Source organism: Ceratotherium simum, chromosome X (assembly GCF_057802395.1).
Source record: "Ceratotherium simum simum isolate JZ-2026a chromosome X, ASM5780239v1, whole genome shotgun sequence".
In the NCBI taxonomy this organism is placed as follows: Eukaryota; Metazoa; Chordata; class Mammalia; order Perissodactyla; family Rhinocerotidae; genus Ceratotherium; species Ceratotherium simum.
The window spans coordinates 13686114-13758202 of NC_141940.1; the positions used below are offsets into that span (position 1 = coordinate 13686114).

Below are 72089 nucleotides of genomic sequence, written 5' to 3' on the forward strand. Positions count from 1 at the left end.
TATGTCTGTGAACTTGGTGCACCCTTCTCCGCTGTGGGGATACACCAGTTAAGGAGACATGATGCTCATGTTCTCTGGACTGGGCAACTTCTTCTTTAGCCCTGGACAATACTGGAGACACACTGACGAATTCTTCCTTGAAGACTCTACTAGTTCTAGATTGCAAACTGACTGTTCTCCTCTTTCTGTTAACATGATTTTAGATGGGGTACGATATACCTGGGTTGATCTCAGCTTTCTTAGTTACATGACATGCCAGTTTGCCTTCATGGACCCATCTCTAGTCAGATCTCCGTAAAAACACAATTACAAGCTCTTAGGGAACTATTGTGATGGGTCATTCCTTCCATTATGTATTTTAATAACTTTACTCTCTGTGAGGAACTTTTCCCCCAAGTTCTTCAGGGACCTTACTTCATCCCTATGCTCTGAAAAGCAAGTCTAAGACCAAATTGAAATGCTTGTGTAGGGAAAAGTGGAGAGAGGAGACAGAAAGAGAAAAACTGATTTGGAGATTAGGAGCTGGAAAAGATGCAGATGCAGGAATAAGGATACACAAAAAGTAGTGTTTCTGATGAGTTTTAACCTGTCAGCTGCTCCTGTGTTCTTCCTATCATCTGAGTGTGGTGCTGGCCTTGTGATGGACTAGACCAAATATCCTGGATACAGATCTAATAAATTTTGATGTTTTGGTGGGAGATGTAAGAAAGATCTAGAACATGGAATGCTGCTAAGGAGGGAAAATCAGGAAGTTGCCCCAGTAGAGAAACAATGCCTGATGGGCAGGAGGAAGAACTTTTAACTTCACAATTTTGTCAAGGGCTGGACCTGTAGGAATGGTCACAATTTCCTTTCACAGTATATTTCTCTAGTGATTACATTTTCTAATCTACTTATTCTAGTAAAACATGAATTCTAGATAGACTTCTCCCCGTAAAGAGAAAAAGCAATATTCATAGAATGTATATGTTCAAATCTAATGAGATGGGAAAGTGATTTGTTAGTAAAGGACCTTGTCCATTTTCAATCCCAAATATGTCAACCTTGGACATACATTTTTCTTTAAGTGAGCTTTGTTTTTTCCTTAATCCAGTTGACATATCGGGATACCTTGGTATATATTCCGTATTTTCCTTTCACTGCACACTCTTCACCCCAGCTAATAATTCCAGTTAAGAAACTGGTGCCTTCCACTTCAGTAACATGGGGTCCACCACTGTCTCCTTGGCATGAATCTTTACCTCCCTCATGGAAGCCAGCACAGAACATGTTATTATAGATGGTGAACTTTGTGGACCGAAGGCACGTGGCTCGATCAACAAGTGGAACTTTAAGGTACTGAAGAATTGAAGCTGATCTCCCTCTGTGGAAGACTCTCCCCCAGCCACTCACATAGCCAGATCCAAATTTGAGGAAGATGGTCGTGTATTCCCTGTCAGCAATGCAAATAGGTGTCACATAGCTATTTAGTGTTAAGGGTTTATCCAGTTCCAGAAGGGCAATGTCATGGTTGTATTTGTTAACAGTTGCATTGTAGCTGTGGTGAGGAATAGCACGAATCACATTTCGTGTCTGCTCTGTATGATCTGTCTCCTCAGTATTATGTTCACCTATTGAAAATAAATTTTTCAGTCACAGTCTTTTCCATAAAGAAACACGTTTTCCAAGTGTTCACCTAGCATAACTCACATAACTGGCAGCTTATGTTCACCCATTGAAAATAAATTTATCTTCAATCACAAATAGTCTTTCACATAAAGAGATTTTCCAAATGTCTACTCGGTATCACTGAATTAACTGGCATCCAAGAATCAAAGATTTCAATCTTGTCTTGTTATGAATTTGGTAAAACATAATGAGGGCAAATGCATACTTTTTAGACCAAAAATCCATTCAGGACCATTATAGAGATGGTTCCATTCACCCATGCTCTTACAAGTCTTTCATTGTTTACAGGTATGAATGAATCTACTTGTTACGAATTATCCCAGACTTTCCCAATTTCAAATATTTTGACCCCTTTTTTGAGCACAGATAAAACACTCATTTGGTCCTTCTCTCAAATGTTAGCTGAGGGCCCTCTACAGGTTGTGGCAGGAACCAGAGATACAAAGTTCAGTGATATGACACAGCTTTTGGGAAGGCTCAGTCTGGTGGAGAAATGGCCACATCAATAAATAATTGTACCCCGCTGAGATGAGTGCTAATAAAGGTACACCAAAGAACTATGGGGGGTTTGGAGGATGGAACAAGTTGGGTTTTGAAAACATGGCCCCTTTACCACTAGCCCAACTTATTTAGCAATGATCTTATTAGACCTTAGTAAAATATGATATACCAGTCATATAGAAGATCTAGTGATGCTGCAGATTACTAAGCTTTTTGGTTTCTTTACCTGCAACAACGGTAATTTTAACACCAGGTTCAATACAGTGGGCTGCAGTTACGACCCATTTTTCATTAATGATGGAACCTCCACAGAATGCATCAATTTTACCATTCAAAAGGACCTGTGGAAACAAAATTATGAATCTTATGACATAACATTTGATCCGAAACAAAATAAATACATGTGCTGCTTATACGTGTGGGCAAAAAGTTGGCTTCTAGGTGCTGGCAGAACCGGAGTGTTTCTGGAAAGTGTCGGCTTTGAAGATAAATTAGTGTTTCTGGAGCACAATCAACAAAGCCATTTCTGTAACTATCTTGAAGACATGTGCAATGAGAGCCAGAGGGAGCTCTAGGGGAGGTGACTATGAGGGAATGGCTTCTTTTGGTGATTTGGGGCCCTTGGATTCCTTTTCCAGGTGAGTCAGATTCTCTGATAGCACAAATTGCTTCATGGGGATACAGCAGGTACATTCAGAAATGCACTGACAACTCCTCGAGATCAATACTGATTGCGTCTCCTGTCTCTGCATGAGGAAACCTTGCTATAGGTCATTTGAAAAAGAAAACACTGGTTTTTCCAAGAGGCCTTTTCAAGCCTTTTCCAAACTGGAATAATATGAAATGAGACCTATGGCCTCCATAAGGGCTGTGCTTATGGCCATCCAGGCAGCGAGGAACAGCAGGACTCATGCACTCCTTCCATTCGCCCCTAACCATATTTGACTTCCCCTGGCTGGATATGTAAGCTGCCTTTATCATAAAAGGTCTACTTAGATGTGCTTGATTTTTGGGCAAAGTGGACAAAGATGTTTGGGCACTGCTTTGAGCCTGGGCATTATTACATAAGAGGCCAATCCATTCTTTCATCTGTACATACCAGAGTGGACAATGAATACTTTTACCACCTCAATGTCTAGATCAACTTGGAGAGTTTCACATCCAATGTATGCAAGGGCCTTGATCCACCTCCTCAGGAAGAAAGCTGAGAAGTATTAACACTAGAGGGCACACTCAACATTTGGTAAACCCTTTGTGGGTGCTTAATAGCTGTTGTGAGCTGATGCACTTTTACTAAAGCACACATAGCCCCAGGCATAAACCCCTTCATAACCTAGGGAAAAGGAGTAGTCAATCCCTTTAAGTGTGAATCAGAAGGTCCTTGGGGCATGTTCTAGTGAAGATTCCTTTTGTCCTGAGTTCAATTTACTGAACACCTACTAAGTCCTAGACACTGAAGCACTAGCCTCCTACCTGGAGCCTATGGGGCTGACTCATCGCAAGCCTCTGACCCCCTTTTCCATACTCTAGCTTTCCCTCTCATTCTAACTGTTGCTTTTTATTTTGAAAAGTTGTAAAAATATAGGAAAACTCACGTAATAATATAATAAACACCAGTGTACCCACCACCCAGACTTAATAATCTCATTATTTTCAACATTTATTGATCGCTTACTATGGATAATCATTGTGCTAAGTGTGTTGTGTACATTTAATACAACACTTTGTGGAGTGATGTTACTATATCCATTTATAGGTGAGCAAACTGAGGTTTATATATGCACATTAACCCCCCTAAGGAGAGTTAGTGGTGAAGGTAGGACGCAAACCCTAGTCTGCCTAGCTTCAGAATCTACGCTCCTAAGCACCCAGTATTTCTCCAAGTGTGGTGAGTGGGCCAACTATGGTAGAATCATCTGAGATGCTTGTAAAATGCAGATTGCGGGGCCCACCCAGACTTAGGATATTTTGTGGGTGAGAATGGAGAAAATGAAGATCTCCGGAATATCGTTATGCATAATTAAGTTTGAGAAATTCTGTTTCAGAATTTCCAAGGCCTGGTGACCTTTATGTTTTAAAAGTGCTCACTCCAGGCAGAGCTGGCTACATAATTTGTGGGGCTCAGTGCAAAATGAAAATGCGGGACCCCTTTTTCAAAAGCCAGGAAAAAAAATAAAAACATCGAAGATACTAAAATACAAAACTTTTTCCTTTCCTCTGTAGTCTCGCTCGCAACCTATCACGGTGTATTTAATTTACTATTTAACATTGTGCTCCCTCAGGCATGGGGGACATTTGCTGGGAGAGCACAGATACTCACAGGTGCCCAAGGGCTGCACTCTGCAATTTAACATGCAAGCACGAATGCGCCCTCCAGCTGCCAGGTCCCCTCTCCCACCAGGCACCAAACTGAAGCCCTGTGCCCCAGCAGGGGGAAGGGTAAGTCAATCTTCCCTTCCCACTGGCCTACTGCAGCAATCCACGGTGGAGGGTTGCTTCCCAAGGGATTGCAACTTTCAAGCCAGGATGTGCTCAGTGCCTGGAATGGAGGTGGGCAAGAAGCTCGCCCCCACAATTCACCCTCCAAATGTGCTGTGACACATTTCTGGTCCCGAGATGCTGTATACCCTCCCAAAATGGCACAGAGTGTGGGCACCCAACCTCAACCCTCCCTGCACCTTTGCAGGAGGAGGTTGACAACAGTAGCTGCTGGGGATGAGGAGGGAGAGTATGTCTGTGTGACATGGGTTGGGGGCTGGCAGTGGTCATCAGGCAGGTGTGGGGAGGAGGAGGCACCAGGGGACAGGGAAGTGGGAGGTCAAGAATTCACCCCTGGGAGGTGGCGAGAGATGAGGCTGCAGTGATTCAATGTTCCAAGTCCCCAGTCCGTGCATGCTCCGTTGTCTCATCAAACTTGAGTTACAAAACACAATGCAAAGCATTGAAGTCCAAATGTGGGACCCTTCTGAATGCAGGGTCCTGTGCAAGTGCACTGGTCACAAGCTCATAAAGCTGGCTCTGACTCCAAGTGATTTTCATCACCAAGCAGATTTGGGTAACACTGTTCTATACTGGTCCTAATGGTTACAACCAAATACATCTGTTCCAGTAACTGGAGTTAAGAATTCACATGCAATGATATAATAGTGCTTCTCCTTTGTATTAGAGGTGAATTGGACATCTCTCAGCTTAATGGGCTAGTTAGGCAAGACTGAATGATATCCACAGCCCTTGGGCACAGAGACTATGATGTAGCTTGTCTGACTCCTGCCAAAGACTTGCTGCCTGGAGCTTCTACTCCTTTCTGGTGGACAGCTGAGAAATACGGTTGTGTTAAGACTGAAGAGCATTTTCTGCCAATCCCTGATTGGTATTAGAAATTTTAGCAAACTTCTTTGCCAAGAAAAAGCCCTAAAATATTTTTTTTATTTAAAGATATTACAAACGACTTGGTTTTAGAATGTTTGCTAGACTACCTCAGGATCACAGCTATCTAAATATTGGCTATTTGGGGATGAGCTGTCTGCTTGGCCAAGGACAAGTTCTTATAAGACATCATTTTGGAGAATGATGGGAAAACATATGCTCTGAGCAAGGCATTCAAGTTCGGATCTGTCAAACGTTTTCATGTTTGTCATATCGTAACAGAAGCCTGTTTTCTCTCTTTCAGACATACACACAGATATACACCAAACACACCCATGTGCATCTACAAAATACACATTCACATATCTCTTCTGATGCTCTTCATTGACAATGACAATCCAGAGTAATAGCTGTTACCCTGTTCTCTTCCTAACCTTTTAACTCCAACCTGGCCTTTCCCTGTGATTTCAGTAAACCCTTATTCTCCCTACCTAGCCACCTCCAGCTTTACAATAACATTTTTTCTATGTTTGCATACTTGTTGTCTCTCATGTAAAAAGAAAAACCATGTAAAAAGCATGATGCACAGCTTGTTATGCCCACAGGTGTGATTTGCTCAGCCTTTGGCCCTTCTTCATTTTTTTGGGCACAGAAGGGATGTTCACTTTTGGTTTTTCTTTTTCTTTTGGGGGGGCGGGGATTGGCTCTGAGCAAACATCTGTATCCATCTTCCTCTATTTTATATGTGGGATGCTGCCACACATGGCTTGATGAGCGGTGCGTATGTCTGCACCGGGGACTCAAACCTGCAAACCCTGGCCGCTCAAGTGGAGCATGCAAACTTAAACACTACACCACTGAGCCAGCCCCCACTTTTGGTTTCTAATGGTTAACTAGACTAATCATTGAAGTAGATTTCATCAAACCATCCTAGAGAATAATAGTCTAAGTGTTTTTTCCAAAATAGTTTTGTGGGGCCAGGTGGGATTACATATGTCATGTTTTTATTTCTCCTAATTGGAACTTTATCATTTGAGCTAGGAAAAGTAGAGGGTTCCCTTTTGCAGGGGGAGATATTTCTATAGTCTTAGGACCTTCATATAACATCTTCCTCCCAATGCCCCCCCACCCCCCAGAAAAAGAAAGAGAAAGTTCTGGTTCATACATATGGTAACTGCATGCTGTCTGCCATGGGAGTGTGTCCTAATCGAATGGAAAGGATTGGGTGTGTGTAAGTAGCTATGTAGGTCAAGAGCTCAGGTACCTTTAAGGATAGCTTCACGCCAAAGCTGAGGAAAGCCAAGCCTGGGGAAAATGCTAAGACATTTTAAAGATCGTTTAGGCCAAGGATAGAATAAGAATAGACAGACTGCTTCTCAAGATATATTTTGCCCATTAAATGGTTAAATATTGGCAATTGAGAACTGAGGCCCATGATAAAAGGGAAAATAGAAAGACACGGTACTTCATATACAGGGCAGGACAGACGCTAACCCAAAGCAGAAGAGGTGGGAGGAGCTCTTGGGGTAAGTTTGCGCATGCTCAGCATTGTTGACTGGCAGGGTCAAGGACATGGGACAAAACCAAATTAAATAAAGCTGCAATGAACAGAGGGGTGCATGTATCTTTACGCATTGGTGTTTTCACGTTCTTTGGATAAATACCCAGCAGTGGAATAGCTGGATTGTATGGTAGTTCTGTCCTTAATTTTTTGAGGAATCTCCATACTGTTTTCCATAGTGGCTGCACCAGTTTGCACTCCCACAGTCAAGGGACGAATGGATGAAGAAGATGTGGTATGTACACAATGGAATACTATTCAGCCATAAAAAAACAATGAAATCCAGCCATTTGTGACAACATGGATGGACATTGAGGGTATTATGCTAAGTGAAATAAGTCAGAGGGAGGTCAAATACCGTATGATCTCACTCATAAGCAGAAGATAAAAACAACAACAAACAAATACATAGAGACAGAGATTGGATTGGGGGTTACCAGAGGGGAAGTGGGGAGGGAGGAGGGTGAAAGGGATAATTCAGCACATGTGTGTGGTGATGGATTGTAATTAGTATTTGGGTGGTGAACATGACGTAATCTATGCAGAAATAAAAGTATATAATGATGTACACCTGAAATTTATACAATGCTATAAACCAACGTTACTGCAATAAAATAAATGAAACAAAACAAAAAAACAAATTAAAGCCTTAGAAAGCTGAAACACGGTGTCGCTTCCTCAAATTTCTCACTTTTATGCTGTTGATGAAGGTGGTCTGGTAGCACAGGCATTGCAATTTCCCTTTTTTCTCTAATGTTCAAAGTTTTCATTTCTTCCCTATCTAGCTGTATGAAATTCGAGTCTTGTTTTAGTTTCCCACTCCGCTAAGGATATACTGACTCTAAGAAATTTCCTTTCTGGTCCTATATAGCGCACTTGACCCTCTAGTTTCCTCTCTCCCCTCCTGCAGTGTCCCTGCTTCCTTTTCCGGAGTTCTCAAGGGGCTCCGAGCGCACCGCTGGGCATCTGGAGGGAAAATAAAGGAAACCGGCGTCACGCCCCGCTCCGCTCCTCTCTCAGGCCTTCTGTCACCGTAACGCGGGCTTAGACGTCGGGCAAGCCCGCCTGCGCCTTTGGCCTTAGCGGTCGGGGCGGGGATGCGGCGGGCCGCGCTGGCCTGGTGGAAGCAGGGGCTTCTGGGAGGCGCCTGTGGCGGGCTCAGCGCGGCTCCGGCGCCCTTCCCTGCAGCCCGGAAGCTGAGGTGAAAGCCCTAGAATAGGGTAAGAAATAAACGCGGCTGTGGACGAGCTATGTGGAAGGTGAACCTCTCGCCTTAGAGTCTCAAAGCTGGACCGGCTCGCAGCGGTCCCCTAGCCTGCTCTAATCTCTCACCAGGTGAACCAGTGCCCTCGACACTCTCCCCGGATGGGGTTACCAGGCCGGTGCTGTCCTTAGTGACAGAACAGCTTCTCAAGTCAACAATTCGACAAACATTTGTTCAACCATTTCCCCCCAAGCTGCCCAGCCCACGTAACCGACCCTGTGGTTGGAAAGAGCTTTCTTAGCAGGGGCCAGAATCTGCCTGCCTGCCTGTAACTTGCACCCGTAAGTCCACAAAGACAAAGTTGTCGGCCCCTTTCCCCTGTGGCCCGTTAGCTCTTGCAAACAGCTCACCTGAACCTTTTCTTTAACAGACTATTAAACATGTCTAATTTGATCAAACTGTTCCTTACTCCAGATGAAAGTGAACTCCCTATGTTCTTCTTTGTGGGATTTCTTCACCCAACTGGTCGCTTTATCCCCCTATCCTCTTTTATGAAGCATCAGCATTTTGAATCACTCTCTTCTAGGTGGCATTGCTAAGCAGTATTTCATATTTCAGAGCCACAGATACGCTATTTTGGCCATTGAAACCCCAGCCGTTGCTTGCTTTCTCTTGATGCCTTGGCTACAGGAGGTAGCAGGCTTGTCTGCAATCAAATCAAGTATTTCCACCCTGCAGATTAACTGTGATGCGTGGAGCTGGCTCATCCACAAACGAGGAGACATTCTGGTTTGTTTCATTTCCGGTTTCATCTTTGTTTAAAAGTGACTTCTGTGCACTCAGTTTATCTCATAGTTTTGAAAACCAGTAACCTTTCGTGAGAAACTGGATGGAGGTGGGTGTGGAGAGACAGTTCTCTGGTGAGGAAAGAAACAGTGCAGAAGTATGACAGGATCTTTATCAAGTCTCCTAGAAAGTAGCTTAGCTCTTCACCTCTGCGAAAGACTAAAACCTTTGTACCTCTACAGTCAGTAATCTTACTTCATATGGGTGAAATAGGGATTGAAGGTGCGCGTGTGCATCTGTGCACATATGTGGGTGAGTGATCTTGAACATTCCAAATGATCTTAGCTAGGCTTGATAGGAAAGAGACAACATGTACACTAACTATACCTGTGCAGTGAGGAGGACATGAAAAGATTTGAAATGATGTGTGTCATTTATATCTCCTCCCTCACAGTACAACTACAACCATCATCTAATAGTTTCTTCCGCTTAAAATAAAAAATAGCTTGCTAGAGTTACTATACTAAAATTTCTATTGGGAAAAACTTGGATTGTTAAAACATTGGCAAGCATCTGGCTTAAAGGGGTGGGTCGGGAACAGAGATTATGCAACTAAATTGAGACTTTATAACCCCCCCTTTTGTTTTTGTTTTTGTTTTCTTTTTTAGCTCTCATTGAAGTCTATTTGCCATTTCATTGCTAGGATGACAAGGGGACAATGCTAAGCCCACAAGGGGACAATGCTAAGCCCATAATGGATGCATCCTGGGGTTTTGTTTTAATCCTGGGGTTTTTTTTTAAAGGGAAGTCATCTTCTTAGCTAATAAAACACCCCTAGGTTCCTGGATCCTCCACTCTAGGCACTGCTTTATCTCCCACAAGCCCAAGGAAGATAATAATTATGAAGTAGGATCTTTTGTTCTAACCACCTTATTCAAGTTGGATACATGATGAATGAAAATGCACCAAGAACACAGATAGTAAAATTAGATAGAATTATATACATGAATGTTAAATAGAATGAAAGCATAATTAGAGTGGCTGGACCCAAGAGGGATGGTTCAAGGAAAGGTCGATGGAGAAGGTCAATGTTATGAAGAGTCGTGAAGGAAAGTCAAGATGTGGATGAGTGAAGGAAGGGGTCTGGTGGGTGAGGGAAGCAGCATGGTAGGATGCTTAAGTAGGAGACAGAGGGGGTGTAAAGGAACATACAGTGTATTTTGTTGGCTATAAGATCAAGTCCAACAAATATTGTTAAAAGCAAAGGAAAATATAAAGTCTTGGTTATCATGGTCTGCCACCCTTCAGTACCATCCCTACCTCCCAGGTATATGTTCAGTATCCTACACCTACTATATTGGAAAATGGCAGGCAATCTGAAGAATTTTGAATAGATACATAGCTAGCAGCAGAAAATTCCAGTGGTGTTAAACCTGGGGACATTTACCTGATCCTAGTTTAAATTGTTACCTGTTTGATGATTAAAAAGTCTTTAAGGCTATTGATCTCTGATGGCAAAAATTTAAATCTCAGTAGAGAAAATATTTTGAAGTGAACCATCCTTGAAATTACTACGAAGTCATATGATTGTAGCCACTAGGGAGTTTTATGTTAGACTAAACTACTATAAGTGCTCACCAATAGAACTTTCTGCAGTGATGGAAATGTTCTGTATCTGCGCTGTCCAATACAGTAGCCACTAGCCATATGTGGCAGGTATGACTGAGGAAATGAATTTTTAATTTTATTTAATGGTACTTAATTTAAATTTAGTGGCTAGTAGTTACCTTATTAGACAGCCTAGCTTTATATAAGAACCAGCCTGGCTCCTTGCCTCTGGGGCCTACTCCTCCTCTCAGATGGAATAATTGAGGCTTTAGCTGTAGGCTCAGTTACAACCCAGGTTTTGCTACAAATCTAGCTCTTGGTTGTTACCTCAAAAATGTACACAGGTGATTCTCATGTGGGTTGTCTGCAGATCACACCTGGAGAAATGTGGGACTAAGTACCATGAGTCCACTCTTAGGTGTTTTTGACCCTAGCTTCTATAACAAGTTTGGTTACTTTGGAAAAAAATTGTGGGTTTCAAATTGTACTGTGCATCAGAATCACCTGAAGGGCTTGTTAGCATTCAGATTGCAGGGCCCCACCCGCAGAGATTGTGATTCAGTAGGTCTGGGGTGTAGCATGAAAATTTGCATTCTTAACAAGTTCCCAGGTGATTCTGATGCTGCCACACTTGGAGAACCACAGCCTTGGACCAAGCCCTATCTCATACCCTGGTTCCAGTAACCCAGTTCTTACCTTCATCCTTCCTATGTGAGTCCTTTTTTAAATCCCTTTGAAATAACCCAGTTTCTCTGGACCTGGAGACTCTCTCACCAGTTCTCCCAGGGGCTGAAGCTGAAGTAGTACCCTGCATCCAGTACCTGTGACCTCACTTCCAGACCTCCCTACTGCTTGTCTGGATTCCTGCTATTCTATTTCCTTGATGCCAAACTCTCCTTGACCTTGTATGGTAGCTGTCCCTGGACTTCTCTTTCCCCAGCTCCCCAGCTATGGGGGCTTCCTCATATTACTTAGTGCTGAAACTTGCCTACACACTTCCCTTACTCTGATAGGTCTGTCTGTTGTCCTAGCCTCAGCCTCCCCCCTGGCCCGTCCCTTGCCCACTGAGCTCCAGTTTTGACACACCATCAGTGGAGAGTACCTGCCAAGGGAATTGACCTGGTTTGGCGTTTTCTCCACCAACAACTCGAGTGATGTTATCCCAAATTGTTCCAACTTCAGTAGAATTTTCAGAATCCATATTGGAAAAAATAGTCTCAGCACGGGTGGGCTTCAGAGATGCATGTGAGACAGAAACTCTTCCACATGGAAATGGCACTATAAAAATGGAAAAAATATTTAGTATTCTGATATTTCTCATTGGCAAGCAGAACATGTATTACAAAAATCAAGAATGAGGCCCATCCTTGTCACTTCTGAGAAGCAGGCCTATCAATATTTTAAAACATGTAATCAATGAATATAGTCTCAAACTAAAAGGTTAATTGCGTTATTTTCATGGAACGTTTTCAAACCCTTCATGAAAAGAACATTTGGCTCAGGAATCCATCATCTTTACGGAAACAGGTATTCCAGAATCAAATTTTATAAGACTTTTATAAAGTCTAATGGCTTTCTGTTTAGGTTCTCTACTAAAAAGCCTTACTCCCAAGTACTGTCCCTGGATGGAAGGTTGATGACTGATCCATGTAAATTTAACTTTAGAATTAGGTAAATGGGACTTCTGCTGCTTACTGTGAACAGGATTTCTTTTGTAGCCTAGAATGCCTTCTAGATTCCAAGGTAGATTTTAGGTATCTGTTTGGGAGAGATCGTTGTGATTTAATTACCTGGCTGTCAGGTATTAGCCGAATAAATTACTAATATGATTATCACAGCCACATCCACCTGGGAACTAGCCACCTTTTTACCTTGGGTTGGTTTATTTCCTAAAGAAAAGAAATTATCTACTGATACACTGGGGACAACCAGAATGGAAATTTGTAGTCAAGCAAAGTCACCCCACATTTCATTTTCAGTTTTCACTTTCCTTCTAGCCACGTTCCTTATAACAGACATTTCTATAGCAACCAGCTGCGGCAAAGTGTCATGAAGACAGCATGTGGTTGGGAAAACAGGAAATTAGCTCAAAATACTTATGTATAAATATAAATCATCAACAATGGCTAGAGAAAAGGGACCATTACTATTGAAAGGCAGAAAAGCTTATTTTAGGTTTGGCCTACTTATTCTGCTAAAGCTGAGGCTATATTCAAATATAACACTTAATAGTTGGAGGTGGTTCTCAATTCTTTTTTTTTCTCCCATAACATAGAAGGACTTATAAGAGTTTAGCTACTATGCCATCTGTCTACACTGGAAGTTAGGTTTTGAAGGTTAAAACAGGGATATATTCTCCCCCCAAGGTAGGCTAGCTTTGAAGCAGTGTATATGAAGAACCAGGTAGAAGGACAGGCAGGCAGGCCCTTCAAGCATTAGAGACTCTTCATTTTAGTTGCAGCATGTATGCTCTTGGCTTCTGGTCCTTTCTTTAATTTCCTTTGCTGGGTGCATTGCTGAGATAGGTATCGAACCCAGTTACAGAGGAATAGTGCATGACTTAATGTACCAATTTAATAAGATACCAGGCTTTGGAAATACAAAAGAAATTATATCTAGTTTGCTTCCAAAAGGCCCTTCTTTATCAAATATAATTGATCCTGAGGAGCCTACTTATTTTTTTAATCAAAGTTTCTACTGCTTTCATTTTCAGAGAAGAGCAAAGTGAGTGTGGAGTTGAGATGTTCTGAATATAACAGTTAGCTGTCAACATGGTTCCCAGCCATGGTTGACATGACTGGGAAACGTTGCTTTGTCCACTGCTGTATAGATTTACTGTGCTGATCAGCCTGGCACGACTTAAAACAGATGGTTGTCGGAACTATTCTGATGCCAAGTGTGTAAAAGCCTGAGACTCAGGATAGGAAATAACTTTCTCAGAGTAAACCAGCCACACTCTGACAAAATCATGCTAAAAATTCACAGTCCTTGTACTAGAAGCCTATCAGGCAATCATTTATGTATCTTTTATGGTATAGGATTACTATGTTAATTTGACTTGATGACTTACAGATATGTATACAGAAATCATACAAATCAATTGCTTCATGCTATAAAACAGAAAAAAATCAGAGACCAAAAAGAATTCAGAATGAAGACAATTACAGAATTTCTATTTAAAATGATGATGCAATTTGGAAAATTAATTTGTCCAATTCAAGCTACTAATCCTTTCTATGATTTCAAAAGGAAGTACAAAAACGTAGGGATTAAAGTTGTGTAGACTAGTTAATATGCTGAAAGTTCAAATATAGATTTGCAGAATGTATCTACCGAGCTTTAAAAATAACTTATTTAGATTTTGACCTGCTGGTTCACAGGACTTTTGGTCTTCTGCAAGCCGGTATCCTGCAGTACAGGAACAAATCACCTTGTTATCAGCGCTGTTTTTACAAAACTGCTTGCATCTGCCATTCTTAATGCTGCATGTTGCGTCTGAAAGAAAGCAAAATCAACAGTAGTAATAGCATCATTTGGCATCCATTTCTAAAACATACATGAAGCTACTGACTCATGTCTAGGGCAGATATAAGCTGGGGGCATTCATGGAGAGAAGCTTGGGAGCCTTGAGCTAAAAGTAGAAAGAAAGATAAAATAAAATTCTTAATAAGGCATAAAAATGGTGGCAGTAATATATTTGATTTGGCATAAAACTGAAGGTTTGGATACTCTGTTTTCACTAAATCATGGACTGCAATTTAAAAAACCTGTTTATTAAAGTATAATGTATATTCAGAGAAGTACCCAAAACTTTAGTATGAATTTTCACAAAGTGAATGCGTCTGTTTAAACACTAGACAGATCAATACATAGGACATTATCAATACCCCAAAAGCTCTCCTAATGCCCCCTTGCAATCACTACACCCTTCCTCCTTTCCAAAGTTACCATTACCCCAACTTCTAATAGGGAATTAGTTTTGCCTCTTGGTGACCTTTGTATAAATAGAAGCTCACAATATCCACTCTTCTGTGTTTTGCATTTCACATTTTGTGCGGTTCATCCATGTTGTTTTGTATAGTGGTCGTTCATTTATATGCTGTGTAGTATTCCATTGTATAAATATTACTACCTTTATTCATCCATTTTACCGTTTATGAATATTTGAGTTGAGTTTCCAGTTTCTGCCTCTTGTGTAGAATGCTGTAATGAACATTCTTATACATATCTTTTGGTAACATATGCATGCATATTTACTGGATATATACTTATGAGTGCAATTATTGGATCATATGTTCAGGTATAGTAGATACTGCCAAGTTGTTTTCTACAATAATTATACAAATTTAAATTTCCACCATCAGTGTATGAGAGTTCCGGTTATTGGATATGTGTATTACAGATATCTTCTCCTGTTCTGTGATTTGCCTTTTCACCCTAAATAGTGTATTTTGCTGAATAGAAGTTCATACTTTTAATATAATCCAATTTATCAAAGCAAACTTGAAGCTGGCTGAGGTGAGTATGTATCAACACAAGAGAATGAAATAGGGTCCTTTAAGGTAGCTAAATGCCAAAGCCATTATGTGTTGACAATGATAAGCATTCTAGCAGCCCACATTTTCTTTACTCTCCTATACAATCTCCCTTATTAATATAGACTATTGTTCTTTGTCTCTTGTAATGCTTTTTGTCTTGGATTCTATTTTGTCTGATATTAAGATTGCTTTGCCAGGTTCTTTTTGTTAGCATTTACCTAACAAATCTTATTACATTCCTTTATTTTAGCCCCTCTGGTGTAATTTTATTTTACGTATCTCTTTTGTCAACAGCATACAATTAGATTTTTAACTCCAGACTGAAAATTGTCATTAACCCAATTCACATTAATTGTGATTCCTGATATATTTGGCTTATTCCTGCCATCTTATTTTGTATTTTCTAATTACTGTGATTTCCCTTTGTTTCTCCTGTGCAATCTCAATAACAAAAAGTAGCATGGTTCAGGGCTTGCTAGCTGAGACCTGCTGAGTTAAGAGAAACGGGCTTTGCTGTTGGGCCTATTTCTGTCTCGAGAGCAGCACAGGAACACAATGAATAGAAGACACCTTCCCCCTTACATACGTGCTCAACCACAGTACAACTTTCAATAGGAATGCTCACTTGTCAGTGCAGTTAGAACACGGCAAGTTTGAAAATGAGTGACTGTATTAGACACCTCCTAGGCACCACCTTAGTTCCTCTCAACCTCACTGTGTCTTTTCCCAGCACTGTGGTGATCAGCTCTGCATGAACTTCCACTGACCTCATACAGGTGCAGCCTTCAATTGCCTTGGCTCATATCTGTACTATATGCCTCTCATCTCTTACCTCATCTCATCTACTTCCCTGTTGATGCTGAGGCATGGGATGCCATATGACCTCTCTGGGTGCCCCAGCATGTACAACCTGGAGATGTGGGGGAGTAATGCCCCATAGGCTGAACTTTTGACCATAGGGAGACAGATGGTGTTGGACAAATTCTTTCACTTCTTCTCCGCTCCCAGGTGGACTATCCTGAGACCAGTTCATCTGGCTCCTTGGAAAACAGCCCCAGGAGCTCAAGCAATGAGTTGCAGATGAGGAGATATGACTCATCCTATTATTGGTTCTCCTTTCCTCATTGCCTCTCTCTGTGTCCCTTGCTCCCTAGGATTGTGCACCCTAATAAATAAGCTTGTGTCACAGACTCTTTTCTTCTGGGGGAATCCAGGCAAACAGGTGACTATATGATTTTGGAGTATATTATGGATTTTTGAAGGACAGGTCTAAATTTTCTAATTATATTTTACATAGACTAACATAAGCTAATGTAATAATTAGCTCATGTTCCTCACTGACACTTTAGGAAATAAGGGAAGGCAAATCAGCTGTTGCCAGGTAGACAAAGGAACCAGCCTGAGCTTTAACCTTTGCTACCAAATAATCCACTAAGTGCATGATCCAAAAAGATGGCACTTGGTCCTTTTTATTTATTTATTTTTTAAAGACCTTTCTCCTCACTCATGGTGATTACATCCCTGGCTCTTTTCATGTTACCAGCTATCATTTTGTTGCTACAAAGCAATACTAAAGTGTTCAGCCAAATCAAATACCACCTGTAGAAAGTGTTCAGTCAATATGAGATTGGGATAAGTTAACAGAGGTAGGCGGAAGGTGAAGCCTGGTTGGGTCCAGGACATGCGCAACGGGAATGAATAAACTCAGTGTGCTTTTCCCAATTCTGATTCTGTGTCCTTGGCCAAGTAACTAGACCTCCCCATTATTTTCCTCATCTGTCATTTTTCTTTATGGCTCAGTATGTTGTTGCTGCTGTGGATCTCCGGCTTGGTTTGTGCACACAGTGGGACATATTGCTGTCTAATCAGCAGTCTTTTGCGCTCAGATAAAGGACTCAAGGTTCTGGAAATAGAATAATAGCACAAGGAATTCTAGTGGAGAGGTCTATAGTCCAGGATCTAAGGAACAGTCACTATGGGACTCATTCTTCAATCATTTATTGAGCACTGGGATGTCAGGCACTGTGTTGGGTATGGGTTCTCCCTGGTCCTGAGGCTGGTCTCAGTGCCTAGAATATCTGTTGAAGAACATCTCAAAGCATCTGTTCTTCTCCCTGCATGATAGCACCTCTTTCTAATTCCCCTCATACCTACTACAAAAGTTACCATGTTCTGCTTTATTTTATTCTGCCTTCATCTTCCCTCATATATTCACTGATGTGAAAACCAAAGCTCAGACAAAATATGTTCTATTTAACAAGTTTACCACAGAATATGATGTTATTCAGCTAAACTCAAGATCTTTTCTTTTCTCCACTCCACAGAAATACACAGTAAATAAGACAGTAGTGTCTGTGACGTGTTAGCAAAATGAAGAAACAAGTGTTTATGTGCTTGTGATTTTCTTTCTTGCTATCCTATCTTACTGTGGGGAAATGCCTCTTGTACTCCTTAGAAGGGACAGTAATGACCACATTCTTACAGACCTTGATCTATCTGAAAAGGACTCAGATGTGATGTGTAGCTGGCGACATACAGTGGTCTTTATTCTAGCCAAAGGGACGCAATAGCCAATGAATTGTTATTCCTCTAACTAGAAAGTGTGCCCTGAATGTTTGCACCTTTCTCTCCTGGAGAAGAGCTTGCTGAACGAGGGAAAAGGGAAACAACAAGATCTTGACAATGGAAATCTCCCTTCCCTTTCCAAGACAGGGTGAGGCAGGAGACTGGGGGCCCACATACTCCATAAACTGTGCTTGCTACCTGGCAGCTTTTGAGATTAGTCTCTAGTTCAGTTTGAAGCAGCAGCTTAAATGGGAGTTTGTATATGCTTTTGCTGTTGCTTTCCTCTAGCGTCTGAGATAAAGAGCTTTTTGAGAGAATTCCCACTTGGTTTCTGAACTAACTGGGCTGAAAGGATTTTTCTAAACCTCGATCAGATGGGCTGGGGGAGATCAATACACCCTAGAGGCCAGGTGTGTTGGTGGATGCAGTGCATCTGCAGAGCCCTGACCAAACCGAAGTGTGGGGAACCCGAGAGGACTGAGATGGTGCCAGTTGTAGACTTAGCACTTTTGCTCTGTGGACCGTAGCCTCACACATGTAGCAAAACCTGTTAGAGAAGTTTTGTGCTTATATTTACATTCCTCAGGGCTATTCTCCTCCTTTAAAGTGTCTTTATTTGTAAACTAAAGACATTTAGGAACATTTAATGTTAAACATTATTTTCAGTTATACTTGACTGCAATGTGTCCTTCATTCTTAACTGAGACTAATTGAGTTATTCATTCCCTCAGCTCCAATAGTTATATTATTTAAGCTGATAATGAGTAACTACTCCAAAGATTTCTGTAGGTTTCCATAATAGCAGGATCAAATTTATCCAGGTAAATCTGAATTTGAAATTATAACCTTTCAGATGGAAGTAGCACTTCAGAGATATTGAAGCAATTAACACACCCACAGGAGAGGGAACCCAGGCATTGGTTTGTCCCCACACTGAGAAATCTGAGGGAATGGGAGTCCAAGCCAGGTGTACCAGTTCATCTACCTTCATTCACTCTTTTCTTTCTTTTTAAATGTTTTTGCCCTACCGCCTTTTCCTTTTCTTCTATTCTATTGTTTTTTATCTTTTAGATCTCAAAGGAAGATGATCAATGGATTTCTCTTTGGTACTGAAAGGATTTCTGAACAACGTTACAGGTGACTCGTTTTCCTTTCTCAACAGAACAAGAGCAGCCGCTGCATTTCATTTTGTTTTATGCTTTTTTCATCTGTGTGTCAGGTGGATTGCTATAACGCCTTAATAGAGTCCTGCAATTTTCTACTCTTGGCCCTTAGTCATGTAGCCTGTGGTGTTAAATTCTTTCCCTGGGATTGCATCTCTATTCTTTGGGAATTTCAGAGTAGAAAGAGAATCGTTATTAGCACTGTGTGCTTTTTGCAATCACAATGCAAGTAATGTTGCTTCCAGAGGTGATGAACAAGTAGGTAAAGCACTTTGGGGTTTACTACTTACTCCATTGCCAAAATCTCAGGAAAAAACATATTCTAGGCTATGAGAAGAAAAAATGCACAATGATCCTAGATCTGCTGTGTAACTCTTTCAATGTAATCAGTATAGTCAAATTCAGGAATGAGCTGATTTTTGTCAACAAATTTAACGTTAAGTGTGTGTGGAGAAGTGCTTGTTATATGGGAGAATTGGCCTTTCCATACCCCAATTCTAGGCTTAATTGACTTCTACTGCTTATATTAATAGTAATTTAGTCATGAGTTCAATTTTATGGGTTCAGTTTTCCTTACCTCTTGTGGATAGTAATTAGAAGCATGGGTTTTGGTCAAAACTGAAATTCAAGTCCTGGCTTAATCATTTACTACCTCTGTGATTTTGAGCTGTTTGAGCTGCAGTTTCCTCATCTGCATAGAATGGGGTTAATAATGGTACTGACCACATATGGTTGTATTGAGGATTAATAAGTAAGTGGAACATCGTTACTACTTAATATAGGCTACCAAATATTGCTCTTAATCTAATTTCTTGAACTCATCCTGGAAACTATGACTCTAGATAAAATGAATATTTATAAGCTTTGAAAGTATATGTTTTATACAATGGAATATTTTTCAGCCTTGAAAAAGAGGGAAATCTTGTCATATGCAACAACATGGATGAACCTGGAGTACATTATGCTAAATGAAATCAGCCAGTCACAGAAGAAAAATACTGCATGATTCTACTTACATGAGGTGTCTAAAATAGTCAAACACATAGAAGCAGAGAATACAATTGTGCTTGCTGGGGGCTGGGAGGAGGGGAAAATGGGGAGTTGCTGTTCAACGGGTATAAAGTTTCAGCTATACAAGATGAATAAGTTCTAGACGTATGCTGTACAACATAGTGCCTAGAGTTAACAATACTGTATTATACACTTCAAACTTTCTGAGTGTAGATCTCATGTTAAGCATTCTTTACCACAATAAAACTGTATATGTTTTTAAGAGAAAATTATGATACATAAATACTGCATTTTCCAGTTTCATCTGGTTTCAAAGGGAAACTCTGAACCATGAGTAATCCAAAAATAGTTACTTACATAATTCACAGTTCTTTCCTTCAAATCCAGGTTGACACCAACATTCATAGGAATTAATGTCATCCTTGCACATACCGCCATTTAAACATGGATTGGACTCACACTGATCTCCATCTTTGAGACAGGTTAAGAAGTTGAGTTAGTAGATAAACTGCTTAGAATTCCTAGTCTTCCCTGCAGAGACTCATGGGGAGGGGAGCCTGATTTTAGGGTCACAACAGAACTGCTGACCTGGAAACTAGCTGCTTATGGCATGCCCCCGTCTCCCTGAGTTTCTAAAAGCAACCCAAACGAATGTTCTTAGGGTAACACTGCCCTCAGAAATTTCCCTGAGGAAGGCATGCACATAGTTTAACACAAGGGAAGAGGAAGAGGGAGAAGCACATCTGAGTATAGAAGTTACTATATCAGCATAGGGTGAGAAGAATCTTCAATCCTTCCTTACAGGATGATGGCAGAGTTAATTCTAAATCGAATCACATCACTTCAACAATTATTATCTATATGTCATACAAGGCCCGCTCTATTACAGGTCTTGCAGAGCAAGCTGAGCTAGATAACATGATACTTCCACTCAAGGAACTGGCAGCCTAGGCATGGAGCAAATGTATCTACTTCCCTGTATTATCATTTAACTTTTAAGTATAGTATGCAGTAATGGTTCAAAACAACAGAAAAGATGCCCAAAGCATCTGTTTCTGCTTAAAGATATTCTGCTGTCTATGAGTTAGGTCTCAAATGGTCTAGGTAGAGTGAGAAACAACTTTCTATACAAAGAACTAAAAAAGAAAAGGTTCTGAAAATGTGCTTTATTTCTGTATAGATTGGCTGCGTTTCCTTTCTGCCTTTCCTGAAGTTTCTACATTTATAGAGTTCTTGACAGCCTTTGAAGTCACCGGTGGTAAAAAAACAGGAGGAAGGAATAGGCAAGAGCGGCCGGGTTAGGATGAGAAGGAACCTTTAAGTCTGGTTTCTTAGAGCTCTGCTTCCATCCATGCTTCTAAGGAAGCTTCAGGAGAAAGGGACGAATAGAACCAGAAAGGAGACCAATACGTACTTTGAGCCAAGAGAAATAGCCCTGAAGAAAAAATGGGAGCTAGATCAGCAAGACTTGATATATGAGAAACAAAACAGTAAGAGATAAAGATGACATAAAAATAAAAGAATGAGGGAAAGGGGGCTATTAAAGAGAAATTTCTAATTATCAGTTATACTTTAGACAAAACTCCCTGACATCTAGTGTGTAGATCCCTGCCTGCTCTAGGGAGAACAATAGGAGCTCTGTCATGCTCTCGTCAGTAGCATGTATCCAGGTCCCATTGACAAAGGGCTAATATGCCTTTCTCAGAAACAGTCCCTCTCTGGAAAATCTGCTTGCTGTAAAAATTAGACCTTGTCCCCTCTGCCCCTTGATCCGATGTGCTTTTGCACAGATACTTCAATTTGTTCCAATTCTATGAAAACAAAATGCTTTATCTCTGGTTTATTATTATTGATGTTCAGAACTGGTCAAAAAAATGAGCTACATTTGTACTTTATATTATAGACCAATGGATCTGAATTATTTAGGATGTTTCACTGAAAGGGTCTGGGCTTGCAGCCAGCTACACAGCAACTCATTTGCTGAGACATATCTTTAAAATGAGTGTCATTTTATCCTGCATTTAGTCCTCCTTTGGGTGCTTGTCGGTGTGTACTTTGGGCTGAGGCAAAGCCACAGACAGTAGGGGTCAAAGACAACAGGGACACGACCTTGCTAAGTGAGAGATTCCTCTTTGGGCTACTAGGTTGCTGTTTAATGAATAACTGCATTTAGATTTGAAAGACGGGAGGGTTAATAGTGAAAGCAAGGGGTTGGTCATTAGAGAACTTGGGTTCTCTTCTGGGCTCCGTGACTCCCCAACTGAGTGACCTTTGGCAAGTCTCATAATCTCCCTAAGTCTCAGTTTTCTCCTCTGTAAAAAGAGGTTAATAATGCTTTACTTGCAGGGTTGATGTGAGGATTAAATGTGACAGGCCCTCTGCAAACTGTAAAGTGCTTGACAGAAGCTAGTTAATGTGGTTGGACGATATTTCTTCTTTAACCAGGCTCTTTCTGTGGTGAGCTGATGGTCGAGAATAGGGCAGGAGTGAGAGGCCTGCATCCCAGCTGTGTGTGACAGCCCATACAGTGAGAAATAGCATAGGCTATTTTGGGGTGGTTAGGAATTTTGGCTGCAAGTGAAAAGAGTCATGGAGTTGTTTACTTTTTCTTTTTGTTCTTGTTTTTCTTTTATTTTTTGGTAAACAAAGCAGTAGTGACAAAACCTTGCCTTTGATGTTTCCTGGGTAGCTTTGCCCGAGATACAGTAAACAACGCAGCCTGTGACCTAGAAGACAGGGGCCCAGCTGCAAAATATGGTGCTTAAGACGTGCTGACCAACCCCTGCTAGGGGGTGGGATGTCAAGTTGGGGAGTGGGCAATGAAGGGATCATGGGAGTTTAAATATAGCCAAGAATATTTTTTGGGGAAAAGTAGAAATTGATTTGCTTTAAAAAATATGTCACAAGATTCAAAGTTGTAAATGTAGTAGAAATAGAGAATAAAAAGACTTGTTTGGACTAACTAGGGGAATATTTCAGTAAAGAATTGGCATGGCAGCATTCACGACTACGAACAAGGAAAGGCAGATAAAGCAAATGTAACAGAGCAGACCTCTTATTCCCTCATGATTTAAAAACACAAGTGGAGAAATTCTGAGTTACAAGTGTGTGAACAAGTCCAATAATATCTCCAGAATAGAAACTGTGGAAAATACAGCTGGATCTCAAATTCGTGGAACTCAGTGAACTTGGTTAATTTGTTTAACCAGGTTAATTTGTTTCTGTCCATGCAGATGGTCTTAGGTAAGTCAACCTGTGGAATTTATACTCCCTCAAAATCCTTCTGCTGGACTTTAAATTAGTTTTAAAACTTAGTTGTCATTAAAGTTTTGCCTTTTCCTCCTTTGGTCAATTCATTCAACAAATATTTACTCAGTGCTTCTGTACCAGATATTGTTTGAGGTACTAGGAATTCATCAATAAACAAAACAGTTGACTACCCCTGCCAATGTAAAGCTGGCATTCTAGCGAGGAAGGAAAAATAAATAATAAATTGTATAAGTAAGAACATTTTCAGATCGTGAAAAGTGCTATAAAATAAAAAATAGAGCAGGTGGGGGCCGGCCCGGTGGCGCAAGTGGTTAAGTGCGCGCGCTCCGCTGCGGCGGCCTGGGGTTCGCTGATTCGGATCCTGGGCGTGAACCGATGCACCGCTTGGCAAGCCATGCTGTGGCGGCGTCCCATATAAAGTGGAGGAAGATGAGGCACAGATGTTAGCCCAGGGCCAGTCTTCCTCAGCAAAAAAAGAGGAGGATTGGCAGATGTTAGCACAGGGCTGATCTTCCTCACACACACAAAAAAAAGTGGAGCAGGATATGGTGTCTAGAGTAATGGGGTTATGGGAAGGCAGGTGGAAGTATTAATAGGTGATCGAGGTAAGCTTCATTAAGATAGTGACATTTGGGCGAAGACCTGAAGGAGGTGAGGGAGCAATCCTAGGGGAACCTGACAGAGCATTCCACATTAAAAGAACTGCCAGGGCCGGCCCTGTGGCTTGGTGGTTAAGTGTGCGCGCTGCGATGCTGGTGGCCCGGGTTCGGATCCCGGGTGCGCATCGAGGCACCACTTCTCCGTTCATCCTGAGGCCGAGTCCCGCATACAGCAACTAGAAGGATGTGCAGCTACGACATACAACTATCCACTGGGGCTTTGGGGGGAAAAATAAAATAAATAAAATCTTTAAAAAAAAAAAAAAAAGAACTGCCAGATCAAAGACTCCCAAGTGGGAACATTCCTAGAATGTGCAGGGAGCAGCAAGGAGGCCAGGATGGCCTACATGAGAAGCAGAGCGGTAGGAGGGGAGGTCGGAGGGGGAGTAGGAAGGAAGGGGGAGGGCAATCATGGAGGGCCTTGTAGGCTGTCATAAGGAGCAGGACATTTAAGAAATAAACATTTAAGTCCATTAGCACTCTCTTATTCTCTACTGGGGATTGCAAACTCGCATTCAGTCCCCAGATGCAATCATCTCAGTTTCTTTCTTCCAGCTTCCTGGGGTGGAACCATGTTCTTTTTGAAGCCCTAGGGAGGAATAAGCTTATCTGCCAGCTGGTGTCTCCCATGCTGGCATAAACCTGTAATATATCACCATTCAATCTTAGGTAAAAGAGTTGGACCTATTTTTTGGAGCCCTTTTGACAGAGTTTAATGTATTATCTATTTACATAGAGAAAAAAATACACAATTCTCAAATGTTTCATAGACCAGCCGGAGGATAAAATGAATTGCTTACCAACATATTGCTTCCAAAATTCAGTCTGTAAAGAAAAAGAGGACAAGTTAATGGTAGTATTTAAAATGCTTTGGATTTGATTCTTTCTCTTTTATAACATTTAAAACACACATATATGTATAGATATTTTAAAATTCCAAAGAGAAGTTTCCTTTTTTTTTAGGTTTTCTATTCTTTGCTCCGCATCTGAAGGATGTTATGTGGAAATACTCACAGTTTTTTCAGTGTTTTCGAAGACTTCTCGTGCTTCTTCAAAACTACACTTTTCTTCTATACATTCTCTCTCAAGGTTTCCTCGAACAAACTCTTCCAATTTACCTGAATTATACCTCTTTGGCCGAGTCAGAATTTTGGTGGCATTTTCACGATCAAGAAAAACTGAAATTTAAAAGAACTATTCTTTAGCTTTAGAAAAAAGAAAATATCATGAAAATTAAATACATCTCTTAAGAAAGGCTTTGTTTTTAATCCAAGTAATCTCAAAGCCAATTTATCTTTGGGGCATAGAGCCAAAATCTATGATGTTCTCGTGGTACTGTACACAGGTGGAGATTTAGGAATTAAAATTCAATTTTGCTTTTAGTCGAGAGAGCTCCAGTATTACAAGGTCAGATTTTCAATCGTATTTGAATTTACTTTGGATGAAAAAGAAAGTTCTCAAATAAGCAGTTAACTTCACACTTTGTCATCATTTGAAAAGAGCTAATTGCAGATCCTTGCAAGGTGATCCATCACCCTAACTGGGCTGTGTTTTCAGGATGCAGGTGCCCAAATGACTTTGCAACAAATTTCTCTGGAATAACAGAAGCCTAACTGTGGTCCAGCTGCAAATGCAACCCCAGTGTCTCTCACTAGATGTTAAAGAAGAACTACTGCATTAATTTTTTTATCTTCAGACTCACAACACCTTCAGTTAGCATGTGTTATAGGAATTTCAGTGATGTAAGTCTTTCTCTAGGATACAAGATATGGTTTATTTTAGCTATGACTGCCTAGCCTGTAGGGATACTCCTGAACTTTGGAGGATTGAGGCCTCTAACCTGATTCTCTCCCTCCCTCCCTCTCTCTCCACTTTCAAATCTCAATCTCTCTGTTTCTCTCTCATATATATAATGTATAAAACATATAATATATTAACATGTATATCTGACACTATCTCAAGAGGACCAGGTACTTATAAAATAAACTTTCCAGGGCATTTTGGGACTGTTTTCTCATTAACTCCAGAAAAAAAAAAAAGGGAAAGAAACAAACTAAACTACATTCCCTTGTTTTCGTTGCAGCTGTTCACTTTATGGAGCCTTCTAGTCCTTTGACAACCTTGCTTTTCTCTTGCTCTGCAAGTCCCTGTGGGCTTCACCTTTTTTTTTTCTGAGTTTAGCTCAGACTTTTTCTCTTCAACTCTTCACTTGCCAACTTTCTCAATTCTCTCTACCCCTTCGTCAGTGCTACAATACCCTGCAATCCCAACCACTAGATCAGTGCAGCCATCTGTGGCCTTTCCTCCTTTTCCAGGCAGCTGAGCATTGTGGGAGAAAATCACCAAGCTGTAGAGGGATGCCATTGCATATCAATGTCTCCCAGTCTCTACCAGGCCCTCCTCTCTGCTTGGCAATTCATTTGCTTGGCCCTGGACACTCCTACAATAGCATCTGTGTCTGCCTCCATTTACAGTATGGTTGAGTGGAAAAACAGGGGTTTGGAGTCAGATCAGACACACTTGGATTTGAATCACATATCTCCCACCTATTGGCTGTGAGACCTCAGGCAAGTCACATAATCTGTGAAGCTTAACTTTGTCAAATGTAAAAATGGGTATAACAATAGTATAAGAAGAATATGTACCTCACAGCGTTGTGACAGGCTCACTGAGATAGTATATGTAGGCTGGTGTATGTTGGTTATCTCTCTTTCCCCTTACTCCTCTCGTGCTGGCCTGCCTCCCTGATTTTCTCAGTTCCCTTTAGCTCTTTAACGCACTTTTCTGTAGCTCTTTCCCTTCTTTATTCCCATCCGTATAATGAAATGACTATTGTCAAGATCAGCAATGACTTCCTAAAGGATAATCTTGAGTTTATGTATTTCCTGACTGCTCTGAAACATTTCCGGTTGTTGATCTCTCCTTTTTCAGGCCACTCTTTCCATGAAATCACTCTATTCCGGTTCTCCTCTTTGCTCTAACTCGTGTTATTCATCCATCACTTGAATCAATTAATTTCCCTTCTTCTGCCTTCCCCTTAAATGTTCAGAGTTCTCCCAGGCTTCAGCCTCTACCTTTTCCCTTTTCTCTCCGTACATCCTTGCCAGGGCCTGGACTAGGGTGAGGTAAACAAGGCATTTAGGGCACAAAATTTAAGGAGGCACTCTGTCTCCGTGTGTGCAAGTGCATTTATGCCCTACGTGCCTTGCTAGCCTCACCCTAGTCCAGCCCTGACTCTTTCAACACAATTTTCTGAGCACTGACTACTGCCAGGCACTCTGCTAGGTCCACGGTTTCCATGCTCATTCCCTGGATCCTCACACACCCATAGTTGTAAGTGTGTTTATACAACAGTGAGTTCCAAATAGCCATCTCTAGTCAAATGTATCTTCTGAATTCCAGATTGTCTTTCCAGCTGCCTAACTGTACATCGTAATGCAGCTGAGAGCTGATGTTTATTTAATGCTTCTGATGTGCTGGACACTGCTCAGTGCTTTGCATCCATTATTTCATTCCATCCTCACAGCAGTCCCATGAGGTACGTACTGTCATCTTATTTTTGTAAATGAGAAAAATGGAGGTTCAGAGAGGTTAAGTAATTTGCCCCAGGTAACATACTAAAGTGTCAGAACCAGGATTTAGACTATGGCAGTGAGACTGCACAATCCGTGCTCTTAGGCACTGTGCTATGTCCCGTAATCACATCAAATGCCCAAGACATACTCTATACACTTCCCCTAAACCTGTTCCCCTTCCATACCCAGAGAGTTAAGTCATATCATTTCTGCTTCCTTAATGTCACTTGAATTCCTTTTCCTCTTCTCTGTCTGTACAGCTGATGTCCAGGTTCAGGCCCTCGTGCCTTCTCTGGATGATTGCAATGGCCTCAAGACTGATTTCCGTTAGTCTTGCCACCTCTTCCTCAAACAGTTCATTAGAATGTTGCCGGACTGAGCGTCCTAAATCAGCCATCAGTGGCGTTCATGTTTACACTTCTGATGACTCCACATTGTGTTCTACTGTCCAAACTCCCTAGTTTAGGGCCTTCATTCTCTGATGACCTGATCCTTCCTAGCTCTTCTGCCTCACTTGTCGTGTTCAATATTCAAAACATACTGAGTTCCTGAAAGACCTCGCGCTCTACGTGGATTTGGATCTTTGCACATGAGTGATCCTCTCTGCATAGAATGGCCTAGATAAGACGTTTAAGGAGAGTGAATCTACTCATCTTTTAATACCCAACTCAAAATATTGTCTCTCTGTCAAGTGTTTCCCAGATAATGTAGTCCTTTCTCTATGGTCCTTTAGCGCCTGGTACAGATTTTATCGCATTATATCGAAATCTCTCACCTGACCTCATGGTGCTTTAGGTCAAAGAGGGAGTCTGTTTAGTCCTCATGTCCCTAGTACCTGGCACCATAGTAGTCACTTAGTTTTGTAAAGTGTATGGACCGAAGCTGTCTTTCATTCATTCGTTTCATTCATTCATTCTGAATGAAAGACAGCTTCAGTCCATACACTTTACAAAACTGAATTGGTTTCCCAGACCAGTTTTGATTTCAAAATTACAAATTGATGCAATAATACGTAAGGGCAGCAGCCATGAAAATCCAACATCTCAGTAAATCATTCATAGAAACTGCTTTTAGAAGCCAGTGACAGTTTAACAGCAAAAGAGAGTGCTGCATCAATACTGTCCATCCTTAGGGAAATGCCCCTAGCTCTCTCCTCAAGGGCCTATTATTTCTGAGTACAGTGATTCCAGAATCACACTGCCTTTCTCCTCAGTATTGTCCGTGGGTCGTATATTTAACCTCTCTTCAGGTTTATCTCTTCTAGTCATTATTTCCCCCACTCTGAAATCCTTGTCCCTCTTTTTTTCTCTGTGTCTATCCTTTTTCCAACATCTGAGGTCTTCAAGGGGGCAGTACCCCTCTTAAAACCTCCATCATCTTACCACTTATCTTGAAGGAAGGGATTGGATCCTTTGTCCTCCTAGATCTCACATTGATTAGTTATATGTAAAGACTGAGCTTTATGTCCTACTTTGTGAGTTTTCCAGCTAAATTTCTTTATTCCTCGACTATACCCACTTTGCTAGTTTGATTTAACCTTTGCGTTCTCGCACCATTATTTCTGCATTTCAGACTGACATCATGTCTGGAGTGGGAACCACGGGGCCAGTCTGCTTTCTGGGGACACTTAGGGTTGGCACCCCTGCTCCTGCTCCTGTCAGCTACTAGATTTGATTATAGTAGGTTGACAACTAAGTGTGATAAATGCTTCCTGTGAGAACATGCTGTTTGTCTGAATGGGGAAATTTCTTCCCTGTGTGCTTTCCTTTGGGGAATGCATAAAGTGACTGAAGTTGTGAAAAAACAAAGTGATATACATTGCACTAACTAAGTTCCTACTATTTACATCAATTCTTGGACTTTTTTTGCTCCCTTAAGAGCTCGAGTATTGAATATCCCCATACATTAACTCTAAGATGTTTAGAGTCAGAGAGAAAATAATTTCTTCCTAATCCATGAAAAACTTTGGTGATAAATAAGAACTTACTAATGAAAAGTTTGTCTGTGCTTTAACTAAAACTTTAAATTGAAGGTATATAATTTTACAGATTTTTAAAAATAGAGACATGCCTCATAGTTCTGAAATTTTGAAACACGTTATATATCTTAAAATCAAACTTTTTGTGTAAATAGAACAATTGTTTGTAGCTTTAATGTTTCCCATTTTGATTTCAAAGTGGTGAGTAAAAAAACCCCAAAATAACAGAGTTAATTTTTTCTCCATTTCTGCTGTTTCTTTGTTAAAACATTTTCCCACTTTTAATTTTTTTTTAACCAAGGAGATGACTGTTTTCTAAGAGAAATTACATTGTCAAATCATAAGCCCAACAGTGTCCATTAAAAAAAATGTACCATGAGCATTGTAAATCTATTTTGTTTTAAAAATGAAGAAGACACAGCTACCAAAGAACCAGTGCATATCAACTCACATGCTGACTGCTAGAATCTTAAACATTGCTGTCAAATCCTATAATCATTATTTAGTGAAGAAGACAACACCAGACATTTCTATATCTAAAAGACAAGCATACTTAATGTATCTTTAAAAAGGAAACAAACCTGTACATTCAGCACTGAGTAGATATCCTAAAAGGCAGATGGTGACGAGGCCCAGTGATTCTGCCATGATCTTGTTCAGGCACTGCATAACCTTTGCTAGTAAATTGTGCAAGTAGCAAGGTTGACCAATTGTTCCAAAGTACAAGCTGAGCTGTATTTACTTCTGGGAAACAATGTCCATCTCCCTCAGTGGGTCTTTGGGCTCTTTCCAGTGACCTCTTGGGTTAAGTGTAGAGAATAGGCAGTGGCCATCATTAAACTTCACCTCTGATTCAATGGGCTTCTGCCACCGTGGCTGATTGGAAGCTGAAGCGTGCAATGACACATCATCAGAATAGGTATAATGGCTACAGTTGCTGTGGCAGCAAAATTCGTCAGTGAGATCCATCTTATTCTTGTCAGGGAGCACTAATGTCATATTAAAAGGTAAAGAGATGGAAAGAACAAAGTGATTTGGTCACCCACTTCAAAACATCCCCAATGCTTATATACCTTGAGTCACTTGGTAGATCCTTTATGTTCCTCCTCATAATGAGGAGTTTGTAAACTTTGTTGTGCCATCTACCCATATGGTAAAACATATGGACCCTGTTTCAGAGCACATGTATGTATGTGTGAGTGTATATGTATGCATATATACTTATATATTATGTATATAAAGTAAATATGAATATTATTATATAATAGTTTATATTAATATATTATACCACTTCACATATAATATAAAGAACTCGTAACAGTATACTAACATTTACATACCATTCTTTGCATTGTTGTGATTTTATTTCTATATGTTATAAACCCTATATTACCTTATTAGTACTTTTGCTTTAAGAAGTCAATAGTCTTTCAAAGAAATTTAAAAATGAGGAAAAATGTTTTATATTTAGCCACATACTTACCNTTATGATATTCTTCATTTCTTTGTATAGATCCAAGTTTCAATCTTACAATTTTTCATCTCTCTGAAGAATTTTCTTTCATAGTTTTGATAGTGTGGGTTTTCTTATGATGAATTTTTCACCTTTTGTTTATTTGAAAATGTCTCCGTTTTACCTTCATTTTTACAAAGTAATTTGGCTGCATATACAATTCTAGATTGACAGTGTTTTTCTTTCTGTCAGCACATTAACAATGTCATCCTGTTGCCTTTTAGCATGCATTGTTTCTGATGAGCAGGCAGTGAATATTTTTATCATTGATTTTCAGCAATTTGACTATAATAAGCCAAGGTATTCTTGGAGTTCATTGAGATTCTTGGATCTGTGGTTTGATATTTTTATTAAAATTAGGAAAGGTTTTGGACCTTACTTTTTAAAATTTTGTTTTGAAATAATTATAGAGTCACAGGAAACTGCAAAAACAGTACAGAGAGGTCCCATATACCTTTCACCCATTGACTCCCAAAGTTTACATCTTACAGAAGTCTAGTACATTATCAAAACCAGGTAATGGACATTTGTATAATGTATGTGCATAATTCTAAGTGATTTTATTACATGTGTAGATTTATGTAACCACCACTACAATCAATATACAGAACAATTCTATCACCACAAAGATGTCCCTTGTGCTACTATTTTATAATCATACCCACCTCCCTCCTACTAATTATTCCTAACCCCTGGCACTACTAATCAGTTTTCAGTCTCTATAATGAGACTGTTGTATAAATGGAATCATAGAGTATTTGACATTTTGAGATTGGCTTTTTTCATTCAGCACAATGTCTCTGAGATCCATCTAGGTTGCTGCATGTTTCAATAGTTAATACGTTTTTATTGCTGACTGGTATTCCATGGTGTGGATGTACCACAGTTTGTTTAACTATCCATCTATTGAGGGACATTTTGATTATTTCCAGTTTTTTGCTATTGCAGTAATGTGCTATGAAAATTCATGTACAGGTTTCTATGTGGATGTAACTTTTTAATTTCTCCAGGATAAATGCCCAGGAATGCAATTTCTGGGTCATATTGTATTTGAATGTTTAGTTTTTAAATAAACCACCAAACTGTTTTCCAGAAAGGCTGTACCACTTTACATTCCCACCAGTAATGGATGAGTGATCCAGTTTCTAGGCATCCATGTAAGCACTTGGTATTGTCACTATTTTTTATTTTAGACATTCTGATAGATGTGTAGTGATAACACATTTTGTTTTAATTTGTATTTCCCTAATGGCTAATGATATTGAACACCTTATCATTTACTTATTAACCATCTGCATATCTTCTTCAGTGAAATGTCTGTTCATGTCTTTTGCCCATTTTCCAATTAGACTGTTTGATTTTTTACTGTTGGATTTTGGAGTTCTTTATATATTCTAGATACGTATCTTTTGTCCGATATATGGTTTGCAAATATTGTCTCCAAGACCATGGATTGTCTTTTCATCCTTGTAACTAGGTCTTTCATACAGTCAAAATTTTGAATTTTGATATAGGTCAATTTATCATTTTTTAATGGATTACACCTTTAGTGTCATATTTAGAACTCTTCCACTGACACTAATCCTGAAGCTTTTTCCTATTTTTTAAAAAATATTTTATAGTTTTAAGATTTAGATTTATGCCTGTGCTCCATTTTGAGTTAATTTTTGTGTAAGGTATGAGATTTAGGTTGAGCTTCATTTTTTTTTTGTCTATGGATGTCTGATTCCTCCAGCACCATTTGTTAAACAGACTATCTATTCTTTCCATTGCACTGCTTGTGCAATTTTTTCACAAATCAGTTGAGTATATTTCTAGGTTCTCTATTCTGTTCCATTTCTGTATGTATTTATCCCTCTGCCAATATCACACTGTCTTGATTATGAAGCTATATAGTAAGGCTTTATATCAGGTAGAGTGATTCCTCCCACTTTAATATTCTGTGACAAGATTGCTTTCATTATTCTACGGCTGTAAATTTCCATATAAATTTTAAAAAATAATCTTATCTGTAGCTACAAAAACTCTTGCTGGGGTTTTGGTAGGAATTGCGTTAAACCTGTTTGTAAATTTGGAGGCTCTGACATCTTCACTATGTTGACTTTTCTGATTCGTGGACATGGTATGCACATGTATGTCTCTCCATTTATTTAGGTCTTTGATTTCTTTCATCAGCATTTTGTAATTTTCAGTGTATAGATCTTATACATATTTTGGTAGTTGTAAACCTAGGTATTCATTTTCTTTGGAGTAATTGTAAATACTATTGTATTTTTAATTTCTGTTTTCACATATTATTAGTAAGTAGGAATGCAATTGAGTTTTGTGCATTGATTTTGTATCTTCTAACCGTGACGAAATCACTTATTTAGTTCTAGGAGGTTTTTTTCTCTTTTTATAGATTGCTTGAGGTTTTCTATGAAGACAATTATGTTATCTGCAAATAGGTGTAGTTTTATTTCTTCATTTCCAATCTGTATGCCTTTGTACATACTTTTTGCCTACCATAGTTGCTAGAACTTCCAGTACTACGTTGAATCACAGTGGTGAGATCAAATCTCCTTGCCTTGTTCCTGATCTTAGTGGGGAAAGCATTCAGTTTTTCTGCAATAACTATGATGTTAGATGTAGGCTTTTTGTAGATGTTCTTTATTGAGTTGAGGTAATACCCCACTTTCCTGACTTGCTGGGATTTTTTTTTTTTTTATCATGAATGGGTACTGGATTTTATCATGCTTTTTCTGGGTCAATCGATATGATCATAGGATTTTCCTTCTTTAGTTTCTTGATAATGTGGATTATGTTGATTGATTATTGAATGTTGAACCAGCCTTGCAGCCCTAGAAAAAATCCCACTTGGTCATAGTATATTTATATTTTTATACATTTTTAGACTTAGTTGGCTATTATTTTGTTGAAGATATTTCCATGTAATTTCATGAATGGTATTGGTCTTTAGTTTTCTTTTTTGTACTACCTTTATCTGGTTTTTGTATATGGTAATAATGGCTTCCTAAAATGAGTTGGGAAATGCTCCCTCATCTTGTATTTTCTGGAACAGTTATGTAAAGTTGATGTTAATTCTTTATATGCTTGGTAGAATTCTCCAGTGAAACAATCTGGGCCTGGGGATTTCTTTTTTGGGAGCTTTTTAATTAAAAATTCAATTTCTTTCATTGTTGTAGAGCTATTCAGATTATCTACTTTTTCTTATTTGAGTTTTGCTGGTTTTCTATTTTCAAGGAATTTGTCTATTTCTTCTAAGTTGTTGAATTTATGAGCATAAAGTTGTTTGTAGTATTTCCTTATTATATTTGATGGTTGCAGGATCTGAGTAATAGCCTCTATTTCGTTCCTGATATTGGTGATTTGTTTCTTCTCTTTTTTTCCTTTCAGTGTTGCCAGAGGTTTATCAATTTTATTGATTTTTTCAAAGAACCATCTTTTTGTTTCATTAATTTTCTCTATTGTTTTGCTATTAATTTCATTGGTTTCTGCTCTGATATTTATTATTTCCTTCCTTCTGCTTGCTTTGTGTTTATTTTTCTCTTCTTCTTATAATTTTTTGAGGTAGGAACTTAGATTATTTATTTGAAATCTTTCTTCATTCTAATGTAATCATTACTGCTATTAATTTCTTTCTTGGCACTGCTTTAGCTGCACCCCACAAAATTAATATATTATATTTTTATTTTTATTCAGTCAGGTATATTGTTTGATTTCCCTTGAGACTTCCTCTTTCAAACATGGCTTATTTAAAAGGTAGTTGTTTAATTTTCATGTGTTTAGATATTTTCCTATTGTCTTTCTGTTATTGATTTCTAGTTTGATTCCACTATTGTCAGAGAACATACTCTGTATGATTTAAGTTCTTTTAAATTTGTTGAAGTTTGTTTTATGGCCCAGAATATGGTCTATATTTGTGAATGTTCCATGGCTCTTGAAAAAAATGTGTATTCTGCTATTGTTGGGTGGAGTGTTCTACATATGTCAATTAGATCCTGTTGGTTGATTGAGTTGTTCTTCTGTGTTGCTAATTTTCTGTCTAGCAGTTCTATCAGTTGCTCACTGGGGGATGTTGAAGTCTCCAACTATAATTTTGGATTTGCTTATTTCTCCTTTTAGCTCTATCAGTTTTAGCTTCATGTGTTTTAAGGCTCTGCTTTTTGGTGTGACACATTTAGGGTCTTCGTGATTTCCTTGTGGATTGATCCCTTTAGCGTTGTACGTCTCTCTTCATCTCCAGGTTTTTTTTTTTTTTTGCTCTGATGTGTACTTTTTCTGATATTACTATAGTCACTCCTGCTTGTTTTACTATTAATGATTGCATGAGGTATATTTTTCTATCCTTTTACTTTCATCTTACCTATGTTGTTGAATTTGAAGTGAATTTCTTGTAAACAGCATCTAGTTGGGTCATGTTTGTTTAAACACTCTGCCAATTTCTGTCTTTTGATTCGTGTATTTAGAGCATTTATATTGAAGATAACTATTGATATTTTAGTGCTTAAGTCTGCCATTTTATTATTTGTTTTCTTTCTTTTCCCACCTCTGGTTCTCATTCCTCTGTTCTCCTTACATGCCTTTTTGAGGGTTATTGAAAAATGTTTAGAATTCCATCTTGATTTATTTATAATTTTTTTGAGTGTATCTTATTGTATAATTTTTGTAGCTGTTGCTCTGTGTTTTACAATATACATATGTGACTAGTATCAGTATTTTAACACTTCAAGTTAAGAATGAAGCCTTACTTTGATTTTGGTCTCTTAACCTTCCCCACTTTTAAATGTCATTGTCTTGATAACCAGATAGTGTTATTTTTTTATTATTGTAATTACCAAATATGATTTATAACACTCATGAGGAGAGGGATAGTCTAATGAACATATCCATATCTTGGTTCTTTCCATTGCTTCATCTTCCTATACAATACTTCCTATTCAATTCTTTCTTTTATCATTTGCTTCTCTTTGAAGAACTTCCTTTAGCCATTCTTTAAGGATAGGCCTGCTGGCAACAAATTCTTTCCATTTTCCTTTGTCTGAAATGTCTTTATTTCCCCTTCATTCCTGAAGGATAGTTTCACTGGATATAGAATTTGTGGTTGACAGTTCTTTCTTTTCTCAGTACTTGAAAAATGTTGTTCCACTTCCTTCTGGCCTCCACAGTTTCAGATGAGAAATCTCCTGTCATTCAAATTGGTCCTCTATACGTAATGTGTCAAATTTCTCTGGCAGCTATCAAGATTTTTTTCTTTGTCCTCAGTTTTCAGGAGTTTAGTTATGATGTGTTTTGGTATGGATTCCTTTGGCTTTATACTGTTTGGGGGTCACTCAGCTTCTTGAACCTGTAAATTTGTGTCTTTTGCCCAAATTGGTAAAATTTCAGCTATTATTGTTGGTCCCACTTTCTTTCTCCTCTCCATCTGGGATTCTGATGACATGAATGTTGCATCTATTTTATTGTCCCACAGGTCTCTGAGTCTCTCTTCGTTTGTGTTAGTCTATATTTTCTCTCTTATCAAGTAAATTCTATGAATTCACTGTTGTTTGGTGAGTTCTTTTGAACTCTCTTTAAGTTCACTGATTCTGTCCTCTGTCATCTCCACTCTGCTATTGAACCCATTTAGAGTGTTTTTTAAAAATATATTCATTGTTTTTTTAGCTTTATAATTTCCGTTTTCTCCTTTTTTTTACAACTTCTACACTTTTGCTGAGATTTTCTACTTTTTAATTTTTTGAGATTATTTGTAATTGTCAAAACATTTTTATGATGGCTGCTTTAATATCCTTATCAGATAATTCCAACATTCAATTCATTTCAGTGTTGATGTCACTTGATTGTCTTTTCTCATTCAAGTTGTGATTTTCCTGGCTGTTATTATGATAAGTGGTTTTCAATTGTATACTGGACGTTTTGTCTGAGTAGACTCTGTGTCCTGTTTAGCAGGCAGTCACCCTGTTAGGCTTAGCAGACAGATCCTGGCCTATTTTTCTGGGCTGTGATTCTAATTCCAATTTAATTTTATGACCCTTTATGGTGTTATTTTGGTAACTAAAGTTGCAAGTCAGTTGATGTTACGATATGGAGATTATCTGAGTGGCTCTGACCCAATCAGGTACATCCTTTAAAAGCAGAGAATTTTCTCCAGTTGATAGAAGGAGAAGCCAGAGAGGTTCATCACAGATTTGATGAAGCATTGGTGGCTTTGAAGATGTGGGGGTAGGAGGACATGTGAAAGGACTGAAGAATGGTCTCTAGGAGCTGAGAGCCATCCCTGGGTGACAGCCAGCAAGAAATCAGGGATTGCAGTCCAATAGCCAAATGGAATTTAATTGTCAACAACTTAATGAGTCTAAAAGTGGATTATTCTCCAGAGCCTCTATATAGGAGCCTAGTTGGCTGATACCTTGATTTTGGCCTTGTAAGACCCTAAGCTGAGATTTCACTTGAGATCGCTTGCACTTCTGTTTACAGAACTGTGATAAAATAAATGGGTATTGTTTTAAGCCACTAAGTTTGATGCAATTTGTTATGTGGCAAAAGAAAACTAAGACTCCATCATTAGTGTTTCATTTGTGGTAAGAATTGCTTTCTCCCTAAATTTCTTTTTGAATTGTTGGTACCTCTGGGAGGGTAAACACATACTATCTTGAGAACATTAATTTGAGTTTATAAAAGCTGTATAGTTGTAGATTTTATGTTTTAGTCTATCATATGTCATGAATAAATTTTGTGTATGACGTGAGGTTAATATTTGAGGTTAATTTTTTGTTCTATACGAATACGGATTTTTTCCAGTGCTACTGATTTATAAGACTATCCTTTCCTTTTCATATTACCTTGCTACTTTGTCAAAAATGAATTTGCTTTATACATGTGAGTTTATTATTGAGCTGTCTATTCTGTTCAGTTTGCTTATATTTTAATTTATATGAATGGGAGTGTATTATGTATCTCATTGTGTTTCTTAAATTTTTAAAGTTAGTGCCATCATTTTAAGATCCACTTTTATTGCTATGTACATATCTAGTCTAATGCTTGTAACTGCTGCCTGGTGTACATATACCACATTTTTTCCTAACTTCTCTCCCAGTGATTGACATCTAGATTGCCTAAAACACCCTGCTTCCACAGGTACTGCCATAATGGACACCTTCTTATGAGTAGCCTTAGGGAATGACGTGATAATTGACTTGGGATATATATTCAGGAGCAGAATGCCTGGGTTTTAGGGTATTCATATTCCTGATTTGTCTAACCACTGCCAGATTGTTCTCCAGATTGGCTGCACCAATCTACACTCCCACCAGCGGTACATATAGATTTCTATACTGCATATTCATGCCAATTGTTACTATTATCCTTCTTTATAATGTTTGATAGTTTAAAAGAGATAAAGTGCTATCTTGTTTTAGTTAATGTTTGCCTTATTACTATGAGTTAGAACATGTCTCTGTATGCTTTTCATACTTTTGGGTTTATTCTTTTGTAAATTGCCTGCTTATAACCATTGCCCATTTTTCCACTGGGGTTGTTAATTTGAAGACTTTCTTTGAATAGTCTAGATATTAATCCATTATCAGTTTTAGACATTGCAAATAATGTTTCCCATTCTGTCATATGTCAGTTTACTTTGTCTGTGATTTTCTTATACTTTCTTAAATAGAAGTCCTCAATTTGAATTTATTAAATTCATCAGTTTTTGCTTTTATAATCTGTGTTTAAAGTTTTGTTTAAGCCATACTTCCCTGCCCTAGGTCATAAATATATTCTCTTACATTTTTTAATACTAACTTTACAACTTTATCTTTCACATCTAAATGTATAATCTAATCTATAATCTAAGTCTAAAATTTGATAACAGCGTTGATGAGAGTGTGTGGAAAGAGTACTCGCATATACTGATGGTGGGATTATAGAGTTCTGGAGGTCATTTAGGCCTTATCAAAACCCTCAAAATGCATTATTTTTGACACAGAAATTAAGGAGATAATTTTATTTTATTTTATTATTATTTATTTATTTTTTATGAGGAAGATCAGCCCTGAGCTAACATCTGCCAATCCTCCTCTTTTTTTGCTAAGGAACACTGGCCCTGGGCTAACATCCATGCCCATCTTCCTCTACTTTATATGGGATGCCGCCACAGCATGGCTTGACAAGAGGTGCGTTGGTGTGCGCCCGGGATCCGAACCAGCAAACCCCCGGTTGCTGCAGCAGAGCGCGCACACTTAAATGCTTGTGCCACCGGGCTGGCCCCAAGGAGATAATTTTAAATGTATAAAAAATATTTGTCTCAAAGAATAGTTTTCACAGTTATTATAATGGTGAAATATTTAAAATAACCCAAATATCCAAAAATAATAATTATGGTAATAACAAACAATGGAATATTGAGTTATTAATATGACATAGTTTGCCAGAATACAAAAACAATGGGGAGATGCTGTTCAGTGTATAAAGTATATAAGGTATAAAGTTTCAGTTATGCAAGATGAATAAGTTCTAGAGATTTTCTGTACATTATGTCTATAATTAAAAATAAAAAAATAAAAAGAACAAAGTTGGAGGACTCATGCATCCTGATTTTAAAACTTACTACAAAGCTACGGTAATCAAGAAAATGTAGTGCTGGCATAAGGATAGACAGATTGTATAGTTTTCTATTACTGCTGAAACAAATTGCCACAAACTTAGTGGGTTAAAATAAAAAACTTATTTTATAAATTTATTTAGCATAAGAGGTCAGAAGTTTAAAATCAGTCTCACTGGGCTAAAGTCAAGGTGTTGTCAGGGCTGGTTATTTCTGGAAGCTCAGAGAGGACAATCTATTTTTCTGCCTTTTTCAGCTTCCTGAAGCTGCCTGCATTTCTAGCTCATAGCCCCTTCCTCACATTAATCCGACTTCTTGCTTCCATCGTCATATCTCCTACTGACTGTGATCCTACTGCCTCTCTCTTATAAGGATCCTTGTAATTACTTTGGGCTCACTGGATAATCCTGGAGAATCTCCCCATCTCAAGATCCTTAATTTGATCACATCTGCAAAGTCCCTTTTGCCATGTAAGGCAACATATTCATAGTTTCTGGGGATTAGGATGTGGGCGTATTTGGGGGACCAATATTCAGCCTACCATAGAGATCAATGGATTAGACTTGAGAGTCCATAGATAAATCCTCAAATTTATGGTTGTTGATTTTGACAAGGGTATCAAGACAATTTGATGGGGCAAAGAACAGTCTTTTCAACAAGTGGTGCCGGGACAATTGGATATCCACATGCAAAAGAATGAAATTGAATCCCTACTTCACACCATATATAAAAATTAACTCAAAGATGGATCATAGAACTAAATGTAGGAACTAAAACTATAAAACTCTTAGAAGAAAACATAGGTATAAATTTTCATGATCTTGAATTAGATGACGGTTTCTTAGATATGACACCTAAAACACAAACAACCCAAGGAAAAAAATCGACAAATTGAATCTCCTCAAAATTCAAAACTTTTGTGCATCAAAAGGCACTATTAAGAGAGTGAAAGCACAACCCATAGAACAGTAGAAAAAATTTGCAAATTGTATATCTGATAAGGGACTTTTTAACAGAATATATAAAGAATTCTTACAACTCAACAATAAAAACACAAGTAACCAGATTTAAAATTGGCAAAAGATCTGAGTAGACATTTCTCCAAAGAGGATATACAAATGATCAATAAGCACATGAAAAGATGCTCAACTTCATTAGTCATTAGGGAAATGCAAATTAAAACCACAATTAGAGACTACTTCAAACCCACTAGGATGGCTATATATAAACAAAAGGGAAAATAGGCTTAGTGAGGATGTGGAGAAATTGGAATCCTCATACATTGCTCTTGGCAATGTAATATAGTGCAGCTGCTGTGGAAAACAATTTGTTGGTTCCTCAAAAAGTTAAACACAGAGTTACCATGTGATCCGGGAATTCTACTCCTAGATATATACTCAAGAGAAGTGAAAACTTATGTCTACACAAAAACTTGTACATGAACATTAATAGCAGTGTTATTCATAATAGCCAAATGTGGAAACAACTCAAGTGTCCATCAGCAGATGAATGGATAAGCAAAATGTGGTATAGTTGTACAATGGAATATCATTCAGCCATAAACAGAAATGAGGGACTGATACATGTTACAACATGGATGAACCTTGAAAACATGCTGACTGAGAGAAGCCAGTTACAAAAGGCCACATATTTTATGATTCCATTTATATGAAATGTCCAGAGTAGGTAAATGCATAGAGACAGAAAGTAAATTTGTGGTTGCTGAGGGCTTTGCAGAAGGGTTCAGGGAAAGTGGGGAGTTACTGCTAATGGGTACAGAGTGTCTTTTTGGGGTGATCAAAATGTCTTAAAATTGATTGTAGTGATGGTTCCACAACTCTGAGAATATACTAAAAACCATTAAATTGTACACTTTAAATTAGTGGATAGTATGGTATGTGAATTATATCTCAATCAACTTAAAAAAATGAATGAAGTAGATCTAAAAAACAATACAATTTACAATGATTCTCAACTGGAACATTTGTTTTATTTTCACAAAAGCTTAAACAAAGCCTTGAATTTAAAAAATAATGATGGAGAAGTGTATTTGACATGGAAAGAGGCTCACAATTGCTAAGGGAGGAAAAAACAGCATGTTAGTATGATTATATTCACATGTGTGTTCATGTGTATGTCAATGATTTTAACACACACATGCACACTTACAGTTATAGTAGATTACCCCACAATTTTCAGAGGGTTTTTTTCTGGGGCTAGGTTACAGGTTTTTCTTTTTCTCCTTGTTTATAATTTCTTAATTTTTTGTAGTGAGCATGTATTTTTCTTAAGAATAAAACTACTGCAGCCTATGTACTCAGATACAATGGCCCCGAGGAAGTAGAAAAGTCCATTAAACCTTAGCTTTTCCCCTGCCTATCTCCTCTGCTCTAGGACAAGTGTGAGGGAAGACAAACCTTGCATTACTGATAGGAAAGAATGAGCCTGCTCCTTTCCTAGAGTGCAGTGGAGGAATTGGGGGATAATGGTCACAGTGTGGTGTTCCTGTTTGTTTTGAGGTGAACTCTCAGAGCAGCAGGCACATCCACAATCAAATGTAAACACCCAAAACACCTTTAAAGCTGAATGGAAATGCATTTAAGAATGCTTGTTTTTCTGACTGAATTCCCCACATCTTTGTTCACTTGCGTTAGTACAAGTGATACGTTGTTTGGCATTTGTTTGAAAGTTGTTTCATTTGTATTTGTTTGGCGTCCCTGAGCAGCTTGTGAGTTTTTCAAGGGCATGAGATCTTGGCTTTTATTCCTGTTCTTGCTCTCCCAGAGCCTAGTAACGGTGCTTTGCACACAGCAAGGACACAGCCGATGCAGATGAAATGGTTGTATTGGCAGAAAGTGGGAGAGACTTTCATCATCACCTAGCCCTGCTATCTATTTGTAGCCAGAAAGATTTTCTGTATTTTATTCTAAAACTAAAGGTTTTATTTTTGGCAGGTGGTCCCCACCATTTAACTGTTTTATAATTAACAAATGCACTACTATTTTGGCACACATTTTAGAACAAGTCTATCTTGTTATATTGGGTACCTATTTCTGCACAACAGATTACCACAAACTTAATGGCTTAAAACAACACACATTTATTTTCTCACGGTTTTTGTGGGTCAGCAATCTAGGCATACCTTAGCTGAGTACTCTGCTTAGTGTCCTACAAGGCTACAGTCGAGGTCCCAGCCAGGCTGTATAGTCACTGGCAGACTTCACTGGGGAAGAATCTGCTTCCAAGCTCACTCAGGTAGTTTTCAGAATTTATTTCTTTGGGCTTGTGAGGACGGAGGGCCACCTGGCTTTATGTTGGCTGTTGGCTGCCCACAGTTCCTAGAATCTGTCCGCAGTTCCTTGCTATGTGGGTTTCCCCAATGTGGCCTTTTACTTCAAGACAGCAAGGAGTCCCTAAAGCCAGACTGCTAACAAAATGAAGTCTTATACAACATAACCTAATCACAGGAGTAACATCCCATCACTTTGGCCATTTGTATTGTTTAGAAACAGGTCCCGGCCACACTCAGGGTGGAGGTATTATACAAGAAGGTAGATACCAGGAGGAGGGCATCATGAAGAACCTTATGATTTATTTATCATCCACACTTGTGATTTATTTTAAAGTGTACACCAGGAATTTATGCTGTCCTAGGTTAGACATTTCATGATTATTTTATGTTTTTTAAATAACTGACATGAGTATTTGATTTATTATAGCCAGACTCACTGCTAAAGCACATGACTCTGTGTTTAATTGGTAGTCTAAAGGAACTCCATTTCAGTGACTTGTCAGGGAACATTTCCTAGGACTTGCTGATACTAAAAACCAAAACTCAGTTGTAGGAATCATATTTATGGAAAATTGCCTATAAGTTATGTCATCTACCCATTCCTACAGAAATTCTAAAACCTCTCTCTAAGCCAGACCTTTGTAGAGCTGCTTACCTGGGTCCCATTGCTCTGGCTCCCTGTAGAAGTGCTTTGGTGGGATGTGCTTTGGCCTGAAGTCATCAGCCTACATCAAGTGATCCTATGGATCACATACGAGAAACAGCTGTATGAAATGTGTTGCTATAGATGGTGTAATGTAGTAACTTCTTTTCTCCCTTCACACTGGCCAGTTTTGTGGCTCACTGCTAGCAAGTGTTCCAGACTTTCAGTAGACACTTTGTGTACTAATCTTACTGCTGGCCTTGTGTTTACCTTTCTACCTTTTTTTTTCTTTTTACCTTGCCCTGATTTCCTGACTTTTCATCTTCTAATTTACAATTTTTATTTCATCATGAAATAAAATAAAAGTATATTATATAGTAAGCTATCTTAAATCCTGTTGGTAACAAGGAGGAATATAAATAACTTGTTTGAATGCTACAGAAGTCTCAAAGCGAGCATTGTAGCTGTGCCCATAGAAACCAAAGCATTTTTCTTAAATGGAAGGGTAGATGTTGTGCTAAACCATTTGAACCTACTGAAGATACTGGTGTATTCAGTAGTGACTCAGAAAGATAGTTCTTTTGTGGCAGTCACTTGCCTTGGCTAATGGGAATACCGATCCAAATGGCTAGGTGCTGAAAAGAAGAGTTAGAGCGGAGGCATTACGTTTGGGTGGTAGGGGGGATTGCTCTTAAAAGAAACTAGTACTGGTACAATGCAAGGAGGAAGGGTGAAAACAGAGATGGAGGGGCCCTAAGAGGAAGTTTTATTCCATAAGATTCCTATTTGCCCTCAAGTTCAGGCTTTTTGTAGGGATGATTCTTGGGTTGCTGATCCCCCTCTCTTCATCATCTCTGTGAGTCCAGGGCAGTATACAGGCTATGGTAGAACAGGTTTAGGAAGCTGCATACAGCGGCAGTGTATAGGCAGAATTTTTCTATGGAGCCAGATTTATTCAAGAAGGGCGCCACCCTGCAGGTTGTCAGCATGTGCCAGAAGGGGAGATGATAGAAACATTCAGCCAGGCGGGAAGCCAAGGCCGAAAGTTTGGATGGACTAGATTATCTGCCCAGTTGATGGAGTAATTTAAAGTTGGAATGGTCAGGGGCCAGCGGGTGAAGGGAGTCAGAGTGAGGAAAAAGGTAGGGAGTGAGTAAGGGTGGACAGTTGCGGAAATGAGTTTGTGCATGCTGGGCATGCAGCAGCCTGTTCAAGTTCTGCACAGGGCTGCACCCTGGATCTTTCTGGGAAAAGGCCAGTTAGAAACTTTCTGGGAAATGACAATCGTGGCTTATAACCATTAAGACATAGTTAGCCACTGGGTTGATTTCTGACTCTGCCTCCCTGACATCTACATTGTCTCTATTTGGCCAAAATGGATCCTCTAAAAATGGTTTTTTCAAATGTCACAAAAAGCGTTCTTCCAGTAACCACGACCCCAATGAACAACTATTGAAGCAGTTGTCAAGTGAATAAAATTGAGAAATAACACCACATTCCAATAAAAATAGCACTATTTTCAGGACTAATATTGGAAAAAGCTAAGATAAATCTCCTTTCAGTTTTCTTGCCATTCCCCCCACTTTTTCCAAGATAGCTTCATGTTTCATTCTTTTTTTCCCCCACTATGTTGCTTCCTACAAATCTCAGTTTAATTTTTAGATTTAAGGAGCGATAAGGTAATATATAAACTCACGCATTTATTTGCCCTTATTAAACTATAAAGCAAGAAGAAAGTCTAACACTGAACACCTATTATGTGCCAGGAACTTTATATACACTATCCCTTTAAATCCTAGCAACAGCCTAGTGAAGTACGAATGATATGTTTGTTACAGATGGGGAAATTAATGCTCAGTAGTTAGACAAGTTCTGTAGCTTGTCCAAGATCTTGCAGATATTAAGTAAGGGAGCCACAATTCAAATCCAGAACTTTCTAATTTCAAAACCCTTGTGGTTAGCTACTCTGTTGACACCTACCCCTTGTTGTCAGGATTAAATAAGATAATGCATGTAAGGTACTTAGCAGAGTCGTATACATAAGCAGCTCAATAAAGGGTAACTGCTATAACCACCTTCACCACCGCCACCACCAGCATTCTGCTTTCCAAGTAGTCGAGATTAGCTAGAATATAGGATGTGTGAACAACTCACTGCAGAGTCTGTGAATAATTAAGATATTTTTAACCACATCAGTGATGCTCATTTATTGAATGTGAACCATATGCCAGAGGCTTTTCTCAAGTTGTTTTCTTCTTTATTATCTTTTCATCCTGACAACATTGTAAAGTTGGTATTTTTGCTCTCCCCACTTTATAGATGAGCAGACTGAGCCTCATAGAGATGAGATAACTTGCCTGAAGTCACAGCTAGGAAATGGCAGAATCAGAACTTGGGTCCAGGTTTGTCTGATTCCCAAACCTATGCTTTTTGCACTCCACCCTCCTGCCTCCTTGTAATTGTAAGACCAAATTACTGAGGTTGTTTCTGTACCTCACCCACATGTTGTACTGTAGAAATAAGACCCTCCGTGCACTAGGTCATAATTTATATGGATTCATCCAAAGTTCCCACTAAACAGAGTTTTGGTTGTGACCGCAAATTTTCAAGGACCATAATATATATATATATTTATATTTTTTTTTGGTGAGGAAGATTGGCCCTGAGCTAACATCTGTTGCCAATCCTCCTCTTTTTGCTAAAGAAGATTGGCCCTGGGCTAACATCTGTGCCCATCTTCCTCTACTTTATATCTGGGACACCTGCCACAGCATGGCTTGATGAAGAGTGTGTAGGTCCATGCTTGGGATCCGAACCTGTGAACCCCAGGCCGCTGAAGCAGAGCATGTGAACTTAACCTCTATGCCACTGGGCCGGCCCCATTGAAAAGTATTTTTGTAGGGTATAGAATTGTAGGTTAACAGTTACTTTTGCTCAGCACATTGAAATAGACTACTATCTTCTGGCTTCTGTTGTTGGTATTGAGAGGTCAGCTATCCATTGTTATTCCTCTGCCATTAATCTGTCTTTTTTTCCTGGCTGTTTTTAAGATTCATTCTCTCTTGCTTTCTTGCTGTCTCTCTCTCTCACACACAAACACACACACAAACACACACACACACATGCACACAGAGTCCTCTCCTCTCTCCTCCTTTTTGCCTCCCCCCATCTCTCTCTCTGTGCGGTTTCATTATGATGTATGTAGGCATGGATTTCTTTTCCTTTATCCTGCTTGGAATCCACTGGACCTTTTGCATCTTAGAATTTGTGTCATTATTCTGCCTATGGTGACCATATAATTTATTCTCCAAGCCAGGGCTCTCAGAGTGAAAGGAGGTGATAATAATTATTAAGCTGGGAAAACAGGCCTAAGCTAGGACCGTCCCAAGCAAATAGGTTATATATGGTCACCATGCCTCTGTACCTCCAGCCATCTTATGCTTACTGTTTACATGGTATATCTTTTTCCAATCATTTACTTTTGACCTTTCGGTGTTTTCATACTTAGTTTGTCTCTTGTTGGTAGCGTATGGTTCAATTTTGCTTTTTTATCCAATCTGACAATCTGTTCCTATTAATTGAAGTACTTATACCATTACTGTTTAATGTAATTATTGATATGGTTAGATTTAGGTTTACCATTTTATTGTGACCTTTTTCTTTCATGACTTTCAATATGCTATTCCACTATTTTATATTCTTCATATTTTCTGATAAGAAATCTATGGTCATCCCACTTCACTATCATCAGATAAATGCAAATTAAAATCACAATCTGGGACCTCTAGCTTCTGATATGGTGATTTAACCTCTCCATAGACCAGTCTCCCACTGATAACTGTTCACTTGATGAAGTACAAAAATGACTACCTGAGGATTCTGATGAAAAAATATAGGCTGACAAACTGTGGAGGAGAGCTGAAACTTAGAGAAGCAACAAGCATGGATGTGAGTTTTGCGCTATTTGTTTTTGTTTTTGTGGTTTTTCCCCAAGGGCAGGTATCAGTTGTTCAGTGATACAGGGCAGCAAAGGCGGCTTCAACTCATATAGGAATGGTGCTGTCTTTCTGGCTAGGAGAACCAGGGAAAGAGACCTAGGCAACAATGACTAGAAAGTGAGGGATAATTCCCAGAGGGGAGAGAGCTGGAAAAAGGGATATCCTAATTCTGTGTATGAGCACCACGCAAGTCACAGGCTGACCCTTGAACTATATAGTTATAGAACAGACTCAAAGGAGCAGAGTGAAGGCTTAAAGACTTGATCTAATATTTAAACCACCATCACCCATGGGTATGGTTATTGTTTTGTATTGTATAATTTTAAAATGTGTTGAGGTTTTCTTCATGGCTCAGCATATAGTGGATTTTAAGAACTATTCCAGAGTGGCCTGGGGAGTGATGTCAGCATCATGGCTGAGTGAGCTCCCCCCATTGAACTCTCCCCCTCTAAGACACAACAAAAAGGGCATTCATATTCCAACAGAAGCTATGCACACAACACAGGGGACGTCTGATGCACCATGCAGCCATATACCCGAGGGCTGAGGTGCTGGAATCCCCAGATTAAGTGGAAGGAGTTAAGAGGAGATCCCTTCATTCCCCAAGGACTGTGACCCAGAGACTGAAACCACGTGGCTCTCAGAGAGGGGGTGGAGCGGTGGCTCTCTGCAGGAAAACTGGCACTCTCCAAGACCCCTCACAGCCCATGGGGAATTCCCCCTATGGAGGGAGTGGAACTGTTGCAAGGGCACTTTCGACAAGCTAGCCCCTCAGGAGAGCAGAGAGCGACAGTGAGGTGAGAAACCTCTGAGATTGGGGAGGTGAAAGTAAGCTTCCCTCCCCAACCCACCTGCCTGGTGCTTCAGCACAGCAGCCCTGCAGCCTTGGCACAGTGGCACTTCAGCTCAGCCCTGGCGCCAGAGGCGGTGGCTCCCCAAAGCCCTGGCACCTGTGAAGGTGGTGCACCCACACCCTGGCCCCAGAGGCAGTGGCCTCAAGGCACCTGGGTACCAGCAGTGGCAACCTGCCCAGGAACAGGGTACCACCAGCAGCGGCGGCGTGCCCGTGCTCCACCCCAAGAGGCAGCGCCCCCCAGGTGCCTGGGCACCAGTGGCAGCAGCAGCACGCCCACACCCAGGCCCCAGAGGCAGTGGTCCCCTGGTGCCCAGGCACCAGCAGCAGTGACCTCCCAGTGCCCTGGCCCTACCAGCAGTGGCAGTGTGCTGTGCCCCACTCCCAGAGGCAGTGGCCCCCAGGCGCCCAGGCCCCACCAGTGGGGGCGGCATGCTGTTAAGAGAGGTTCGGGGATTCAATTGGAGACGTAAAAGACACTTTCCACTCCAAACAAATGGACTGAAGGTATATTTTATTATATAGAGGATAGTAAAGGCGATAGTCTGCAAACAGATCCAAATAGGTCAAATATTAAGAGGGAAAAAACATCAGCCCGACTGGAAAGGGAGAACACCCACATCGGCTGAAGAGAAATGACACAAATCAACCGGAAAGAGAAACACCAGGTTGACCGAAAAGAGAACACATCAAATCAATTACTTCATATCAAATCAATTACTTCACATCAAATCAGTTACTCACAACATCCACGCCCCACTGCCGGGAGAGCCCTGTCAATCGACGCGGCTGGGCAAGGATCACACGTCCTGGGCAAGGTGTCCCTTCCACATGTGGAACTCTCTCACTAGGGCTCAGTTTCCAGCAGATTTTATACCATCAGTAATTTTCAGAGTAAGCAATTACAGAGTTTGCAGAGCAAGCATTTAGTGTTCCCATGCACAAAATGGTTATCAGTTGCGTACGTGTACTGAGCCCCCGGCTAACGTCGCAGCCCAGTAGTTGTGTACGTGCATTGTTCTCTTTGGTTATCGTCCCAGCCCGGCACAGATGGTCAGTCCATCCCGTGTTACGACGCTCCAAGAGCCTTGAAATGTTACAACTTGCAACTCTCTCCGTGGGAGAAAGGCCAGTTCCCGGGAAAAGGCCAGTTCCCACCACACAGAAAGCAGCTTTGTATTTCTTTTTGTGCTGGTGGCTGTAGGTCAATGGAGCGGCCAAACATGGCTGTACTCATGTCAAGACACATGCCCATGCCCCGCACCCAGAGGCAGCCATCCCCAGGTGCCCAAACACCACCAGCAGCGGTGGCATGCCCATGCACCGCCCCCAGAGACAGCGGCCACTAGGCACCCAGGCATCAGTGGTGGCAGCAGCACACCCATGCCCAGGTCCCAGAGGTGGCGGCCCCCTGGCACCTGGGCACCAGCAGCATTGACCCCCAAGCACCTAGGCCTCACCAGCGGCGGCAGTGCACCTGTACCCAGGCCCCAGAGGCAGCGGCCCCCAGGTGCCTGAGCACCAGTGGTGGCAGCAGCACACCCGCACCCAGGACCCAGAGGCAGTGGAACCCCGGAGCCCGGGCACCAGCAGTGGTGACCCCACAGTGCCTGGTCCCCACCAGCAGTGGCAGTGTGCCTGCACCCAAGCCCCAGAGGCAGTGATGCCCCCCAGCGCCTGGGACCCACCAGCAGTGGCAGCGCACCTGCACCCAAGCCCCAGAGGCAGTGGCCCCCTGGTGCCTGGGCATCAGTGATGGTGATCCCACAGCACCCTGGACCCACGAGCAGCGGGTTGTGCCCGCACACCCACACCAGAGGCACAGCCCCAGCTGCTCTCGCTAGACCGCCCTCCACCCCCAGCTCCTTTGGCTCGATTGACCCACCCAGGCTCCAGCTGCCTCAGCTTGGCTGTGCTCAGGCTCCGACTGACTTGGTGCCAGCAACTTCAGCCCAGCTGCACTCCAGTTCCAGCTTGTTCAGCCCAGCGGTGCTCCAGCTCCTGCTTCTTCAGCCCAGCCATTCTTCAGCTGCAGCTGCTTCAACCCACGTGCACCCAAGCCCCAGCTGCTTCAGCCTAGCCACACTCCAGTCCCAGCTGTTCCTATGCTCCAGCTGTTCCCATACTTTATCCCTAGCAGCCTCCGCCCAGCTGCGGTTCAGATCAGCTGTGCTTCAGCTCAGCCACACCTTAGCTCAGCTGGGGGCCAACCAGAGCACCTGCAGATCGAGGCGGGCACAGAATACACAGCCCTTGACCCCCGCCCTGTGGTGGCAAGAGGAAACTGTGACCAGGCATTTTCACTATGAGGAAAAATAAGTCAACACCAACAGGCACTATGCAAAAATACATTAAATCTCCAGACCAAAAGGAAAATGACAAACACCCAGAAATCAACCCTGAAAGCACATAAATGTATAACCTTAATGACAGAGAATTCAAAATAGCCATCATAAAAAAGCTCAATGAAATACAAGAAACCACAGATACACTATTCAATGAAATCAGGAGTTCCTTCACAAAAGAGATTGAAACTGTAAAGAAAAACCAATCAGAAATCTTAGAGATGAAAAACACAATAGAGGAGATAAAGACAAATCTGGAAGTCTTAAGCATCAGAGCTGACAATATGGAGGAAAGAATTAGCAATATTGAGCTCAGCAATGCAGAAATGCCCCAGATGGAGGAGGAAAGAGAACTAAGACTAAAAAGAAATGAAGAAACTCTCCAAGAAGTATCCGAATCAATTAGGAAATCCAACATAAGGATTATAGGTATTCCAGAGGGAGAAGAGAGGGAAAAAGGAGCAGAGAACTTGTTCAAAGAAATAATAGGTGAGAACTTTCCAAACCTGAGGAAGGAGCTGGAAATGCCAGTGAATGAAATAAATAGATTTCCTAAATATATCAACATGAAAAGAGCCTCTCCAAGGCATATAGTAGTAAAGCTGGCAAAAGTCAATGATAAAGAAAAAATATTAAGGGCAGGTAGACAAAAAAAAATAATGTACAAAGGAATTCCTATCAGGCTCTCAGCCGATTTCTTGACAGAAACCTTACAGGCTAGGAGAGAGTGGAACGATATATTCAAAATTCTGAAGGACAAAAACTTTCAGCCAAGAATACTCTATCCAGTAATAATATCCTTCAGATATGATGGATAAATAATAACTATCCCAGATAAACAAAAGCTGAGGGATTTCATTGCCATAAGACCCCCACTACAAGAAGTGCTCAAGAAGGCCATCATGCCTGAGGGAAAAAAGAGAAAGGGGATTCAAAGTTTTGAAAAAGGAGGAAAATAAGTTGACAAAACAAGAAAAATGGCAGCTCTCTCTCAGAATAGATTAAACACTTAATTATAAAACCAAAGATCAAGGGAAGGAAAACACCAAAAATAAATATAGCCTCATCACTTTAAATACAAACTCACAACACAAGATGGAATAAGATGTAACAACAATAACTTAGAAGGGGAAGAGGAAAGTGATCGAATCGACTTAGTCTAAGGGAATAAGAGGCCATCAAAAAATGGTCTATCACATCCATGAGATTTTTTATACAAACCTCATGGTAACCACTAACCAAATAATCAGAACAGAGTCACACATGATAAATAGATAGAAAACTAAGAGAACCCCCATACAGAACTACCAAACTGAATTGGTAGTCTAAAACACACAGGACAAGAAACAAAAGAAATGCAAAAGAACTGGAAAATGAGCAATAAAATAGCAACAATAAGCCCTCATACATCAATAATTACCCTCAATGTAAATGGACTGAACTCTCTAATCCATCTCCACAGAGTGGTGGGATGGATTACAAAACAAGAAAAAGCAATATGCTGCCTCTGAGAAACACATCTCAGCTCTAAAGACAAACACAGGCTCACAGTGAAAGGATGGAAGACAATACTCCAAGCTAATGGCAAACAAAAGAAAGCAGGTGTTGCCATACTCATATCAGACAAAGCATACTTCAAGATAAAAAAGACAATGAGAGACAAAGAGGGGAAATATATAATGATAAAAGTGACACTCCACTAAGAAGACGTATCACTTTTAAATATATATGCACCCAATACAGGAGCACCAAGGTACATAAAGCAACTATTAACAAACCTAAAAGGAGATATTAACAACAACACAATAATAGTAGGGGATCTTAACACCCCACTTTCATCAATGGATAGATCATCCAGATAGAAAGGCAATAAGGAAATAATGGACTTAAACGAATAACTTGAAGAGATAGACTTAATAGATGTATATAGAGCACTCCATCCAAACACAGCAGATTACACATTCTTCTCAAGCATGCCTGGAACATTCTCAAGAATAGACCATATGTTGGGAAACAAGGCATGCTTCTATAAATTTAAGATTGAAATCATAATAAACATCTTTTCTGACCATAACGCCATGAAGCTTGAAATCAACTACAAGAAAAAAACCGGGAAAGAGACAAAGTTGTCGAGACTCAACAACATGCTACTAAACAACCAATGGATCATCGATGAAATTAAAGGAGAAATCAAATCATATCTGGAGACAAATGAAAATGAAAATAGATCATACCAACTCATATGAGATACAGCAAAAGCTGTCCTGAGAGGGAAATCATAGCAATACAGGCCCACCTTAACAAACAAGAAAAAGCCCAAATAAGCAATCTCAAACTACGCCTAACAGAATTAGAAAAAGAAGAACAAACAAAGCCTAAGTCAGCAAGAGGAGGGAAATAATAAAAATCAGAGCAGAAATAAATGAAATTGAAATAAAAAAATAGTAGAAAGGATCAATGAAACAAAGAGCTGGTTCTTTGAGAAGATAAACAAAATTGACTAACTGTTAGCCAGACTCACCAAGAAAAAAAGAGAGAAGGCTCAAATAAATAAAATTAGAAATGGAAAAGGAGAAATTACAATGGATACCACAGAAATACAAAAGATTATAAGAGAATACTATGAAAAAATATATGCCAACAAACTGGACAATCTAGAAGAAATGGATAAATTCTTAGACTCATACGACCTCCCAAAACTGAATCAAGAAGAAATGGAGAACCTGAATAGACCAATCACAAGTAAAGATATTGAAACAGTAATCAAAAACCTCCCAAAAGATAAAAGTCCAGGACCAGATGGCTTCTCTGGAGAATTTTACCAAACTTACAAAGAAGACTTAATACCTATCCTTCTCAAACTATTCCAGAAAATAGAGGAAGATGGAACACTTCCCAACACGTTCTACGATGCCAACATCACCCTGATACCAAAGCCAGACAACGACAATACTAAGAAGGAAAACTACGGACCAATATCCCTGATGAACATAGATGCAAAAATCCTCAAGAAAATATTGACAAACTGAATACAGCAATACATTAAAAAGATCATACACCATGATCAAGTGGGATTTATACCAGGGACACAGGGATGGTTCAACATCCGCAAATCCATAAATGTGATACACCACATTAACAAAACGGGGAATAAAAATCACATGATCATTACAATAGATGCAGAGAAGGCATTTGACAAGATCCAACATCCATTTATGATAAAAACTCTCAACAAAATGGGTATAGAAGGAAAGTACCTTAACATAATAAAGGCCATATGTGACAAACCCACAGCCAACATCATACTCAATGGGGAAAAACTGAAAGCCATCCCTCTGAAAGCAGGAAGAAGACAAGGGTGCCCACTCTCGCCACTCTTATTCAACACAATACTGGAGGTTCTGGCCAGAGAAATTAGGCAAGAAAAAGGAATAAAAGGAATACAAATAGGCAATGAAGAAGTGAAACTCTCACTGTTCGCAGATGACATGATCTTATATAGAGAAAACCCTAAAGAATCCGTTGAAAAACTATTAGAAATAATCAACAACTGGAGGCCGGCCCCGTGGCTTAGTGGTTAAGTGCTCGCGCTCTGCTACTGGCAGTCCGGGTTCAGATCCCGGGCGCGTACCGACGCACCGCTTGTCCAGCCATGCTGAGGTGGCGTCCCACATACAGCAACTAGAAGGATGTGCAGCTATGACATACAACTATTAACTGGTGCTTTGGGGAAAAAAGGAGGAGGATTGGCAATAGATGTTAGCTCAGAGCCGGTCTTCATCAGCAAAAAAAAAAAAATGAGGAGGATTGGCATGGATGTTAGCTCAGGGCTGATCTTCCTCACACACACACAAAAAAGGGCCGGCCCCGTGGCTTAGTGGTTAAGTGTGTGCGCTCCGCTATTGGCAGCCCGGGTTCAGATCCAGGGCGCGCACCAACACACTGCTTCTCCAGCCATGCTGAGGCCGTGTCCCACATACAGCAACTATGACATACAACTATCTACTGGAGCTTTGGGGGAAAAAAGGAGGAGTATTGGCAATAGATGTTAGCTCAGAGCTGGTCTTCCTCAGCAAAATGAGGAGGATTAGCATGGATGTTAGCTCAGGGCTGATCTTCCTCACAAAAAAACAAAACAAAAAAGAAATAATCAACAACTACAGCAAAGATGCAGGTACAAAATCAACTTACAGAAATCAGCTGCATTTCTATATACCGACAACGAACTAACAGAAAGAGAGCTCAAGAAGACAATCCCATTTACAATTGCAACAAAATGAATAAAATATCTAGCAATAAATTTAACCAAGGAAGTGAAAGACCTATACGATGAAAACTATAAGACATTATTGAGTGAAATCAATGATGACATAAAGAAATGGAAAAATATTACATGCACTTGGTTGGATGAATAAACATAGTTAACATGTGCAAACTACCTAAAGTAATCTACAGATTCAGTGCAATCTCAATCAGAATCCCAAGGACATTCTTCATAGAAATGGAACAAAGAATCCTAAAATTCATATGGGGCAACAAAAGACCCTGAATAGCTAAAGCAATCCTGAGAAAAAAGAACAAGGCTGGAGGCATCACAATCTCTGACTTCAAAACATACTACAATGTGATAGTAATCAAAACAGCATGGTACTGGTACGAAAACAGAAACACAGATCAATGGAACAGAATTGAAAGCCCAGAAATAAAACCTTACATCTACGGGCAGCTAATCCTTGAGAAAGGAGCTAACAACATACAATGGAGAAAGGAAAATCTCTTCAATAAATGGTGCTGGGTAAACTGGACAGCCACTTGCAAAAGAACGAAAGTAGGCCATCTTCTTTCGCCATACACAAAAATTAACTCAAAATGGAGCAAAGACCTGAAGGTGAGACCTGAAACTATAAAATACCTGGAGGAAAATATAGGTAGTACACTACTCATCATCAGCCATAAAGGGATCTTTTCAAATTCCATGTCTACTCAGACAAAGGAAACAAAAGAAAAAATAAACAAGTGGGACTTCATCAGATTAAAGAGCTTCTACAAGGCAAATGAAACCAGGATCAAAATGAATAGGCAACTAACGAGCTGGGAGAAAATATTTGCAAACCATGTATGCGACAAGGGATTAATCTCCATAATATATAAAGAACTCACACAACTGAACAACAAAAAACCAAACAACCCGATCAAAACATGGGCAGAGAAAATGAACAGACACTTCTCCAAAGAAGATATACAGATGGCGAATAGGCACATGAAAAGATGCTCAACATCACTAATCATCAGGGAAATGCCAATCAAAACCACACTAAGATATCATCTTACACCCGTTAGAATGGGTATAATCACCCAGGCAAAAAAACAACAAATGCTGGAGAGGCTGTGGAGAAATGGAAACCCTAATTCACTGCTGGTGGGAATGCAAAATGGTGCAGCCTCTACGGAAAACAGTATGGAGATTCCTCAAAAAATTAAAAATAGGAATATCTTATGATCCAGCTATCCCACTACTGGGTATCTACCCAACGAACCTGAAATCAACAATCCAAAGAAGCTTATGCACCCCTATGTTCATCGCAACATTGTTCACTATAGCCAAGACATGGAATCAACCCAAGTCTCCCTTGACTGATGATTGGATAAAGAAGATGTGGTGTGTATATATATATATACATATATATATATATATACACCATGGAATACTATTCAGCCATAAAAAGACAAAACCGCCCCATTTGCAACAACATAGATGGACCTGGAGGGTATTATGTTAAGCGAAATAAGCCAGAAAGAGAAAGACAAACACTGCATGATTTCACTCATTTATGGAAGATAAACCAACACACAGACAGATAGAACTGTTTGGTGGTTACCAGGGGCAAGGAGGGTGGGGGAGTGGGCACAAAAGGTGAAGGGATGCATTTATATGGTGACTGACAAATAATAATGTACAACAAAAATTTCACAATAAAAAACAAACAAACAAAAAAAGAACTATTCCATGTGCCTTTGAAAAACTGTGAATTCTGGCTTTTTTGGGTGCAGAGCTCTATAAATGAATATTACGTCAAGTTTGTTAATTGTACTTTTCAGGACTTGTATATGTGTACTGATTTTTTTGTCTGCCTGTTCTATCAGCTATTAAGATAGATGGCTTAGTATTCCTTTACGATTGTGGAGTTGTCTATTTCTCTTGTTAGTTTTCTCAGTTTTTTTGCTTTATGTTATATACTTAGAAGCTATATTATTACGTGTATACAGTTTTAGGATAGTGATATATTCTTATTGATGATATTGACCTCCTTATCATTATAAAGATATCGGAGAGGTATTGACTTCTTTATCACTACAAAATGTTGCTCTTTAATAATGCTTATCAACTTAAAGTTTACTTTGCCTGGTATTAGTGTAGTTATGTTAGCCTTCTTTTCATTAATGTTTGAATGATGTGTTCTTTCTATCCTTTTACTTTACACCTTTCTGTGTCCTTATATTTTTTAAAGTGGTTTTTTTAAGCATATATAGTTAGCTTTAAAAAATTAGAACAGCTTTACTGAGATGTAATTTACATACTATAATACTCATGCGTATAAGTGTACAATTCAATGATTTTTAGCATATCCAGAGTTGTGAAACCATCACCAATAATTTTAGAACATTTTCATCACCCCAAACAGAAACTGCATCCGTTAGTGTCTTCCAATTCTCTTCTCACCCCAAGATTCTAGAAAACATTAATGCTCTTTCTATCTCTATGGATTTGCCTAATGGGAACATTTCTTATAAATAGAATCATATAAAATGTCTTTTGTGTTTGGCTTCTTTCACTTAGCATAATATTTATAAGGTTCATCCATGTTGTCGCATTTGTTAATCCTTCATTCCTTTTTATGGCTAAAAAATATCCCATTGTATTATATACCACATTTTGTTTATCCATTTATTAGTTGATCGACATTTGGGATGTTTCTGCTTTTTGGCTCTCATGAATAATGCTGCTATGATCATTCATGTAAAGGTTTTGTGTGGACATACGTTTTCAATTCTTTTGGGTATACACTTAGAAGTGGTATTGATGAGTTATATGGTAACTCTATGTTTAATATTTTGAAGAACTGTCAAACTGTTGGGCTCCCAATTCTATTACATTGATCTATATGTCTATTCTTATGTCACAGTGTTTTAATTAATGTGGCATCATAGTAAAATTTGAAATCAAGAAGAACGAGTCTTCCAACTTTGTTCTTTTTTGTGATTGTTGTTGTTATTCTATGTCCTTTGCATTTCCATTGATCAGCTTGTCGGTTTCTGTGCAAAAGCCAGCTGCAATTTTGATAGGAATTGCATTGAATCTGTAGATAAATTTGGGGAGTATTGCTATCTTAACAATATTAATTGTTCCAATCCATGAACATGGGATGTCTTTCCATTTATTTGGGTCTTCTTTAATATCTTTCAACAATGTTTTATAGTTTTCAGTGTACAAGTCTTGCACTCCTTTTGAAAAATTTGCTCCTGAGCATCTTATTCTTTTTTTCTTTTTCCTGAGGAAGATTTGCTCTGAGCTAACATCTGTTGCCAATCTTCCTCTTTATTTGCTTGAAGAAAATTAGCCCTGAGCTAACTTCTGTGCCAGTCTTCCTCTACTTTGTATGTGGATCACTGCCAGAGCATGGCTGACCAGTGGTGTAGGTCCATGCCTGGGATCCAAATCCACGAACCCAGGCCACTGAAGCAGAGTGTGCCAAACTTAACCACTACACCATAGGGCTGGCCCCATCTTATTCTTTTTGATACCATTGAAAATGGAATTGTTCTGTTATTTTCAGAATTTGCATTGATAGTATATAGAACTAAAATTGATTTTTGTATATTGATCTTTAACCTTAAACTTTGCTGAATTTTCTTATTAGTTCTAATAGTATTTTTAGGGGGATAATTCCTTAGGATTTCCTATATATATAAGATTGTGTCATTTGTGAATAGAGATCATTTTATTTTTTCCTTTCCAACTTGATACCTTTTATTTCATTTTCTTGCCTAATTGCCATGGCTTGAATCTCCAGTAAAATGTTAAATAGAAGCAATGAGAGTGTCCAGCCTTCCCTTGTTCCTGGTGTTAGGGGGAAAACATTCATTTTTTCATTAATGAGTATGATGTTAGCTGTAGGTTTTTCATAGATGTCCTTTTTCACATTAAGAAAGTTCTCTTCTATTCCTAGTGTGTTGTGTGTTTTTATCAGGAAAGAGTGTTGGATTTTGTCAGATGCTTTTTTTGTATCTCTTGAGGTGATCATGTGATTTTTGTCCTTTATTATATTAATAATGGTATATTACATTAATTGATCTTCATATGTTAAATCACTTAGAATTCCTGAGATAAATCTCCTATGGTCATGGTGTATAGTCCTTTTTATATGTTGTTGAATTTAATTTACCAGTATTCCACTCAGAATTTTGGCATCTGTATTCATAAGATATATTGGTCTGTAGCTTTATTTTCTTGTGATGTCTTTCTCTGGTTTTGGTAATAGTGTATATAGTTGTGTTTTTGTTTTTGTTTTTGTTTTGTTTTGTCTAGTTTTATAATCTTGGTCTTTTACTTGGAGGGTTTAGTCCCTTTACATTTATTGTAATTACTGATATGACCGAGTGTATATATATCATGTTATCATTCATTTCCTTCTTGGCTCATCCATTTTATGTCTCTTTTTATCACTGTTTCTTGTTTTCTTTTGGATTAATATAAAAATATGTTGTGCTGTTTTTTCCATCTGATAATTTGTTAGTTATACATTCTTTTCCAATCCTTTAATGGTTACTCTAGAAATTATAACATGCATTCATGAATTATTTCATTGTAATACAAATTATTATTTTGCCATATCCCCATAACCAATAGAACCTGTAAACTCCATGTACCACCCTCTTTGTTATTGTTGTCATTTTGTTATTGTTGTCGTTTAATGTGAATTCTATTAGGTGGTATTATTACTTTGTGAAGTCAATATTTATTTATATTTACCCACATATTAATCCATTCTTGTGTTCTTTATTCCTTTCTGCATTTCCACATTTCTGTCTGGGATCCTTTTCTTCTGTCTCAAGGATTCCCCTTTTTTGTTTTAGTGCAGGGCTTGGAATGGTTGTATACACTCTTGAATTTTAGTTCCTCTAGTCCTAATTGTTACTGAAGCTCTCTCAGGCATTTACAATATGATTTTTGTAATGTATCCACATTTAATTAGTTATTACAGCAGGAGTATTTATTTGCTGTGATTTATTACATTCTACCTGGAAGCAGAAGTTGTGTGATTATTTTTAAATGTCTGTTTCTTAAACTTGATTGAATGTTACATGAAGGTAGGAATGTTGTCTGCCCTGCTTATTTTGGGTTGCCTGACATTTATAGGTTATTTGTGAATAAATGAATGAATGAATGATTAAGTGAGATAATGTCTATAAACTACTGGTCACATGATAGATACTTGATAAAAGCAATAGTACTTTTCTTTCCTAACTCTTTGATTCCTGTCAACTATATATCATACAAGGGTGGGGACTAAAATTTGCACCTATTTTCAGTCATTTTTGCCTGCCTTTGAATAGAGGGAGCAAGAAAAAACATCAGGGAAGGCTACAGATCTGGGATGTTGAGGTACAACTGGCTGACCTACTTATACAGGTTTACTAGAGCTCAGTCTTGTAACTAAGAGCATGAGGATTTCACTTGTTTCATTTTATGGTTTTGAGATTTGGGTTGCACTAGTGGATGATTTGTGACGTAACCACTCATATTTCAGCTGCAGAAATGTGTTAAGTTGTACTTAATCTATTTATGAATTCAAACTGGAGGATGCGATGATAATCACTTAGTGTCCTCTCTGTGTAAGAATCTACAGATGAGCAAAAGAGCCCGGGGAAAATGAGGTGCAATTGTACAGCATAATGTGACTGCGTGGATAAAAGGAGCAGAGAGAACACCATTCTCAGTTAGATAATAAGGTTTTTGACATATAAGAAAATCATGCTATATAAGTAGCTGGTTCTCAATATGTATCTCAGGTTCTGGTAAAAGTAGTTGCTGCCTCCCTGCATTCTAGAATCAAGAGCCATATAGGTAGGGTATAGCCAATTATAAGTCAGCCAGCCGCTCTGGTTATAGATTATTACGACACAAATTGAGGGTAAAGGATTTATACTTGGTCATTTTTCAAAAAGGATGTTTTAAGAGAAATTCATTGGTTTATCTGAAATTCTTAAATTATTGTCCTCAAAGCTGTGACATTTTTAGAAGAGAAGCATCATATTGCCTCCAAAGATAATACATCATAGCAGATGAAACATAAAAGGAATTTTTGAGTGATTCAACACAACAGTGTTCTTTTGCTTTTTAAAGCATTTCATTTTCTTTGGGAGCCAAAAGTTTCTACATTTTAACAATTCCATTTGCTTTCTCATCTTGGGAATAAAGTAGAAGCAAGTTCCTCCTAGTTCTCCCAGTAGTTTTACTTAACATGGAGAGCATTTTAAAATTGACAGAGCCCACTCCCATTCATTTTCATGTTTGGGCCTCACAGTAATCCTTTGAGATAGACAGGGAAAAAAGTTACTGTCTTACAGGTATGGAAACCAAGACTCTTAGTTCTGGCCATTTTTCTTGCCTTTATCCTACTCTGCCATCCCAGAAGCTGATTTTTTGTTCCGACTAGCTTAGTTATTATCTGTTCAGACATCTTAAACCCTCACATTTCAATTTTTATTATACAAGAAAGGAAGTGAATAAATAAATTTTCGTATTCTTGCTGGATCAAAAGACTTATTTTCTCAAATATTTAATTAGATGAGTATAGTAACCTACCTTGAACTCTACTTTCATCTGAGAAATCTTGTCACAGTAAAATATGTCTGGGAAGAAAAATATCAAAAGGCAAAAAAAAAGATGCAGGTTGAGATGAATTGCCTGACTTAAAAAAAAATTCATGCAAAGATAGCTTTCCACTCAAATGACAGAAATGAGTGGTGAGAAAGGCAAGGCTTTACAGTAGAAAGGACAAACATTATTATTAATTCATTAGTAAACCACATTTTTCTCCTGTAACATCTATCATTTTCCTTCTATTAAGTCTAGTCTGTTTTTTTTACTGATGATGAACTATCAGATAAAAAAATAATTCGACTTGGTAATTCTGTTTATATCTATAACTGATTATAGCCATTTTATGTAGCAGAATGAAAAGGTTTCAGCCAGAGGTTGGATGAATCTGCCTTTTTTGTATGGCTAATTGAATTGTCAGTAGTATTTTATAATAGGCTTTGCAAGTTATTTTTATAAAGCATTAGGCCTACAAAATTGGCATTGGCCTTGGTGGTGCCCCAGGGGCTGGGAGTACCTCTGCTCAGCCATCCTACCCCCATTCCTGTCTCTATTGCTTCATTGCTAACTGGTATAGGTTCTCTCTGTCTCTCTTTGTCTCTTTCCCTCTCTCTCTCTCTCTCCCTCTCCCTCTCTCTCTCCCCCCTCCCTCTCTCTTCCTCTCTCTCCCCCCTCCCTCCCTCTTCCTCTCTCTCTCTCTCCCTCCCTCCCTCTCTCTCTCTCTCTCTATATATATATATATTTCCCAAATAATTGGATGAACTATAGCTACTTTAATAGATTTGCCTTATTTTTGTTCTGAATTGACTAGTTGCCTTGGGATTTTAATTCATTTATTCAAATAATATTTCTTGAGCACCCACTATGTGTTAGGTGCTGTTCTAGGTTCTAAGGATAAAGCAGAGAATACAACAGGAATAAATCTCTGACTTCACAGAATATACATTCAAGTGTCAGGGGAGACCGGATTAAACAATAAATAAAATGTACAGTATGTTGGTCATATGTGCTATGGAGTAAAATAAAGGAAGATAGAGGGACAAGGAGTGTGCCCCTGGTATATGGGAGAGGGTGTCATTTGGAATTGAGTGTCGAGGGAAGGCCTCACTGATAAGGTGCCCTTTGAATAAAGACTTAAAGGAGTTGAGTGAATGATGCATGCAGACATCTGGGGGAAAGAACATTCCAGGCAGAGGGAATACAGTAAGTGCAAAGACCCTCAGATGGGCCTGTGTATAGCCAGGTCTGTGAAATGCCAGGTGACTGGAGCTGAGTGAGGGAGGCGGAGCGTGGTAGGAGACAAAGTCTTAGATCACAGGGAGGTTCAGATCATGGAGAGTTTTGTGGTCTAGTGCAAGGATTTGAACTTAGATTCTGAAAGAAGTTGGCAGCCAGTAGAAGGGTTTGCACGGATAAGTGATATGATCTTACGTGTGTTAACTGGATCACTCTGCCTGCTGTGTTGAAAACACACTTAAAGAAGCACGGGCAGAAGCAGACCTGTGAGGAGGCTGTTGCAGCAATGCAGTGCAGAGATAATGGTGGCTGGACCAGGGTGGAAACAGTGGAGAGGGTGAGAAATGATGGGATTCTAGATGTATTCTGAAGGTATTGCCAATAGGATTTTCTTACAGATGGGGTGGGGGTGTGAGAGAATGGGAGGAGTCAGGATGTCTCTAAGGATTTGGCCTGAACAACAGGATGGATAGGATTGCTACTGACTTAGGTGGGGAAAATTGAGGAGGAGCAGGTTTTAGGGGAAAGTCTGGGTTTTGGCTTTGGACATGTTAAATTCGAGATGCCTGTTAGGAATTCAAATGGAGCTATTGAGGAGGCAGCTGAGTACACACATCTGGGCTTCAGAAGATATACATATATATGTATACATATATGTATACATATATATACATGTATATATGTATGTACATTTCGGAGTTGTCTACATATAGATGTAATTTAAAGACATGGGACCGATGAGATCACCAAGGCAGTAAGTGTAGGGAAGGGGAGATGTCCAAAGATTAGGCCCTGGGGCCCTCTAACATTTCAAGGTCAGGGATATGGGGAAGACCTAGCAAAGGTGACTAAAATAGAGATGGCAGTGAGGTGATCTGAGACACCCTAAGTGTGTGCCTGACAGAGTAAATGCAGAACAAAATTTGTTTCCAGGAATCCCATTGCTCTATTAGGCTTTGCACCCTCCTCTGGTTGGACGGACTTCAGAGTACACTGTATGTAAAGGGACTCCTCATTTATTTTAAAAGTTTGGTGGGAGATAATCCTCTCATAATTTTGTTACAAGATGGCAAAGATATTGGGCAGTGACAGATGTGCAAAGCAAACATTGTAACGGAACCACTTTTTATTCTAGCAAATAACATGGGCTATAATTAAGACATTGTTTCACTCCATCATCATGACAGGTCAATTTAGTACTTTGCCAATTTCTTTCTTTTTTTTTAATTTGGGGGTTAATGTGTGGTAGGACAGAGATGTAAAGGTCAGCATGAGGCAGGAGAGACTAACCATTTGAACATTTGACATCGTTTATTGTGACATTCAACAACAGGTCACACAAAAGAGGATCCAAAAGCTGTTTTCCCCCTCTGCCACCATTAAATGTCATGCCACCAGTGACAGCTTGGAGGCTAATTCCATATCCCTGTTTGTCTGAAGAGCCATCCTTGATATACGAATATTTTCTGAAGGGGAAGGTCAAGGCCATGTGTATTGTGAATTGAATGCTCAGCCCAACTTTTGGTTCTTTGGTCTTCGAATTTTACCTTCCCTGAGCTTGCCTGCCAGTATCTGTCATTGGTAAGAATCAATTTAGAAAATTGGTGAGCAGGTGCAAGTTCTGAGCATAGCTTCAAGTCCGAGGTGAGCTTTCCTAAAGCACAGGTGCACTGCAGCATTCTTGCTGGTACCTAGGAATAGGACTAATTAATTTTGAGCGCCTTTCCCCATCGGAGAATTTTGGTCAGAAAGACTCATTTCTAAAGGATGGCCTGGAGCAGATTTAAGCACAGAGCCCTTTAATTGGCGTGAGCGAGCAACAGTTGGACTTTCTGAATTGAGTTCTTCCGTGGTTAACCAGAGCACACAGAGACAGCACTAATTGCCTCTTAGCTCCCCAAAGGAGAAGAGGGCAGGGAGAAAAGAAAGCAAAGCAGTGAATGGTCTGACTGAATTAGTCCACGGGCATTGTTTCTGTGGTTTGTTTCTTCACGTGAACCCTACTTTGAAAATAAAATATTTGAATTATAAGCAGGTAGTGTAGCAGTCGAACTACATAATAATTTTTATAACTTGATATAAAATTTTAAAAATCGGTTTCTGTGAATCATACCTTGAAGGGAGATGGCTTAGTGTTTGAACCTATCAGGTTTTCTGAAACCTTCATTTTCTTTTTGGGATAGGCTTATCAAATTTAGGCCCCTGTTGCTTTAAATACTGAAATATTCTCTTGGTTATTATACACACGCACACAAACAAAGGGTGCTGGTTTATGAGAGTGTTTCATTTGAAAAGAGAACTGTCAAATTAGTGAAAGAATAAAGAGTGTAGAGTATGTGCTCAATTATAAGATGTCACATTTTATATGGGATGAATCATGCTCCTAGGCAGGTAAGCTATATATAGACTCTTTGCATAAATATATACTACGTGTATGACTCCAAGAGACATTGTGAAGGGAGAGAGCAATACTGATAACGCTGCCATACTTGCCTTCTGTGTTCTACTATATTCTTAAAGCCACTGTTGTTTATGATTAGAAGATAAGCTGGGTACCCAGAGGCCTTTCGGGTCACACTCTATACCCTTGCACTGACTTGCTAGAAGATCCTGGGGAAAGCATTTCAACTTTCTCTAATGGTCTTTCTTAATTTGCAGAGATGAATATGACAAGATGGCAAGAGCCATGCTTTACCAAGTCCCAGGTCAGCACCAGGGCCGACTCCACAAAGCACTGCTAGAATCACTGCAGCTCTGGTGGCTGGTCAGTCACCATGTCCAAAATAGCCATTTTCAAAAATGCGCATCTTGCACCAATTTGTAGGACTTACCACTAATCTAGTAGTTTCGGATTTTGACAACTGGGTTGAAATACTGAAGTTATAGGCAATAAGACATCCTTCTTATTAAAATTTCTCATTTTCTGATAAGATTTTCAGGTCCACACTCACTGCTGCTGTCCCTAGCAGGAAATGAGGAGGAGGGATTTTGTAGTTGTTTTCTCTGAGTGTCCTGTTACTGGAAGATGAACAGCTGTGAATGCAGGGCTCCTCTCCATCACGTGTCTTGGCACAGACGTTTGCCTTGTTGACATCCTTGCTCAGTGCTTTCTCCCTGTCTGTGCTCACAGGCCTTTGCCTCACTGCTTAATCTCAGCCGTGCAGAGCAGTGTGCTAAGTTAAGGTTTAAGGAGGGCCAAGACCTGATTATTTTGTGTGATATCATCTCCTCTTTATATTTATGTGTTCATTTATTCACTCAATCATTCAAACATTTTTCTAGAAATAACTATGGAAAGGTTTCTGTGATACTTTGTATGAAGTGGTAAACAGTACTTGAGAATTATAAAGCTACAAATAAAACTGTTATAAAGTGATAAAGCTACAACTGCAAGTTACTGAAGAAATATGAGGCAGGTTTCTGGAGAATCAGGGGTGAGATTTGGGCAGAGGTGATGAACATGTCTCCAGAAATGCACGCATATCAGTTGTTTAAATCTGCTCTCCCCTTCTCCTTTGTTTCAAAAGAAGTGGCTTCCTACTTTCTTTCTGATGATTCACACCCCCTCCCATTCCCGTCCATACTGTGCTCCATCAGTTATCCATTCTCGATAGTTCTTGAAGTTTTCCCTTTCTCCTAGGATCTTTCTCTCACCTGAAACACATTCTCAAGCCTCCTCTAGCCCCCAGCCAACGCCCATGACCTTATCATATGGCAGCCCTTATCCCCTTTCAGTCTGCCTTCTGTAGTTACTACTGAGCTGAAAGTCCTCATTCAGTGGGTGTTGTGGGTTGAATTGTGTCCCCCCCCCCAAATAGGTATGTTGAAGTCCTAACCCTCAGTGCCTCAGACTGACCTTATTTAGAAATAGTTTTTATAGAGGCAATCAAGTTAAAATGACATCATTAAGGTGGGCCCTAATCCAATATGACTGGTATCCATATAAAAAGGGGAAATTTGGACACAGAGACAGACACATACAGAGGGAAGACCATCTACAAGCCAATAAACACCTGAGGCTACTAGAAGCTTGGAGAGGGGCATGGAACAGATTCTCCCTCACAGCCCTCAGAAGGAACCAACCTTGCCAACACCTGATCTCAGACTCCTAGCCTCCAGAACTGTGAAACAATACATTTCTGTTGTTTAAGCCACCTAGTTGTGGTACATGGTTATGGCAGCCCTAGCATACTAGTACATTGGGCACAATATGATTTCGCACAAATATGATTTCCTAGTGACTAACTCCAAAAGCCCCTCCTTACTCACTCTGGTCAACCGCTCTGTACTTTTTAACCCCATTAGCCACCTTCCTTTTTAAAATTTGAGAGTCAGCATGGTGAAGTAGAAGAAACCAGAGCTCTGGAGTTAGGCCAAGCTGGGCTCAAATTCTTGGGTAATTTAATTCATCTTCTCTACATCCATGCAATAGAATTTGTATCTGCCTCATATGGTAGTTGTAAGGATTACATGAGATAATACATGTAAACTATGTGTCATATAGTAATCACAATATAAATAAAAGCTAAATGTTAGCTCTATAGTCAAGCTTGGAAGAACCTAGACATTGAGTGGTCAGCTGAGATACCAAGTCAAATGGTAGGACCCTGGAAGCAAGACATTTGATGGTGGTTTAGCCAGGGTGGGTATTTACTCCTCCTCCATGCTCTTACCTTTCTTACTGTACTTAGCAGGCTATGTACTTTCATTTGGGCATTTCCTCTCCTATTAGATTTGGAAGTCACTGGTAGTGGACATAATAAATATTTGTTGAATGAAGAAATAACTGAATGGGACAAATCTGAAAGCATATTCTTGAACAATCAAAGCTTAAGTGTTCATGCCATTGTATCAGGCTCAGTGTGGAAAGCAGTGAGCGATATGAGTCTGCAAGATGACAGAAGCTGCTGTTAATGGGTTGATTGTTTGGACTAAAATGTGTTTTTCTGAAGTTCTCAACAACCCCCTCTGCCAGGACTGGGATAAAAAAAAATATTTTTGGTAAATCACTACTGGAGTCAACCTGAGTGAGTGATGAAAATGCACTTTCAACATATTTTTTGAAACTATATACTAGTGTTGTATATTGCTGTCAATTCTGTGATTTCATCATCAGAATTGTGCACTTGTGCTACTCAGATATACAGATAACATCCAGATTGACGTTTTTTTCTTTTTTTTTTTTTAAAAATAAAAGCAGTTTCTCACCTTAAGAATGCAGAATGCCAAACCAGAAGGAGCATTCACTTTATGGGCCAAAATTCTATGGCAGTAATCCTAGAAATCACAAATATAAGTAGATCAGAACTTGCTAGTTCTTATGTCATTTCAAAAAAAAAAAAAGTAATCTGGCTGTGCACAAAAATGGGCTTCCTCAGCAAATGCGAGTTTTCTTTAATGAACAGTCTGGAGATTCTATGTATTCCTTATTATATGAAACTCTGAGATGGGTTTGTATTCACTTTATTGTAATTCAAACATAAGCTTCCCTTTCACATCAGTCTGAGGGCTATCTTTTCTAGTTATTCAGGAGTCTGAATAGCTTTTTAAAACAACTATGTATTTTACTCAGTTTACCTATGGCCCCTCTCCTACCCTTCATTTATTCTAGTCTCGATGCAAATATTTCTCAGCACAGGTGTAGAAAGAAAAAAAATTCTGGTAGATTTTTCTAGTGCTATTCATTTCAGGCCTTATCATGGAGCTTAAAATAAAAAGCTATATTTATACTTCACTGAGTAAGAAGGTTTGCTTGGCTAGATAATATGGTAAGCATTAATAAAATATTAATAATATTTAAAAAGAGGCAATGGTTGGTGTTACCTCTACCCTTGAAAATAAAAAGGATAAGGCAGAGAGTGGTAGGAGATGAAGCCGAATAGTGAGACGTTTTTCTGAGAAAGAGAAGGAGTAGTAAAGTGATTCTCGGTTCCGGGCCAAATCCTTGGCCTAACTCTGGCCTGACTGAGTGCAGTCCAGTGCACACTTTATTATAAAACTCAGAGAATGTAGGGCATACACAATCAATATCCTTTTGTATCATACAACCCAAGTCTTCTTATAAATACTCTGGCATACATGTTTTCATCTCAATGTTACTTATAACACTGAAAAATTGGGAGTAGCTCAAATGTCAGATAGCACAGAACTGGTTAAACTATGATACAGCCACGTGATGACGTGTTATGTAGCTGATAAAAATTTTGTAAAAAGAGATTTAATGGCATGAGATGATGTTCATAGTATATCAATAATTAGAAAACAAATTACACAATGGTAAGTACAGTAAGAGCCTAATACAATAGGTACATATATTCATAGAAGTCTGGAATACAATTTTTCAAATTGTTAACAGTGGCTGTCTCTGGGTTGTGGAATTAAAGATAGGTTTTATTTTTGTGCTTTTTAAAAAGAAAAAGAGAGGATACTTTTTCCCCTTGTAAATACTGTTGTAGAGGATTAAATGATGGCCCTCCAAAATATATGTCCATGTCCTAATCCCTGGAACCTATGAATGTGACCTTATTTGGAAAAAGTCGTTGCAGATATAGTTAAATTAAGGGTCTTGAGATGAGATTATTCTGGATTATCCCTGTGGGCGTTAAATCCACTAACAGATGTCTTTATAAAAGTCAGAATAGGAGAAGACACAGCTACAGAGGAGAAAAACCATGTAAAGATGGAGGCAGAGTTTTGAGTGATGTGGCCATAAACTAAGGAATACTGACAGCCACCAGAAGCCTGAAGAGACAAGGAAGGATTCACCCCTAGAGCCTCCTGAGGGAGCATAGCCCTGCCAACATCTTGATTTTGAACTTTTGGCTTCTAGAACTGTGAGGAAATAAATTTCTGTTGTTTTAAGTTTGTGGTAATTTGTTACAGCAGCCACAGGAAACTAACATATACTAGAATGGGCCATCCAGCCCATTGGCTGTTCCTTCTACATGGACATCTGACTGGGATCTTCTCTGGCTCTCCTCAGCCCTGGATCACTGTGTTCACCATCTTCAAAGAGCCACGCTGAGTTCTGTTGTCAGCACACTGTCCATTTCAAATTGACGTGCCTCCTCCTTCCTGTCAGTCTTCTCTTCGCTCTAATTTTTGAGACCTTTCTTTTTATCACTATAGACTGCACGTGTTGTTTGGTCCAGGCTGAGAGCATGTCCTCCAATTTTCTTTGGCTATTGTACATTTTTTAATACACATTCACAAAAGTGCCTTAATGGCTGCCTAGGGCCTCTGTATTTTCAAAGGAGACCCAGTGAATTTCACCACCCTTTAAAATATCTGTAGTGACTTAAAAAGGCTCTCAAATGACATGGGCACCCAGGTACTTATGATATATTATTATCCAGTTAGGGGAGAGAGGGAAATTCAAATAGCAATGTGGGGAGAAATTATTCCCAAAGTGACTGAAGAGATTTCCCAAACACCAGGGGTAGATAACTTGCAGATATTTTGTTGTTCCTATTTGCCAAGGAAATGAAGATAGCTCGTTGGTGACTTGGTTCAGTCCACCATGCCAACTTCATCTCCTGTCTCTTGCTGATGGTCCAGTAATCTCTGGGTGCTGTGTTCCTCACCCTATGCCACTGTTCTCACTCTCGGCTCTGCCTGGAATGAAGCCCTCCTCTACCAAGGTCCTCTTAGCCTGACTCACTCCTCTCCCATTCTCCCAATCCTTCAGATTTGGCTCAAGCATCACCTCTAAGAAGTCTTTCCTTTGCCCCACTTCCCAGCCTGGGCCAGGTACCAGGCCTGGCCTCTCTTATTTCTTTAGCAGCATGGCCTCACCTCTACCTATGCTTTACTCAACATGTGTGGAAGTGATCTCTTTGTGGAGGTGAGAATTTTCAAGTTCCTGTTACCTGATGATAGGGTTTCTGCAAGACAAAGTAAAGAGAAAATGAAGCAAACTCTCCTGTGAATGTAATATTGTCTATGGCTGGATAATCTCTGCAAAGAAAAGGCTATAATAAACCACTGCCATGCAAATCTTTTATCTTCTACTCACTCTATCTATATGCATAATTCCCTAAGCAAAACTCTCATTTTTCTCTCGTAAGGAAAAAAAAAAAGGCAGAAACTCATGAGAAAAGCTTGAACAGGGGCCTCCCAAATGTGAGAAAATGCTTGCTTTGAATGATCATCATAAAAAAGGAAATGATCTATTTGGCTGTTCCCTGCTGCACTGTGAGCTACTTAAGGGAGGTAACCTCTGGATTCCCTGCACTTAGCAGAGAGTTGGTGCTTCTTAGATATTTGTGGAATGAATGAGTAAATATTTTCCTCATGGCCTATGCTTTTTGTTCAGGAACTATGAAGTGAGAAGCCAAGCAAACACGTTGATACCAGATCTGCCATTTGTCTAGATTAGTGTCCTGAAGCCTTTTAGACAAGACCTTCCTATCACCCATCTCAGAAGTGTAAACACGTGACAGGATTTTCAGCAGGTGAGAATGGGGAAAAACAGATAATGCTTTCTCTTTTCAGTCTGGAAAAAGTACCAACAAGGAGCTTTATGCTGGGAGGTGATAAGGATGCCACACACAATATGGGAAATCAATGCACAGTCCCTCTGTGGTCAATAAACATGATGGTGACAGAGGGATTTTGCTAAGAGACTAATCAACTTTGGTCCTGACATCCCTCCACAACAGGACCCAGGATTTCAAGAATAATTGATGGAAGGTGGTGCACCCAGGAATTTACAAGCTATACTGCTCATGCTAAGACAAGATAGGAGGTGGTTTTCAGTTATTGCTATCAGACTTCAGACTTGAGCACAAAATTTGAAAGCAGCTCCATAGTTGTATGATCCCTCCTGAAACGAGATAGAGCTATGCTCTTCCTAGTCATAAGGTCCTGGGGCCCAACCAAATGGTATCTTGGAACTAAGACTCAGAAAGTTCTGAGTCTGAAAGAAGAAAGCAATTTATAGCAGGGAAGGAAAGCAGGAGAGTCAAGAGCCACAAGACTGATCAAACAGGTCACCATACTGGAAGGGCAGTATTAGCTGGAAGCCAGATAAGCATAAGGGAGAGGAGAGAAAGATGCAGGCAGTTGAAACTGGTGCCAAAAGTAAATTGCCAAAAGTAAATGAACACAGCCTTCCTCTGCATGGCTTGGTATGCTTTGCTGGGCAAGGAGCATGCTCTTAAAGCTCTAGAACAGCTGTCTGTCCCCATTTCCTGGCCCAGTCAGGTTAGCCCAGGGCTGATATCCATGAAGAATTGTATGTTTTGTGATGGGAGTGGGATTAATAGACCCTGGCCAAA

General features: G+C 39.5%; 1 protein-coding gene across 2 annotated transcripts; it reads right to left on the reverse strand.

Annotated features, from left to right (window-relative positions):
• Positions 1-1062: 1062 nt before the first annotated feature.
• Positions 1063-30122, reverse strand: F9 (coagulation factor IX). Of its 2 annotated transcripts, XM_004441643.3 has the most exons (8): positions 30035-30122; positions 24915-25078; positions 24701-24725; positions 20329-20442; positions 14061-14189; positions 11797-11972; positions 2396-2510; positions 1063-1610 (listed from the first exon to the last, which is right to left on the reverse strand). In XM_004441643.3, the coding sequence occupies exons 1-8, from the start codon at positions 30120-30122 to the stop codon at positions 1063-1065; spliced, it is 1359 nt and encodes a 452-aa protein (XP_004441700.1). The 2 variants fall into 2 exon arrangements, with proteins under 2 accessions (XP_004441700.1, XP_087283622.1); XM_087427496.1 differs by lacking the exon at positions 20329-20442.
• Positions 30123-72089: the final 41967 nt, after the last annotated feature.

What these genes read in the sequence shown, in the direction of transcription:
- F9 (XM_004441643.3), bottom strand. Translation starts at nt 30,122, where the DNA reads ATGCAGTGCCTGAACAAGATCATGGCAGAATCACTGGGCCTCGTCACC. An exon ending in ACTCAGTGCTGAATGTACAG is followed by an intron (nt 25,079 to 30,034) that starts GTTTGTTTCCTT and finishes TTTAAATTTCAG; the next exon opens with TTTTTCTTGATCGTGAAAAT. An exon ending in CAGGTCAATTCCCTTGGCAG is followed by an intron (nt 2,511 to 11,796) that starts GTACTCTCCACT and finishes TTGTTTCCACAG; the next exon opens with GTCCTTTTGAATGGTAAAAT.